Below are 53,155 nucleotides of genomic sequence, written 5' to 3'. Positions count from 1 at the left end.
CCGGACGGACAATTCAGTTGTGACCCTCTCGGAACAACGCGGGAGCCAGTCACGGGTGGGGGTTTAACCTCACCACGATCGTGCCAATTGCCCACCCGCGCAGGATAGGGTTGCTCGCCAAATTCGATCTACCTAAGTACTTGCGCGAATGGTCGACCGGGCGATCGTACCACGCCACAGGCCGACTCCGGACACGAACCGCTTAAGCGGTCCGTTCCGTGCTACAGTGATAACTGAGCGGTGTTATCGTCGGCCTTGACAGTTCCGATTAATTACCTGGATGTTGCACCAATTACGAACCCCTTACGTGAAGCAGGATGGAGAGTCAAACAATAGAAAGGACGCAGCGAAACGGGGAACAAGTTCACACAAGCACGTTTAATTCACACAGACCAGCACGGAAGGCACGTATTTACAGTCAATAATCAAAATGCACATATAAAGCAAAAGAAGAGTTAAAACCAAATACGCGTACACACGGCAACACTTAAACACCTTTACTTGAAGGACAGGTGCCACCCACAGCCATTTACACAACCCCAAAGAAAAGAAAGAACTTCCCTTGGTGCGGCTGTCGAGTCCTCCTCCCACGACCTCCACTCAGAGCTCAGTCTCCTTCACCGTCCTCCACTGCCGACTCGACCAGACTCGACGACGACATAGCTCGACTTCAACGAGCTCCTCAGGCTCCACGAGCTCCTCACCGAGGCAGAGACACTCGACCACGACGACACAGCTCGGCGATGACCCAACAACGACTTCGGACGGAGGCGAGTTTCACGAGTCAGGGAGAGAGCGAGAGGAAGAGAGAGGGCGCAGGAAGAGGGAGAGAGCAGGAAGAGGGAGAGCGAGCAGGAAGTGGGAGAGCGAGCAGGAAGGGGAGAGAACGCGCCCCGCCCGTGTCCGACTTTTATAGCGCGGGGCTCCACCCTTCACTCCGCCCCGTTTTCGGCTCCACCCTCCTTCGAGAGGGTTCTCGAAAAAGGGGCGTTCCCTCACCCCGACCACCTCACGCTGTTCATCCACCAATCGGCGGCGAGCCGCCCTTCCCCCCTTCCCTCACACCAAGCGCGGGAAAGAATGGCGGGAAAAGCCCACCAGCATTCTTGGCAGTTTTTGTTCATTTGAAATCAAAGATAGGGAAAGAAAAACGACAAACTGGAGGATCGCAGCCCGAATGGATGACATAAATTCCCTCTATACAACGGGTTTGGGCTAACTACACATGTACCTATGGAGATATCTCACGTGAGGGCCCTTTATGGTGTAATGCGAATTTCCACAACCGTAACAATATATATATATATATATATATATATATATATATATATATATATATATATATATATATATATATATATATATATATATATATATATATATATATCCCCTTTGAGCTGTTATATTTAACAAGGCGTTATTTCTGATGCCCACAAAGGAGAGAGATTATTGTAGGCATAAACAGACGATTGGAGTTAAATCTCAAAGTGCTCCGATGAAAGTAACCACCCGGACAAGGCTCCACCGCAACCGCAAGAGGCAAAAAAAATAGCTGAAAAACCAGGGAAATATGGATTAAAGCTAAAATGAGGGCGAAGAATCCCAAAATTATTTAGAAAGATCGTTGTGCCTCGTTAAGTGTGTAGTTCATCCCTGAAATACCCAAGATATAATATATACACTTATATTTTGTTCATGCCGTTGTCCTTTATGTCATCAATGACTAATTCATCCATGAGCTTTCAAAAGTAGGGGAGAAGGAGGAAGATGTCCAAAGGTTGTTTGTTTTAATTTCCCCCTTTTGTTTTTCTGTTATGGGAAAATGGCAGGATAATGGTGTAGAAACAGTTCCACATGTATAATTGAATGTGATTTAATAAGGGCATTGTGAAGCCTGAAAGTTAGTTTGCAATCCTCGGGCACGTGTGAGTCACGGTGGTGGGAGGTAGGTCACTTCAATTTGGAAGCTCATTACGACGTGGTATGCGCATGCTCCGATATGATACACACAACATTCCGGTACCACAGCACCATGGGCCAATGAGTTCCCCTTTAAAGTGAAAACAGACAAGTTTCATAAACTAATAATTATACTAGATCAGGCAATTAACGAATGTTTCACCATACATCCTTGCATGAAGAATGCACTGCCAAAAAGCAGCAAATGTAACCGATGGATTTTCAAGTAATTTCAAGCAGTAAATGAAAAACGACAAGTCTTCATAGATGTTCGATTGACGAGAACACAAATGTGACATAATGTCTGTCGCACCTAATCATTGTGGACTGAATCTCCATATGAATTACCAGAAATTTAAGTGAAGTCACACTGAAAGGCTTAACCTTAAGGGGCCATCTCTTTATGTGTGCGCAGAAAGGGAAGCAGGGAGAGGGCACAAAACTGCATCAAAGAAAGGAAGGGAGAGATAGAGAGATAGAGAGAGAGAGAAGCAGTTGATCATGAGGGATATGCGGGCATCTATTTTCATCATCGGTGCAGAATGACCACCTGGGTCCAGGCCCGAAATGATGCCCTGATGAAGGCCAGTGCTCTATGGTTAAAACGTTCACCTTTCTGAGCCTGTATTTAACAAAACCTCGACTTGTCTGTCCCTTTGCATTCGCCGCGCTACAGTCGTTTCAATTTCGATTGAAATAAAATAAAATAAATAAATCGGACATATTTTAAAGGAAAGTCACGCATGATGGAAGAAGCTTTCAACGGGACACAGAATAGTTATGAACACGAGTTGGCGGCAAAGATTATTAATAAAAGCGAAGGTTTGGAGTCGCACCCGAAGGAAGTCTCGGATAGTAGTTGGTGACCGTTCAACTTTCAAGTCTCAAACCAAACGTCATTTGTTTATTTATTTGTTTCGGTGACTTCTCTACTCTGCCTTAATTTCTAAATGTTTCACTGTTATCTGAAATGGGTATGAAATGAGCTTGAGACGACGTCTTGAGAATAGCCATTCGGGAAAAGCCACGGAAGTCTCATAGGTGCCGGCATTCCCACAATCTAATATCATGTTAAAACTCTGCATATTGCTAAAAACATAAACAATAATATGTCTGATATAGTGTTATTACAATAATCCTTACATTTTAGGATTTCAACATACAAGCTGGTGTATTATGTTTACAGAACTCTTGAGTTTTCTGATTAATACGCCATTGATATTCGGTTTATAAACACAATCCGTTGAGTTATTGAGAAGTTATTTGCTAAGTAAAGGTGGTTCGGCTTCTGGCATGCATTTTTGGAAGATTGATTGGATTGAACATGTTTGACTCGAGATCTTGTTGGTCATGAAATGTTAAACTACTATACTATCAAAGTTCTGTACACACAAGGTGTTGTGTCTTTCTCGATAAACCGATCCGTTTGTAGCGTATGGCTTCGCAAGGTGGAAAGCTGAGTCGGCAGGACAAGATACCCGATTGATTCTGATCCATAACTGCTGCTATGACCACACTACCACGCATCCCCAAATTAACTTGTTTTTTTTTGTTGTAACTGCTGCTTGTACATTTATAGTGTGTAATACCAGCTGCTGTCCTTACCTATACCTGTAAACTCAAAATCAATACAATATATCTGATCAAATCTCCACTGAAACTTTTGTCTTTTTTTTGATCTTTCACATGTTGGCTTACCTTTTATAGCCTGCCGGCTGTTCACAGGTGAACACTTGGTATACCAATTTGGCTAAAGTGCAGGAGCTCTTCCTCAACAGCAACCATACTCTGTGACAGCAGGTAACCTGATGTAAAGAGATGCGAGAAGACCACATTTGTTACCGACGGTTCAGACAGGAATTTGGGGCTGGAAGGATGGCCGAGATGAATGGACACTTGCGTCTCAGCGATAAACTGTCATCCCGGTGTTTCATCAATGTGTGTGCCGTTCCTTGGATGAACATTAAACTGGGCATCCTGTCTGCTAGGATTAGTTTGTGGACATTGAAGATCCGATAGGGGACCTTCGTGAAGAGTAGGTGAGCTATCACCGTCACCCTGAACAAATTACCAATTCTTGCCCTAACCTCAGCCGAACGTCAGGCCTGGCCAGGCCATTCGTGAAGCACTTGGGCGAGGCTTTCCCTGGCCAACCCCACAAGAACGTGTCAATAATTGTGGTTGTTCAATAAGTTGTCAGGAATTTGTAATTTGTTAAGAGTGCCGGTGCTAACTAGCCTCCTTTTCGAGAAAATCATCCACTAATGACCGGTATCGGCACGAGTCACATTGGCTAAAAATCCTTCTGATGAACAGCGCACACGTTGATGCATCGCCCTAAATAAAAAACACCAGTGTGGCAGTTTATAACCTGATTGAGATTCAAACCCAGGCTCAAAACAGGTCAAAGGTGAGTGCACATACCTGCAGGCTATATATATATATATATATATATATATATATATATATATATATATATATATATATATATATATATATATATATATATATATATATATATAGTGTTTAATGGGCCATGCAGCTTCACAATATTTTAGATCAAAACTTGTAAATAGAAAATCTAAAAATAACAGGCTGTAAACACAGAAGGAACTGGAAGAAAAACAACATGGAAAAGGGACATTGGAAAGCAAAACATTTAAAAGTACAGAGTACATAGAACACCTTTCCCCACCGGTCTTGAGAAACAAGGACATGATCGGGGTCTTCGAGCAGAAAATTTGTAAAATTCCATCATGCTTTGTCCAAGTCCTGCTAAACTGAAGGGTTTTGAAAGTACCTAAAAGGTGATTTGTGTTCGAGATTGTTCAAATGGAAAAAAAAATAAAATAAAAATAAGATTTTAGAAGTTGTAGAAAGAAAAACGATTTGGAAGTTTACCGCCGTTGATGCAGTGTCTCGTACACCACTTTATTTAACATATTACTTATTTGTGCTCGTCGTTTGTGTTCTTTATGACGTCCTTAAAAACAATAAGTTCCGGTTTTGAGCGATTTTCAATTTTGATTGTCAAACAAGTATTGGAGTAAAAAAAAAAAAAAACTTCTCTCACTCCTCTCTACATATGCACGATTGGGACAAATTCAGAGCCAAAATATTGATAAACTACAGGCTCGTTGTTCCGATTCGTGTTCAAAATCTAACGTTCAATTTAAATAAAGTTGTTCCTCGATCATAAACTGACTTTTCGAAACACAGACAAAGCAGAGTGACTAAATTGCTTAACCCCATTTTTTCACTTCGCGTGCATGGAGTGAGAACATGCCTGGTGTTGGATTCGTGGCTCAGGTGGCTGGCTTCGGATCCTCGGGTCCCGAGTTCGAGCCCCGTTGGCTGCCGAGTTAACACCAGGTGGGGTTGACTCTGCCAGTCATCCTTCCGAGGTTGGCAAAATGAGTGCCAGCTTGCTGGTGTCCTGTGTCGAAGTGGTGACCCGTCCAGGATTCTACCCAATAGCCAAGGAGACTGCTTAGGCAGCACCTAAGATGTAAAGATGAGTTGTTTTTTTGAAAAAGGTATTTGGGTTAAAATCAATGCAGTCGTTCAATTAATTAGTATTTTTTTTTCCACTCGAGAAACCAGCATCGAGTGATTCACTGCCTCTCCACTCCAAATTATCACAACCACCAAGCACAACGAAAATTCTGCAGCAATTTCAGGACGAATTAGCCAAAGCCACCGTGCAATGAATTATAATCCCTGAGCCAATGCCCGTTTAAAACCACAAGACAAGATTCTTTCATTTATAGCTGGGATGAGGTTCGAATCAAGGTGAGACTGCTCAGGTGAGTCCAAGTATCAATAGGGTCGAAGGCTCCAAGCTCTCCTGCCGGGTCACCCGATATGACGACAGTCCATCATCTAGACTCTCGAGGACTTCAACAATGAATAACAACGGGAGGAGACCATTCAGCCTATCATGTCTGCACCACATCAATACCAGATGAAACGAGAGCTTATAGAACACATTACCCCACGTTGTATTGAGCCAAACAACGATGTGAGCGGGGTCTACGAGAAGCAAACTTGATTGGTCGAAATAACGTAAAATGCTGTAAATGTTTTGTCCAAATACTGCGAAACAGAAGGGTTTTCAAAATGCCAAGAAGGTGCTTTGTGTTTTTCAGTGTTCAAGTATTTAAATCATTTTGGAATAAAATGATTTTTTTAAGGTTATAGAAAAACGACATTCTGCAAGTTTACCGCCAATGATGCCGCGTCTTTTACACCAAGCTTACGTTATTTATTTGTGCTTGTTATTTGTGTCCTTTATGACGTCCTTAAAAACAGTAAGCTTCCTATTTGGAATGATTTTCAATTTTTTTTTAACTGCCAGACAGGTAGACGGACTAAAAAAACAAACAAACAATATATCTCACTCCTCTCTGCGCATGTGTGATCGGGATGAATTTGGAGCCAAAGTACTGTTAAACTACAGGTTCATGTTCCGATTCGTGTTCAAAATATAACAATCAATTCAAATCAAATTGTTCCTCAATCAAAAACTGACTTTTATAGGCAGGAGGACAGACAGACAGAAGGGAACCAATTGTGTAACCCTGCTTTTCCCTTTGCATGCAAGGGGTAGTGCTGTTGCGGGGCCGGGTATCGGCTCCACCGAACACCCGGAATCTAGATCGTACCTTTCGGAAAACCCCGACAAGTACGGATCCCTTACCGGACCGGGAATCGTCAATAATTACACCACGTGGTACAGGGTTATTTGCCAATCTTCAAAATACCTAGAAATCCACGTGGCGAGTTACCGAGTATTCACACCCTCGACGGCCCGCGTAAGAGTCGTGAGCGTGTGCGACCCGTGCGCAACCAGAGCGGATGGTTGCCGAAGTTCCGTCAGTCCAATCGTATTTACCGTGGCAACAGCCTTTATAATTCACCAACACGTGTCACGCTAAGCCAATGGAGGAAACACAGCAACGAACTGATACATTTAACAAATGTATTTATTTATAATGGGGCAGGGGGTCACGCAAGAAGGCAGAGTTAACCGAATATAGAAGGAATAGCAATTTATGTACAAGCACTTATGCAGTTTTACTTAATAGACTGGCGCCACAAACACACATACACACACATAGACCCAAGAACCGGTGGCCACAGCCTTTGAGGCTTCCAGCTCTGAGGGAAAGGCGAGCTGAAGATCAGAGCCTGCCTCGGACCTGTCCACCTCGTGTGGTCTACGAGCTGGCGGGGTGGCGGAACTCGGACCTTTTTCGTGTGAGGCGAACGCGACAACCATCGTGTCAGGCGAACGCGATCTCCACTCGTGTCACCCATTTCTCTCTCTCGTTGTTCACCGACAGAGACACGGCACGCAACTCTTGTGGTTCTTGTGGAGGAAGATCTGTCAAGCTCTACTGTGGATCGCACCGCTCCCTTATTCACCCTGTCTCGGGGGGGGGGGGGAGGCCTTCCGCCCTCCCTGCTCTCACTCACTGGACGGGTTTGGCGCGCAGAATCGCTCGTCGCCCTGTCACTGGCCAAAACGAGCGGCAAGTCCGTTGATTGGCCCGGGGGCGTAGTGACGTCATGCGGACCGCCTTTCTCACCGTCGCGTTGTCTTATTGACTGAGCGGCGGCCACCTCACTCATAGCACGCTGATTGGTCGAGGGCTGTCGCGAGGCTCCTCCTTGATCTCCGCCCACCATGGTGTCGGCCAGAGCGAGGTGAAGGTGAGTTGTTGTAGTTATTGTTGGTGGTGTAAAAATAAAAGAAAACCCTGACTATCAAAGTAACTTCGCAGCGCATGAACATTTAATTACCCATTAGACACGGGACGGGGACCCCAACTAAAAAAAACACATACTTACCGATATAACTGTTCTATAGGACCTGTATGTTGAGTGCTCACGGCTTCCAGATTCGCAACAATACATCTGTCAAAACGACTTAATATCATTGGGGAAAGGAGGGGAGGAGTGGGAATGTTAACGGTCTGGCAGGCTCAAGGATACTTCAAATAAAAATGGAGAAAATTATATTTCTGATTATTATATTTTAAAAAGTTTACCGGGAATGGGGGGTGGGGGGTTTGGAGAGAGGAGCCAAAGACAGTTTTCGACCGAAGAATATACAACAGCAACCAGACACTATCCGTTGACGAGACCCTCTCACAGGACATCACACTCAGCACAGATGTACACAATCAACCATCCATACTCAAGCCACCTACAAGTCCATCCAATACCCCATTTCCCACCCACCCCCTCCCCTCCAAACACTCTACCCCTCCATCTCCAATGCTTCGAGGTACCTATCTAATTCCAACTTAAACCTATCTACTGTTTCTCCTGCAACTACTTTTCCAGGGAGACAATTCCATACATTACCTAGAATGTCACTTGGTAGGGCACATACCTCTGCCAGGCTGAACAGTTTACGTTTTATATCCCACTGATCAGCAAGATCTGGATATTGACCTGAAACAAAATCTAAATCGGCTGGTTCTTGTCACCCACCTAACTTGCACACCAAATTTTGTCACAATCCATCCACAATCTTTTGAGATATCGTGCTATATATCGTTTTTGGCCCTATCTCTCAATGTTGAAGAATCACTTAAAAAAAAAAATTCTAGTTTCCAGATCTGGATCTTCACCGTCCTCACCATCATTTCGTCCTCATCACACACCCAACTGTGGTGTTGTGCATAGACTGGACGCTAGAGTGTGCGATGAGGAGGGAGTTCGGGTTGAGAGGTCAGGAGGTGTGCAGTGCAAAGCTTGTTATGTTCCGATGTTCGGTGAATAAAACCCTTGGAGAATATTAGATTAATCACTCTTGGAGTATTTTACGACGCAACACCAACCTGTCCAAAACTGTTTGAGATATCCTTCGGACTCACAGACAAAGACAGACAGGAGTGAAAGCATAACCTCTGTCCACCTTTGGTGGTGGAGGTAACTAACGATATTAGCTGAAAGACCCCTACCCCATCACTGTCCCAACTCTCCTCCTCTTTACTCTCAGGCTATGGCCCCCTGGTCCTATCATTGTCTACTCTGCTGAATAATTCATCTGCACTTATTTTGTTTCTACCTTTCATTATCTTAAACATCTCTATCATATCTCCTCGTAACCGCCTCCTCTCTAGTGTATAAAGCCCTGTCTCCTTCAGCCGCTCCTCAGAGCTGAGCCGAGCTAGGCCCGGAATCAATCTAGTAGCCCTGCGCTGAACCCTATGGCTATTAAATAGGCTGAAAACGCTGAAAAATTACATCTGCCAATCTTTTGCCCAATCTCTGCAAATATCAATACTTTCCTGAATGTGATCACCACCCCCTCTGATATCCACCTTACCTCCAGGCTTTGTGTCATCTGCAAATTTGGAAAGCCTACTCTTTACCCCACAAAACAAGGTGTTTGCCTCCAGACGGTATGTATAGTATGACCGGTAGAAAATGGATTTCAGACATTATTTTGTTTCCACCTTCACTGTTATTCTATGCAGAATCATTTTGATGAAACAGTATGAATCATAATTAACGCTCCACCGCATGTCTGCCTTCCCTTCCCTCTTACCTCGTCTCACTCTCTCCCCCACCCCTCTCTTTTTCTCCCCACCCCCTTTAATATTCCCGTCAGCAGAGCGACGGGTGGTATTTGCCAGTAATGAATAACAACGGTCCTAGTACTGATCCCTGAGGACATCCTCCCACTCTCTCCAGCAAGACATCCTCCCACTCACAGCCACTCTTTGCTTCCTATCACGAATGCAGTTCGCAATCCAATTAGTTACCCACCAAATCACTCCACAAGCCCTCACCTTGGCCAACAACGTCCGATGTGGTACCTTATTAAATGCCTTCTTAAAGTCTAGATATACTATGTCCATTGCCTTTCCCTCATCCACCCAGACACTGCTTCATGGAACTCTAAAAGATTTGTTAAACAGGAACTACCTTTGTTAAACCCATGCTGACTACCTTTAATTAGTTTGTCTTTATTCAAATGGTTCCTCATCTGGTCCCCAATTAGTGTCTCCATCACCTTTCCCACAACTGAAGTCAAACTAACAGGTCTATAGTTTCCCAATTCTTCTCTGGATCCTTTCTTAAATAATGAGATTACATTTACTACTCTCCAATCCTCCGGTACCTGTCCTGACTCCAATGAGCAATTGAAAATATCCGTTAATATCTCGCTTACTTGCTCCTCAGCCACCTCCATCAATACTCTCGGGTGCATATTATCTGGATCCGGAGCCTTGATCTACTCTTAGATGACCGAGCTGTTCCTTTACTTCCTCCACTCGAACCTGGATCTTCTGTAAAGGCCCTTCCTCACCTCCTTCATCGATACTCTCAGCTATTGGTTCTGTTCTTGTGTGAAAAGTTGAAGCAAAATACCCGTTTAATGAGCCTGCCATCTTGCTTTCATCACTAACCACTCTCCCATGCTATTCCTCAATGGGCCCACACTGGTCCGAACCTGTTATACTTGAAGAAAGCCTTGATATTATGTTTAATATTCTTAGCCATGTCCTTCTCATACTCTCTTTTGGCTGAGTTTTTTTTTTTTTATTTAACTTGTCTCTGTTTACTTCAATAGTGATATAAATTTAATTCCAGTCCTCTTATTTTAAACCTAATAAATGCCTTCTGCTTCTCCTTAATAGTGTTCCTCATCTCACTACTCAACCACCCTGGGCTCTTTCTACTTCTAGTTTTACACCTCATTGGAATGTACTTACTCTTCACTCTACACATTTGGTCCTTCATGGTTTCCCATTTTTCCGAGTCCTGTTGTCAGCTCCTCCCAATCTCCATCACCCAATTCTCTCCTCATACCCTCAAGGTTTGCCTACCTGAAATCTAAAAGCCTAACCCGACTATCCTGAACTCTAACCCTTAACAATCTTTGCACACACAATGTTATGGTCACAGTTTCCGAAATGCTCACCACTTCCACCATATTGGGATCGTTACTTATGAGGTCCAACACTGCATTACCCTTCGTGGGCTTATCTACAAACTGGGTTAAAAAGCAATCCTGGACTAAAACTAGGAAATCCTCATCCACTCTGCTCTTTCCCTGTTCCTCCACCCAATCTATCCCTGGCAAGTTAAAATCCCCCATAATCAATATTCTTCCCTTACCACATGCCCTTTTGAATTCTTCATGTACTCATCCTTCCTCCTCTTCCTTCACACCCAGAGCCCTATAAAAGCATCCTACCAGTATCTTACTGCTTTTACAATCTCTAATCTCTAATTTCTATCCATCCAGAATCCTCGACATGCGTGTGCCATCCCGCACGCGGATGGACGTTAAACTGGGCATCCTGTCTGCCGGCATTGGTTGGTGGGCGTTAAAGATACCACGGTGTCCTTCATGATGAGTAGGCGAGCTATCGTCAACATCATTGCCAAGTTACAAATTCATGCCCTAATGGCCTAACCTATAAGGAGTACAGCATCGGTGGCACAGTCACTCCCCAAACCAATGATGCTACTCACAGCCTTGTGCTGCAGACTAAAGAAAAAGAGGAGGGAAAAAAAACAAAACAAAGTACACAATCTGGAATTACAAATGTAGCTCCTCCATCAGCAAAGAGCCCCAGCTTCTGGGCTGATAGAGGAGCTGCATTTGTAATTCTCCAGAAAGTAATTAAATACAAAAAAATAATAATAATAATAATAAACAACATGACCGAGCAGATCACTGGGGCATCATGTGGCTGTTTGCATCAGTAAATACACTTGCTGACATCCATCGCTGCTGATGTGGTTAAGACATGAATTTCGAATTTGGTGCACCAAGGAATCTTGAAAGCTCCACGAGCAATAAATACAGGGTCTCCATTCCAATCTGCTCCATTCCGGTCTACAAGGTCTGACCAAGGGCGTAGCCAGAGGTCCAAAAGCGATGAGGAAGAAAAAAAAAAAAAAAAAAAAAAAAAAAAAAAAAACGTGAACTTGGTTGATGTGACGGTGCACGTAGCGCAGCGTTGCGAAGCCATTATGGCGAGGGGTCTGGGGGCCTTGAGCGGCCCCCAGAAGCCAATGCATTTTTGATGGCCAGAAACCTATTCTTGGCTAATTTCGATGCTCAAAATTTAAAAATGTTAATGTTCATTTCAACCACATTAATCATGAAAAAAAAAATATATATATATATATATATATATATATATATATATATATATATATATATATATATATATATATATATATATATATATATATATATCCATACAGTCAAACAGTAAATTTTGTTTGTGTCAAAACATTTTAACCCCCATGGTAAACCCACCCCCTCACCCTCCCCCCTCCCCGGATATCAAATGGTTTCCCCCTATTATATATATAAAAGACTCTACAAAAACGTTAATTCAACAGTGCCAAGTGCACGAACTGGTGCCTCATGAGATCAGTGTACTGGGAGGAGGGTTGTTCAGTCACCGTCAGGGGGCGGTTATTGTCCTATTTAGGTATTGTGATCGGAGTGGAGATGAGTATTCAGAGCACTGCCGGGTAGCTTTGATAGTTTACTCCCAAGGGAGCTCAGGCCAGATCATATTTCAGGAAATGAGCGACGAGGCAACAGCCTTGTCTGCCTCAGCCTGGCTACGCCCTTACTGACAGCTGGATATCCATTCCGAGGAAATGTACAATCTTTGATACAAGGCCTTGCACACATTGCAAAGCACCGAGTCGGGAATCGAATCCTGGCTCGAAGGGTCCAAAGCAAATACGCCACATGTGCACCATTCTGGCAGACGTTACAATTATGCACTCGCAAAAAAAAAAAAAAAATCATCATTTTAATGTTATATTAATTATGTAAAACCCACTTGTTAGTCTCATCGCATCAATGAGGTGGAAAACCAGTTTCAACAACCCACTACCATGAACAAAAATACACTTTATTGCTAGGAAGTGAGCCAGGCCCGATTTCAAGAACAATTCATTTTGGACAAGGAAAGACACTTTCCATTAGGATTGTCTGGTGCATAAAATGGTTTACCCTTCAAGTTGATTCCATCAGAAACGATGGATTGTTCATCAAGATTCAAAAACTAAAAACATTTTACAAATCGATATTACAGCATCAAACCCCAATTCAGGGAAATCACAGCTATCAATCATGGGACTATAATGACAAGATAACAACGTTTCTGACAATAATGTCATAAAACATAGACATTCTGGCATTGAAGCTTCAGGGTAAATGAAACAGAGATCACATTTTAACCCGTTGTTAGTATTGGGTCTCTGTAATACGTTTGTTGATTCACAAGTTAAATAGGAAGGCGAACGTACAAAGTATAATCAAGATAATTTAAAAATAAATACAAAACAAAAGTACCAGAACAGCATTTAACAAGAACGGCACTCGGTAGAGCACGAACCTCCGCCAGGCTGAACAGTTTATGTTTTGTATCCTACTGATAGGCTGGATCTGGACCAAAATCTCGTTGGCTTGTTCTTGCAACCTCACCAACTCATCACCCAAGTTTTAGCATAACCCGTCCACAACGTTTTGAAATATCATGTTATACATCGTTTTTGGCCCCATCTCTCAATTGTAAAGAATCAATGAAGGAATAAAAATAAAAATCTGATATCTGGATCCGGATCTTCAACAAAATCTAAATCAGTTTGCCCTTGTCCCACACCCAACCTGTCCACCAAGTTTTATCCAAATCAGTCAACAACTTTTTGAGATATCCTGTTCACAGAGACAGACAAACGGGAGTGAATACAAAACTTCCATCCACCTTCCATGGCAGAGGTAATGAAAATAACATGTGGCTTGCTCGCTCCTTGGACTTTCCTCTGTACAGATTCAAATACTCTACACTTCGACTCGGGATGAACAGCGAATGGCCTTCGCCATCAAGTCCCCAAACAGCACCAGTGTGGATGTGACAAAGCATGTGAGAGGCCACAATAGTCACGTAAAAAGAGGTGGTTGTTGATGACAATGATGTGACGACAATGGAGTGGTTTGTTCAGGTAGAAGAATGAAGTTTGTAAAAAGTGTTGTTGCTTTTTATTTTTTTGAAGTGCAAGGTTTGGATTGGTGGAGGTGGGGTAATTTTTCAACTATCTGAGGAAGACGAGACCCTTAAAAAAATAAAATTAAAATAAAAACATTATACCGCCTGGGGAGTCGAGAAAACATTGGGCCTGCCAAGACTCCGCCATTTGGACCAATAGAAACAAACTTTCAGCATGCTGTTTGTTATTTGCATTTCCTTGTAAACAAACTCCTGTTAAATATCTATCAGTTTACTTACAAACCCAAAAATGCTGGAAAAACCTTAAACAAACAAAAAAAAATTACATCCTGTTGAAACTATCAAATCATTTTCAACAATATGATGGCTTCAGTCTGGAGACAAACAGAAAAAGGTCACAAAATCAGGAAAAACAAATATATATATGAAAAATATTCAAGATAAGAACTTTCTACATGTGGAAATGTACATATGCATAAAAAAATATTTAATATAATGATTGTTTCCCCTGAGATGACCGTCTGTCTCTTCCCCATTAAGTTGGGATTGGGTGGTTAGCAGCTCACACCATATGCACTTGGCCAGAGACTTTCATTCACCTGCTGGTTCTGCTTCGCATTTTGTTTGTTTATTATGTATACATGGTCAAGGATCATGCAAGAGTGAGAACAGCATGGAATGGAACAAGAAGAAAAGGGGGAAACACCAATAGCAGAGCAGAGGGGAAAGTGAGATCAAGGAGTGGTGGTGAAGGATACATGGGGTGAGTGAACAAGCTGCACACAAACTGACACTGAGGAAGGGGAAACTGGAGATGAAACAGAAAAGTAACAAACCATCCAATAACTAACAAGCGAAGAGGCAAGGGAGAAAAAAAAAATCACAATAACCTGGGAAAATGGAGTGCTTGGGAATGGGATCATTTGGGGTGGAAGATATCATGAGTATTGATGGGGGATGAACCGAGCCGGTGGTGAAAAGCTGTCTTGAAACTCTGGAGGGAAGAATGGGACTGAACAGACTTGGGAAGTCAGTCTCAAGGGTGACAGGAAAGTGTAACAAATGAGTGGAGGTGAGCAGTGAGCCTGGATTTTGGGAGTTTAACAAGATTAATGTTACTGGCAGACTGTGCACCCTGCAGAAATCTGGGAGGGACAAAGGAAAGAAAGAGAGAAAGAAAGAGAGAGAAAGAAAGAAAGAAAGAAAGAGAGAGAAAGAAAGAAAGAAAGAAAGAGAGAGAAAGAAAGAAAGAAAGAGAAAGAAAGAAAGAAAGAAAGAAAGAAAGAAAGAGAGAAAGAAAGAAAGAGAGAAAGAGAGAAAGAAAGAAAGAAAGAAAGAAAGAAAGAAAGAAAGAAAGAAAGAAAGAAAGAAAGAAAGAAAGAAAGAAAGAAAGAAAGAAAGAAAGAAAGAAAGAAAGAGAGAGAGAGAGAAAGAGAGAGAGAGAGAGAGAGAGAGAGAGAGAGAGAGAGAGAGAGAGAGAGAGATATATATATATATATATATATATATATATATATACACACACACAAATGACCAACCTGTCTGCGATGGCAGGTTTGCCAGACAGTCCATATGGAGAAACAGAGCAAGTGTGGGTACTTTGATGCGAGACATTATCCATTCGTCAGATACTTTAATGCAAAACATCATGGGGTCTTTAACATCCATCAATGTCAGCAGACAGGACACCCAGCTTAACGTCTGGCCAAGTGAAGGTACACTTCATGATGGAATCCCCGACCCTGTGAGGCACCGATCCAAAAGTACTTAGTCGGGTCGGGGATCAAACCCAGACAAGACAGCTCAAAGTTAGTGTACTACTTCAGCAACATCATGAGAAAAGAACATTAAATATTCACACAACTTTCACAGGTCTTGTCCAGAAGGATTAAAAACTCTGATCCTTCAATATGGCTAAACGTAAGAATTTTCCAACCTGAGAAATTAAACGTGGGAAGGTTGCAATTAGGGAATATGGGAGCCGAGGAAGAAGGGTGCATTATAGGGGAGGTTCCAATATGAGGCCCAGCCTCTCCCCTACCCCCTCCAAAGGTCTCCCAAATTTCAGTGCATGTAAGCTCAACATCATTGTTGCATCATTCCAAAAAATATATATAATAAAAAACATCAAAGATATAAATCACATTTAACCTAATATGGTTTGAAGGGCACTTCCCAGTTAACCATATCAGCACTTAACCTGGTCACAGCAGTGGTTTACTTAACGTCTCCATTGTGGCTCAACAGAACCTGATAATTTATTGAGCTAAAAAAAAAAAAAATATATCTACAATTAATTGCCCATAGAAGATTCTGAATCAGTTTGTCAAAATGGAATTGTTCACCAAAGGTGGTTTCGTAACAGCAGCATTTGTTATAATGAGTGTTCTATAATCACAGAACTCTGTTATACTTAGTATAAATGATCAAAAAGTCACATGAGAAGTCAACTTTGCATCAATGGGGGAGGGTAGTTTAGACATGAAACAGTGATAATTCCATGATTCATCCAATCATTCATTCCACACTCGCTGGTTTGGTGCTGCAACCTCCGTGGATCCTTAGTCTCCAAAGCTTCCAATCCTGAGCCACATACATGGATCAAATTTCACCTCGCCAAAAACAAACTAACTTTAGAATTGGGCCACAGTACTCCTATACAACGACCCATCCGCACCCTCCCCCAGAAAGGTACTCTGGAATCTTCAATCAAATGCTCACAGATGATGAGAGTATTTGATAAAGGGGTGAACATTTTTAGAAATTTTAACCCCATATTATTTCTTGCAACTGCAAAAAAAAAAATCTGACAAATACCATGGTCCTCATCTTACACGAGCCTCGATCTTGCAGAGAAAAAGAAAACCCCATTATCCAATGCATGCATCCAGTTAAAAGGAAGGACCATTTTTCCCAAGGGGTGTATCGAGTTTCCAGACATCGAGGTTATTTAAATCGGGTTTTCAGTCTACGTCGCTTTCGAAGGTGAAAATGCAACTGTTATCCTGGGACACATTTATGGAGGCCGAGCTCAATTCCCTCGGAAGAACACTCGTGATTAGAGGCGATTTCGATGGCACCAGGAGGTGAGAAGAGGATGGATGTGGAAAAAATGGCAAGCTCCCCCTGCGCCTGCTGGCAAATGAAGTACGAACAGGAGAATGCTCGAGACCATTTTGTGTGATCTTGGCAAGTGGAAGGGATTCGGTAGAAAGAGCACTTGATACAATAGCCGCAAAATTCTGCAATGATGCAACGCTGAAAGTGTGGCGTGGAAGCTGGAAAGAGGGTAGGTTGGAGAAATGAGAGAGAGTAATTAAATAATGAACTGAATGTTGAACAAGTCTGCTCATGCATTCATTCATTTTCAGCACTTGGCTGTTTTATTAATCATTCCTTATTGTGCAGCTCTACCACAGTTACAATAACTTGGGGAAGGAACTTAAGAATTTTGCTGGTGTACTGGTACACGATGGCTGACTCTTTACAAAAGGTATCATGGGATATTTAACACCCACAAATTAATGGTATAAAACGGGATCGCTGGCTTCACATCCCATCCATAAGACGGTGTACCCATCGACAGTGGAAAGCACGAGGATATAGTCGAGTCTGGAATTTATAAAACAAGATGAGACAGCTCAAAGGCGAGTACCACAGTGGGCAATAATACGTTTAAACAAGACAAATATGTTAAGACGTGAGACGTTGCATTTTTGTTAAACTTCGAGAATAATTTCAATCTTGCAGCAATGGCAAATGTTCAATGAGAAGCTACCTCTGAACTATCCTGTCGGCCCTTGATCATGGGATGACAGAGGTTTCATTATCCCCACACTTTTTGGAAAAAAACAATATAATAATAATAATAACAGGGGGGGGGGTTGTAATCTCCCCTCCTATCCATCCGTCTATTGTACTATATCCAACTATTGTAATCACATCCACCCGTCTGTATGTCCGTCATGTTATCTCCTCCTAAGAATGTTGTGCATAAATTCACTAAACTTGGTAGTTGTAATCACCACATGGCAAGAAGCTGCACGAACAGTATCATTTTTGGCCTCGCCCCTTGGGGCAAGGTCAAAACCGAAAAATGCAATTCCAGGAACATTTTTTTAATGAAACTTTGTATGTGCAATCACCATTGGGGAATGCATTAAATATGTAACTATTTCTTGGATTTGACCCTGGGTTCATGACCCAGGAGGGTAGGAACTTGAAATCACAGGGATCAAAATAGAAAAAAATAATTTAACTCAATTTGATGTTGGGTGGAACTTTTGGACATCTTTCAAGATGGCTTGAGGTGGGAAGCGTGGGGATTTGCGACGGGGCACCATCGACTTCGCTCGAGTTGGTTCTTTGACTCGGTCAGCGGGCTGACATGGAAGTAAAACATATTATTGTTCAGTTGAAGGAATAAAATCCATATACTGCATCACATTCGCTTACCCTCTCATTGAATTCCTGTGCCTGTTCCTCCAGGAGTTGTACAATTTCCTGAATACTACTCTTCGTATCTCGAAATTGATCACACTCAGATTCTTCACTTTTGCTGATATCCATCAAGTTATTTTTACTTGAAGCATTCTTCAATGAAACGTCATCGCACGTCATCCGATGATGCACAAATTTAAAGCCTGACTGATGCTTCTTCTCCATTTTGAACGTGATGCCATCCAGAAAATCTGCTGCTGCATTTTTCTCCAGATTCTCATCGACGTCTGTCACAGCATGTAACGACTCTGTATTCAATTTGGAATCTTTTAAAGAAACACCTGGTGAGGGGCAGAAAGAAAAAGTAGATTAAACTCTATTAAAACACAACAATCTACGATACTTACGAATTTAACAGAAGCGTAAACTTTGTGAACTTGGTTTCTGAACTCATACTTTTGGAGATTTGTATGAACCAACAATGAACGCCCTGAACAGAAAAGTCTCATGCACATCAAACATTGCCCGAAGGTGAACTTCTTCCGATGTTTGAATGTTCTCTTTGTGCAAGTGCTGCAAACAAATGGTCAAGACGTCCTCCATTTGCTCGAACTTACCAATACACAAGTGCTTCCAAGTGTTTTTGCCACACACTTCTTCCAGACACAAAGACTGGCTGGAGTCACTCCAGTTTGTCACGCCACACTAGTTATGGATTCACTGGCATCAACTCATGCAACAGTTGCCAGCTTCTCTTTCGGAGTCCAGGACTGGCATGAGACTCTCTTCTTAATCTTTGTGGTGTGCTGTTAAAGTGTTGGCCATGTAATTGACCGACTGTCTGTCTCCCTGTACCATCAGGCACACAAGGCAGAACTCATCTAATGCCATCTGGTATGGTCTTGGACTCTGTCTTCCATCTCATCTGGGTGATTCCGATGGTTCTGGCCTCCTACGTGATAGTACGTCTAAGGTTCTGTTTTGGGCACCCCTGCTTTCATTTTTCATTTGGTTTCCAATGTCAGGAATGTTTTGGAATTCTGTAATCATACATTCTCAACACAAACTCGAGATATGTCCATCGCCATCTCTTGTCTTCAGCACCTGATGTTTCTATTACTACATCAATGGGAATAAAGTCTGACCACTTGATGTTGAGCACACAACAAAGGATTCTGCATGGAACACTTTTAAATTACCAAAAACAAAAACAAAGCCAACATGCAACGTCAAAAATTTAATTATTTACTCAGAGTACTCCAAAATGAGACAATATGTTATCTTCACCTTCAAATTAAGTTTTAAGCTGGAAACGTACCTTTATGATCTTTCTCCTTCTTAGAAAACACTCGTTTTAGAAATGATGGTTTTCTTTTTTTCTTTTCCTCTTTGTAATTTTCTCCATCTCCTGTCTCTTCCTCCAGTCTCTTTGGATAACTCCAGTCTCTTCTTCCTTCTTCAGAGGAAGTTGGCGATTGAGGAGTGCAACGAACAATCTTGGCGGTGGGTGTATTGGAGTGACTGCCGGAAGAGGGGCTGGGCAAAACGATTGTATGCTTTGTTGTGGCTTCACAAGAAGATTTGTTGTGGCTCCGTGGAGGTAGGGTTGCAGAAACTAAAATGAGGTTCAATAAACAAAAGAGGAAGGAGAAAATACTTAATGGAACAGCTCCATGATTCACAATTTAAAATCAAAAAATAATCAGAGCTTTATACATAACACAAACAACTGAGTATTCGAAGCACGAACATTCCTCCTCAATTGCAGTTCCCATATTTTTCAGCCGACAAGTCGATGTGGAGTACATGTCAAATAGGATAATTTCCCCATTTTCCTTTCCTTCATTCATACATAAGTCTATTTGGAGGATAAGACAAAGCAGAATCATCTGAGGTAGTGAGCAAACCTGTCAGTCAAAACAATGGAGGTGTACATTCCTCCCTGACACTATCAAAACACATTTCAGGGCCATGAATATCAAGAGGCAGTTTTGTGCATATTATCTGAAATACTTTGTGGGATGACCTTTCAGATAAATTTGGAATGTAAATAGTTTTCAACATGGTTTTTTAAAATTGAAATTCGCTCTAAGGAACGATGAGAGCCACTAAATGTATAACGCTCAAAATAAAAGAAAGATGAAGAAAAGAAGAACGCTCAAAGATGAAGGAGGTAGTAATTTATATTATTACGAGCATATAAAAACCCTCGCTTCACCGATGGGAATATTAACAAAGGGGTGGGGGGAAGAGAGTTAGAGATAGAGATATGAGGGAGGAGAGTGAAGAGGGGATGGGTAGAGAAGGGGTGGGAGAGAGAGGATGGAAGGGGGAGGAGGAGGAGGGAAGCGGGAGAGAGAAGGGGTGGGGTAGCTAGGAGGAGAGAGCGAAGTGGGGAGGAGAAGGGCGTGTTCTGGACTTGCAGTTGGTAGTGGGACTTGATGGGGGGGGGGGGTTGACTTGTATTTGGGAGGGGAACTTGAGGGGAAGTGGGGGGCATAGTCGACAACTCTGGTGATATTTTGCACTGTTTTTGTCAGTGTATGTTCTAAACCAACACTTTCACAAGTTTGGCAGGGTCAAACAAGATTGGTATAGCTTGCATTGCCTTGAATTTAGGAACATTGGATGTGATGTTTGTAAAACCATCTTGCCCTATAATGCAAGTCTGTGGAAGTGACTTAAACTCCTTTGTATCTTGCTGACAGACAACATTTTCTCCAGTCAGTTTTAAATCATGATGATTCCATTTTTTTTTCCACATCTGGTTGACTAAGGCCGAGGGTTTATCCTTTTACCACCTTTAGTCAGATGCACTTTCCTGTATGGAATCCAACCAGGTTCATACAAATTTTGCACGACACCTAATCCGATCGTTCATTCAATGTTGTTTAAGTCCCAGGCGATTTGTATACTATACGAATGACTTATACCCCATCATCCTTGGCTCGGCTATCCCGCATTGGCACATCCTGTCAATTCAGGCACGGTTATCCAACTGTTTGGGGATAATTAGATAACATTTGGGGCACAAAATACAAATCCTAGTAATTAGCCGACGCTGACACCCATGCTGAGTTTCACAGCAGTGATGTCACCAGTGTTCCCTGGCAGCACATTGACATTCACTCCGATAAGACCTACCACTATTTCTGTGGCTCTCCTTAAGGACAATCTAATGTAACAATTAATGTTTACAATTCCAAGTGGGATGAAAACAAGCAAGACTTAGACGCCACAATTGTTTACTTGAAATGTGGGCATAATTACAACCACATACAAAATAAGAAATTAGAATCAGATGTTATCTTAGCTTTCAACATCCTTAACAAAGTTCAGCACATTTCAAAATGAAAATTGTTAAAAAAGAAAATTTTGACAATTTGATTGATTCAACCAAAATATAGTTATCTGCTTGGCTATTTAGCAAGGAAGATATTTCGATACATGCACATGTAAAATAACAGGCCAACCAACTGAAAAGTTGCTTATATCTGGAATATGAAAAGCTTCGCATTATCTCAATCGCCTCCCATTATTTTGGGAAGGTTTGTTTACCGTTCCCATTCGGATTCATGTCTCATGATGCTCGAGATGTGAGGTTCGAGTTCCACACACAGTACTTTGTTGATTTTCCCATTGTTTAGTAATATCCTTGTCCTTTATATACTGACGTCTTTATCCTGCTTGTGATAAACATCCAAGCTCAAATATGAGCCTCATGTGACAGTTTCAATTAATATTTTAATTAGACATTAAAATAAGCAAACAAACAAATAAATAATGTTGCCTTACAATTTTTATTCTTCCTGCGAAGAGAGGACCTGAAACTGCTGCGGAAGCCATGTTTTTGCCCCTCAACTCGGTCTATCTCCTTTTGCAATGCACTCAAATTCTCCTCGGAGAGAGTTTGAATTTGCAGTTGTTCCACTGCAATAGACAAAAACATATAAAATAAAACAATTCATGAGAGAGACAGGCAGAGTGTAATGGGTAAAGATGACATGAAAGGGAGGGATATCATGATAAAACCATGGGATATTTTCAACATGGGCCTTCTTGGTGGTAAGAAAATAGATTTGGGCTCAAACAATAATTTGACAATCAGCCAATAAATATAAAGACTCCAAAGCAACAGCAAAAGCGTATTCACTTGCTACTATGAGCAAGAAAACCTTGGAACTCTGCAAATTTGTTTCCTAGCAACAATAAATTTCATCACCTGCCAACCTGTGACATTTTAATCAAATAAAAACAAATAAATCACAACAAACAAACAAATAAATAAATAAATCATCTATAATAATAAATGTCTGTGCATGTGTCAGTGTGTCTTCTCCATAACCTCAAAATCAATGAAGCCTAGCACTGTGAGGGAGTGCTTGAATGAAAACTGGGTGTTTGGGTAAATTTAAACACCCCTTTTGAAGATAATTTATGGGATGTTCATCACAAAAAACAACAAAAGAAGCCTTGCAAAGTTGGTGGTGCTATCTTTATCAGACCTGTCACCTCGCTGGGGTCTTAAGCTGCCATTTTCGTTCGGCCTGCTCAACAATGCCTCGACTTGGAACAGGCTGCAACAGTTGCTTAACTATCGGGGGAGTGCTCGTCACACTCCACACGTGTCGATTTACCTGCCGATTACATCACGTGCCCTCTGGTTGAATGGTTTGCATGAGTGGGAACAATCGTCTGGGTGGCAGACGGACGGTTGTTCTTTGCGGATGATGCAGTTTTACCATGCGAGACATAATCCGTGGTGGTGCGTCTGATGTACAAACGATGAGCCAAGATATTATAGTTTTGTGTTTTTAATAAATTTTCTGAAATTTGTAGAATTTGTTTTTCACTTGGAAGTTGTGGGTTACGATGTGTAAATAAAAGGTGAAAAAGTCTCATTTAATGCAATTTAATTCCAGGCTATAAAGCAACACACACACACACAAACATTTTAAGGCCATTTTCCCCTGCGAGCGCAGGGGTTAGCCTTGCGAGTCTGATGACAATGTTCTATCATGGTTCTCTTTTTGAGGCAGTATTTTTTTTTGATGCCCAGATGCACCCTTTAATCACCTCTTACAACATGCAGAGAAATAGTGTACCTATTCAAAACCGGAGAACACACCAGGACATCCCAGCAAGCTGGTTTTGCTGACCTCGTAAGGATGACAGGCTGAGTCAACCCCACCTGGTATTAATTTAACGGGAAGCGGGATTTGAACTCAGGACCCTAAGATCCCAAGCCCACCACCCTGACCATTAAGTCAATACCAGGCACTATATGGCAACAAAAGCTGAAAATTTTGAAAGGGGGGTATAGATTTTCTACAGGCACTGTGTGTATGTACTGTATATATATATACACACACACACACACACACACACACACACACACACACACACACACACACACGGTTCTAGAAACCGCTTGCCTTTAAGGCAATGGCATCCATCATACATTGGTCCCCAGACAGTTATTTCATTAATATACGTGCAGTTAGGCCTTTCCCTCATGTCTAATGGGTCAAATTGGACGAAGTGTGTTGTGTGGATCTCATTGTTAGGTCCGATTATATCTCTACCTTCATTCCAACTCTTTTCTTCTTATTCCTGAAATAAATCCAAGTAGGCACCGCAAAGGAAGCATAACCTACATGATAGAAAAATCCTCACCTGCAAGATACGGTGTTAAACAGAATAGTAGAACCATACATTAAATCCCAACGCCGTACAGGACGCACGCGGTGTGCTCTTTTCAACCCGAATTATATCCAATCCTTTCCTTCAAACCATTGCACAGTACGGGGCACGAATAGCGAATCTCTTCCTTCGGGTCTGCGCGCTGAATACAATGGCATATTACCATCAAACAGTACGAGGCACGAATAGCGCTCTCTTTGTTCGGGTCTGCGCGCTGGTTCACAATGGCATCTTACCGTTGATTTTCGCATGCCACTGCGACCATCAATGTCTCCTGCGAACGGCAAACATCCTCTCACACCTCCCCCTTGATACAGCTGCCACCAAGCAGAGGAATGCTGTACGGCCCGGATCGCTCGGGCCGCATGGCGCCCGGACGAAGCAAGCGCATTGATCAGCGCCAACCGCAGTGCGCCGGGGGTACCCGAGCGGATATGCGGGACCAACGCGGCCCTCGGCCAAAGGCCGACGGCCCGGGAGTTCGGTGCAAGGCGATTCATATCGTGGGGTTCGGAGCGAGACAATTCCACAGTTCGGCAAAGTCTAACCAGATGTAAAATGAGGCCGCTTCCGGCCGTGGCGGCCAGGGCGTGCGGTGGCCAGGGCCCAATGGGAGCGCCCGATTCGGGTGACGACGCATCACTTCGGGGCGGCGCCCCGCCCTGCATCGCAGGGCCTATAAAGGACGGATCGCGAAGCCATCTATCGTATTCGGCGTCGTGGTCGTCCTAATCATCTTGGCCTGGCCTTGGATCGATCTTTGCATATGCTGGCTGTTCTGCAAGTCCCGTCTTGCACTCCATCCACTCGCTCTCGATCTCTGGAATATCTACTCCCTCGCTGCTGGCTCCACCCACGCACCTTCTCCAACCATCCACCTCACTCCACCTTCTCCACTAACTCGCCGCTGGCTCCACCTACCGCCCTCCCTCACGCTTGACAGTCTCACCAATTTTCTGGATCGGCACCATAGCCAAGCAGGAGACGACGCGCCAACTCTCAAGGAGGGATCGTTCAGCGGAGTGTCCCCCCAAACGTACTGGGTAGCGTGGTTAGTCAACCGTGCAAGGTATTATGAGACCGTTAGCCCCATCTCCTCTACCAGGTTTTGCTTGTGTGTGTGTGGGTGTGTGATGGTACCAGTCCCAGCTTTAAGTTAAGATTGTAGAAGATATATCGGTATAAGTGTGCTCTGTGTCTGCTTTGCAAGTTGCTTGTTCTGTTGACGTACCCACATTTCTTTCTCTCCCTGCTTTACACACAACAACAAACTACATTCACTGTGCCACATATTTTACTCACCTGCCTGTAATAAATCCTTATGTAGAAATGTTCCCAGCTTGTTTTTGTCTTTTCTTTCATTGATCCAGCATGGTCCATATCCGAGGCTCGCTGAGACTTTATTCCCAATGATCCGTTCTTTTAGCCGGTACGTTCCTTGTCAGTGTTGCCCGGCTGCATCTGATCTGGTAAGGTGATCCGGTTCGGACAAGGCATACCAAGGGCGTGTCCCCTGGTAATTAGGTCACGTGATTGTTTTTAGGTATCCGATATTCGACGGAGGACCCCAAGTCACATTATTGAGTTATTGGCATTCACGGTCGGTTCGCGACCCACTATGTCACGGAGTTATCCGTGTGTGACAGCCTGCGATTCCGCGGAGTCTGGTGGGAACCTAAGATAGCTCCCGCCCCCCACACCCTTTTGGTCTTCTCACCCGACCCAAGCAATTATATATATATATATTGTTGTGGTTACCAAATTCGCAAACCACCATTCAGGTCCCTTAGGTGAGATATCTCGGTAAGTACATGTGTAGTTAGGCCCAAACCCGTTGTCTAGAGGGAATAAATGTCATTCATGCGTGCTGCGACTCTTCAGGATAACCGTTTTTCTTTTACTATCTTTATTTTGGACCAACCGCCATGATTACCACCGCCAACCGCGTCTCAACAGTCATCACATCAACCACCCACCGCGGCGCCGCTTCACCACAGCAGCCACGACCTTTGCCGTCAACCCTAGCAACCGTCGCATCGCCACCGTTCTTGCGCCGCTTGTGGGTACCGGTATTGGACTCGTGCAGGGCGCGCGCCGAACAGCGTGTACAAAACCACGGACTTTCCGCTCCAAAAACGGATCAAAAACGACTCACGCCCACTTTTGTTCCGTCCAATCGGTGAGCGAGGGGCGATTTGGCCCCGCCTCCAGGGCGTTGGAGGGCGGTCGCTATATGCAAATTCATGGATCAAAATGCATTCACCCCCACTTTTTCTCGGGCCAATGGGGAGCGAGGTGAAAGGTCGAAGGCAGGGGGTCAAAGGCGAAGCCACGGGGCTTATATAAGCGGCTGCGTTCGTCAGAAAAGTGTCGTCGTCGTGTGCGTTGGAGTTGAGTGCAGTTGGGAAGTTCGCAGGAGGAAGAGTTCGGAGTTGGAGTCGGACGAAGAGGACGGAGCTGTGGAGAGGCGGCGGCGGCGAAGGCAGACGAGGGGGTGCTCGCGTCGGTGCCGGGAGCTGCACACCGGGGAGGCCGACGGCGCGACCTGGTCGAGGTGGGGGCGCTCGTCGCGGGACCCGAGACGGAGTAAAAATCCTCCTTTCCCCGAGCATCAGCAACCCCCTCCTGTTTCCCCCCGCGCTGAGATAGTGCGACCAAGGGGGCCCCCTTCCCACCCCCTACCAGACACTGTCCGCGAGGCCCGCGGAGTTGAGGCACCACCGCCGCTCCGCGTCTCATCACCAGACGGGTAGGCCCGACACGGTCTCGGCCCCAGGCCCGCCTACCCCCTCATCCTGGAGGGTGGTTCTCTTTTCTTTTGCTTTGGGAATGTGTGTTGTCGGCGCCGTCTGTGAAGTAAAATTGTATAAGTGTTGCCGTGTGCTCGCGTAATCGGTATTAGATCTGCACTGTCGCATTTGCTTTTTGTCTTCTTCTTTTCTATGTGCTTTTGGTGGAATTGTATATGTGTGCTTTCCGTTCATCGCGAATAAATGTGCTTTATGTTGAACTGTTTCCCGCTTCGCTTCGTCATTTCTTTCATTGAATCCTCATCTTGCTTCACGTAAAGGGTTGGTAGTGGGCTGAATACGCCCGATAATTAATCAAACCGTCGAGGCCGACGATAACACCGCTCGGTTATCCCGATAGTACGGAACGGGTCGCTTAAGTGGCCCGTGTCCGAAGTCGACCTGCGGCGAGGTGCGATCGCCCGGTCTACCCTCCGTGTGGGTACTTAGGTAGGTCGAATTTGGCGAGCAACCCTATCCCACGCGGGGGCCGATTGGCTCGATCGCGGTGAGACCGAAAGGTCCACCCGTGACTGGTTCCCGGCGTTAGTCCGAGAGGGTCACGACTGGATTGTCCGTCCGGTGGGCGACGTGCCGCGATTCGAGTTACGTGGCCGTTAGCACGCCGGCGGGCGCGAATCCGTAACAATATATATAGTTACGAATTTGGGAATTCGATTGCACACAACATTCAGGTTCTTTTAGTCAGTTATGTCAATAAGTGCTTGTTCCCAAGATAGTTCACCTTCCATTGTTTTATGGGCAGAAATCGATTAAGTGCGCTGCGAGATTCAATTTAATAGTTAGGGAGCGATCATAACACAATGGAGACGCTATTCTGTGAAGAGGAAGAAGAGCCCTCCCGTCCTGAATCACGGGACGTAAACTCCCTCCCACCCACGGTTGTGCGGGCACGGGGGATGAGTCACGCTGGGAGCAGGGGAAGGGCGGAGGAGAATAAGGAAGAGATCCTGAGTTGGTTCGGTTGGTTGTTCTATAGAGCTTTGGCTTCTGCTTGGCGAGGTGGAGGCATTTTGGAGAGCTTTTTGCTTGCTTCTACTTGGCTTTTCAGCAGACCTTCGGGTTCTGCTTGGCTCATCGAAGAGAGAGGCTTTGAGCTGGTTGCTCGGCTCGGAGTTCTTGGTTCGTGTTGTGAGAGGCTTTGTTCATCGGAAGAGAGTTGAGCTGGTTGCTCGGCTGGCTCTTCTTGGTTCATGGAGCTCTTTGTTCTCCGCTTGGTGCGACTTATCGGCTTCATCTTGGAGGTGGTTCTTCGAGATAGCGACACATCGACGGGAAGGATCGGCACCTCGTCTCACCAGCACATGTTCGGAAGTTCGAGAGGATTCGCTGGAGCTCGGGAAGGATCGCGGCTCACGGCGATTGGATCCAGCTCGCTCTCGCTGGAGCCCGGGTCCGAACAGCTTGAAGACCACACGAGGTGGAGAGGTTCGAGATAGGTTCTGGGTTTCAGCTCATCTGTCCTCCGAGCTGGAGTCCATTATTAAAGGCATCAGCCACCATTTCTTGGATGTGTGTGTGCATATGTGTGTCCGTGGGCCCGTCTCATAAGTAGGAAACTGTTAAGTGCTTTGTGTGCTGTAAATGATTGCATTGCATTTCATATAGCCGGTATAGTTCTGCTCTTGCGTGCTTCCCGAGTTCCCCATTATTATTAATAAATACCCCAATTGTTAAATGTTTTCAGGTCGTCGCGTCGATTCTTTCATTGACTGAGTATTTCGTGTGTTGGTAGTTAGAAAGCCGTTGCTTTGCCGTAAAAGGGGGACATTTGGATTGACAGTTCTCGGCGAATAAGCCGCTCGGAATCGCGCACGGGACAGGCTCGCTTAAGTGGCTTGTTTCGTACGAGTTCCGTCGATACGAGGGTGAAATACCCCGGTAGTTGGACAAGGAGGACTTGCACAAGTCCCGGTAGTCGCTTCTTGCACAAGGACCCGTCGGCTTTGGAGTTATCCGGGCGGCGATCTATATTCCGGGCGATCGGTCGGGCCGACTCAACTTGCGGCTCGTTCAGAGCGGTCGGCACCCCAGAGCCGTAACATTATATATATATATATATATATATATATATATATATATATATATATATATATATATATATATATATATATAAATATAAATATAAATCACAGTCTATTGGTTGTGTAAATGCGATTACATTGAACAAATCAGGACACAACATAACAAAGGGAACAGCAGGAGAAAGGAGAAACACCAATAGCAGGACAGAGGGAGAGAAAGTAGTCCAAGACAGACAAGCAAGGGAAAATGCAAAGGGTGGACAATATGGATACATATGCAAAACTGAGTTTGACCAATTTGTGATTTTGTCAAGGTCTGAGGAGAGGGAAGAGGCTGCTGCCTGTCTGTCAGAAGGATGAGAGATGTCATGGCAGAGAGTGGAGTCACCAGCAGACAGATAAAGAGGATTTTCCAGAGATTCAGTGAGATAAATCGTTGAATATTAGAAATAATATGGGGCCTCGAACATTGCCTTGGGGTACTCCAGTGTTGACAGCCACACATTATCCACAAGAGTGGAGGAAGTCAGTAATCCAAGAGTGGAGTTGGCCTTGGATTCCAGAGGCAGACGGTTTGGAGAGCAAGCAAGACGCGATCCTAACAGCAAATATGGCCAAAGTACGATGACTAATGGCTTTGCACACTGCTAGTAAATAAATAAATTAGTGCAATTTACACCAAGTTCTTCTTTCACATCTGTTGTTGATTCACTGTATCCACGACACCCTTAGCACTCTTCTCCAGCACCAATTCTCAACAGCCTCTAGACATGGCTTATTTCTTTTGGCCACATTCCATCTTTCAGATGACTATGTTGCAATGGAAATACGAGAGCTTTGACAAGGCTGAGTTTAGTGCGTTTGTTCAAGTTACCATTAGACCAGACCTGGTTCAAGTTACTCTGCTATTCTTCCAATCCTGAGCCGGCATCCAATTTCCTTTTCACCTATTCCCTCTTTAGCGACCAAAAGTCCCAAAAAGTTGAAGCTCTCTACTATTCTCAAAGATTTTTCATCAATCTGTTTTTTTCAATTTTCATCAATTTCGTCAATGGTTTCATTTTCTTCACCTATTAATTATCATTGCGTGAGTCTTGCTGGTATTGTTGTGCAAACCTGCTGTTTCGCTCTGTGTATTTTGTCAAAGAAACTGCTTCCTTTTATTGACAGAATCTGCAAGCAGAGTTGCATCATCCACATAGCTGATGTATTAATTTTTCTGTCATTGAATGACTGCAATGCCATCAGTCCAGTTCTCATGTGATGCATTTCTGGAAAACTTAAAACAAAGTAGGTGACAGAATGGATATTTGTCTCAACGCCTCCAGAAAACATCGAATCGGTCCGAATTTGATTGTAAGAGAGCATTTCTGTCCTTCAGAGCTGTTTTACGAGCCAGTTGAGGTATGCAAGGATTCCCATATCTGTCAATATCAATAGGGATGAAATCAATAAAAATCCAACTAAACAAGGTAGGAATGACAGCACATTCCGATGCCACAATCCTCATGGATTACAATAATGATATCTTTTGACGTTTTACTTTTGTTGTGGGATTGTGATGGAACAACGTCAAAAGAAGTCGTGATGATAATCCATGAGGGGATTGTGGTGTAGTATTGTGGCATCATGATGTGGTGTCATTCCTGCCTTGTTTGGTTGTTTTTTTTGAGATTTCATCGCTCGGTTTTTACATTTTTGTAAATGTTACTTTTTCTTGTTTCTGAATTTTTGTTAAGTAATAAAATGCATAATATTTCACATATTTTGTCATTTTAGGATGGATTAAATCCATCTATGTTATTAAATTTGGCTCATGGAACATTCTACCCCATCCCCCCTCAATCCTGGCTTTTGGCTCAGTTCACTATGTGGAAATGTTGACGTGATTGTCATTTTTTTTTTTTTAATAATAAAATGCTCGTTTTATATATTTTGTTATGGATTAAATCAGTCTATGTTATTAAATTGCTTTAATACTTGTTCCAGTTGATTTGGATGATGAGATGGATGTTTTACTTTTGGTATCCACTCCCCCCCCCCTTTCCCACAATCCTTGCCTGGTTGAGTCCACATTTACGTTTGATTTATTTTCGTAATAAAACGATAAATATTTTATACATTTTAAAATTTGGGGTTGCATGCACTAGCACAGAGACAAAGTAACTTCCTCATGTTAGAATATGCCTGGTGTTGGCTTAGTGGTTAGGGTGGCGGGCTTTGGATGCTAGGGTTCTGAGTTCAAATCCCGCTCAGCTGATAAATTAATACCAGGTGGGGTTAACTCGGTCTGTCATCCTTCTGAGGTCAGCAAAATGAGTGCCGTGAGGAAACGGCAGGTGGTCCGTAAGTTGCCCTCTCTCCAAAAAAGAAGTTATCTCTCAAGTTGTACAGCTTTACTCAATAAAAGCAGGTCGTTCAATTCACCTCCTCAACTTCCATCATCTTTTGTACATATGTTCTTTCCAGTACTCTTCAACATTTGTTCGCTTTTGATGAAATTCAAAACAGCCATTTTAACCGAAATGGATACAAATATTAACTTTCAGTTTGTGTTCAACAATGATGTACATCACAGCCCGCCACAGTGTTACGTCATTCTGTACACCGTCCAATTATTTTTTACTTCACATTTAATGGATCTGAGGATGGAACCAAAGCCACAGTGCGTTATTTTTCAGGAGGCATTATCAAACCAAGTACTTAAACCTGCAAAATTGCACCGCCATTTATCTACAAAGCATCTGGAAATGTGAAAATAAGTCACGTTGAGTTTTTTTTTTTCAACAAAATAAACGGAAACTTTGCCATCAGGAAGGAGTTTTCAATGCAACAAATGACTACTGTACTTAATAGTGGTTTGAAAGCATCTTTCCTGATGTTGCTGAGGATTGCAAAGTCCAAAACCCCCCACACATTTGGGGAATATTTTGTGATGCCCTGTGTATATTTGTCTCCGAAGCAGTGAAAAAATAAATAAATGAATACAATAATAATTAAAAAAATAAAATAAAAACTTTCCTCCGTTCCAATTTCAAATAATAGTTTGTCGATCGCATTCAAAACACGTCACCCGATATAGAAGAACAACGTGTTCAACGTCTTCGAGGTAAGGAATTTGCCATTCAACTTGAATCCACAGACGTTACTGGTTTTTACATGTGGTATCCCTGGGAAGGTGAAATCATTAAAGATTTCCTGTTCTGTAAACTCAGACAACTGGTGAAGAAATCCTCAAAGCTATTGATTCCTACATGTGTGCACATTGTTTAAAGTGGTCGGATTGTATTGGGATTTGCCCAGATGGTGCACGTTCAATGACGGGAGTGCACAAAGGTGCGATTCAGCGAGTAAAACAAGTTGTCCCAGCAGTACGAGTAACCCACTGCATTGTGCACAGAGAAGCCTCAGTAGCTCGCTATTTGGAGCCACAGCTATACACCGTTCTGACAGATACAGTGAAAACAGTAAACTTTCTTAAAGCAAGGCAACTAAATTGTCATATTTTTGCTGCACGATGCAATGAAATGGGAGCCGATAACGTGCAACTGTTGCTGCACACCGAGATCCGCTGGCTATCACGCGGCCGAGTCTTGCAACATGTATTTGAGCGGCACAAGGAACTGGAGGAATTCTTGACAAATACAAGCTACAGCCATGCAAGCCAATTCAAAGACCAACTCTTTCTTGCTAAACTTGCATATTTAGCTGTGAAAAAGGGGGTAAGTGGGCCGCAAGAAAAAAATATAGGACACCAAGGTGGTCCGTATATTGAAAAAGGTTGGGAACCCATGCTCTATGTGGAGTACTAACATACTCCATAATATCTGCAAAGTGAGAGTGAGTGAGAGAGAGAAAAATTATCATCATGGTAATAATCAATGGTGAATATATAGTAAGAATGAAAGTGAAACATACAAATGCAGATTACAAAAGAAAAAACAAACATACATACGTACATGAATGGGTTGTGCGCCACTTCCAGCCAATCAGCTTTCTGATGCGAACACGAAACCCATGTTTCTCTTCTTCCACACGGGTTATTTCCTCATGCACCTCTGTCCATTCTTCCTCAAATACTGACTGTTGTCTCTCCAATGTCTTTCCATGTGGCTTCAGCCCATCTGCTTTGCCCTGCCTGAAATCATACAGAAAGAAGTTGGCAATATTCAAGCAAAATGAGACCCACACATGCACAACAGATAAAACTAGAAGGGCACTCGGTAGAGTGCATACCTCCGCCACGCAATGCCTGATTCACGAGAATATATCGGGCCAAATACATTTTTGAAATATCATGTTACATATCGTTTTTTGGCCCCATCTCCCAATGGTGAAGAATCACTATAAAAATTATCGTATCCAGATCTGGATTCGGATCTTCACCAAAACTGAATCAATTTGTCATGGTCAAACAAACACTCAACCTGTCCACCAAGTTTCGTCCGAATCCGTCCACAACTTTTTGAGATATCGTGCTATATATCATTTTTTTGGCCTGATCTCTCAATGGTGAAGAATCACTTTAAAAATTCTAGTAGTCCGATCTGGATGTGGATCTTCACCAAAATCTAATCAGTTCGTCCTCGACACACACCGAACCTGTCCACCAAGTTTCATTTGGATCTGTCGACAACTTTTTTGAGATATCCTGCACACAAAGACAGACAGACAGAGAGTGAAAACATAACCTCCTTCACCTTCGTTGGTAGAGGCAACGAGAGTGTTCATGGAACACCTTACCATTAGCAGTCTTGAGAAAAAGGACATGGGAAAGGTTGCTAACCCTTCCTTTTCATTTTGATGAAGTTAGCTCAGGGGCTACCATTTTGTCTGAATCTCAATGTTCTCCCACCTTGAGCATGAGTGGCAAATTTGATTGGCCAAGACAACATAAAATTTTGCCAAAGTGCTGCTAAATTAAAGGTTTTTCAAGAACAAACAAGACGATGTGTTACGTACGCAGTGTTGAAATTAGATAATTCAATCACAATTTTTAAAAGTTTTAAAGGCAGTTGTAAAAATTCAATTTGAAATTTACCACCATTGATGCATCTGGGTAACAGTCTTTTACACGACTTATTTAAAATGTTACATTAGTTATATGTACTTGTTGTTTAGTGTTCTTTACGATGTCCCAAAGAACAGGAAGCGCCCCGTTTGGAATGATTTTCTTTTTTTTGACTGCCAGACAGACAGGAAGACAGGCAGACACAGACGAATAAATTGCTTTACCCCTCTGTGTGCATGCACGTGTGGGACAACATTCCGTACAATTTTGCCAAATTCCTGCTGAAATGTAGGTTTTTAGAAATGTAAACAAGCCGATTTGTGGTCTACAGTGTACAAAATATGAAATTCATTTTGAAAAAAAAACAAAAAAAAAATTAAGTAGTTCCTCGATCATGGACTGACAGACACATGGAGTGAGCCAAATGCCTTCCCTGCTTTGCGCTACGCACACGGGGTAATTAAGGGGTTTGTCCTGATGAAAAACACAAAACACAATATTGTTCCTACCAAGAAAACATGAAAACGAAAAGGCAGGGGTAAAGTGATTGCAAACCCAGTATGAACTAGAAGGGTACTCGGTAGCGCGCATACCTCCGCCACGAAATGCCTGATCCACGAGAACATATCGGGCCCAATCAATACATTTTTAAAATATCATGCCAAGTATCGTTTTTGGCCCAATCTCTCAATGGTGAAGAATCACTATGTAAATTAAATAATTCTCGTATCCTGATCCGGATCCGGATCTTCACCAAAATCGAATCAATTCGTCCTTATCAAACACCCAACCTGTCCACAAAGTTTCATCCGAATCCGTCCACAACGTTTTGAGATATCGTGCTATACATCGTTTTAGCCCGATCTCTCAAGAGGGAAGAATCTTTTTTTTTTTTATTCTAGTAGTCGGATCCGAATCTGGATCTTCACCAAAATCTAATCAGTTTATCCTTGTTACACAACGAGCCTGTCCACAACTTTTTGAGATATCCTGTACACAAACAAACAAACAAACAGACAGACAGAAAGGGGTGAAAACATAACTTCCTTCACTTTTGGTGGCGGAAGTAATAAGAGATCTCAACAGGACAATACCATAGACACTACGCAAAAGGGGAAATGTACAAGTCAAAAAGTATTTGCATCCTTATTGTTTTAGAATCAACACACCTGTTGCTGGTGCTCTTTCGTCGCGGCAGAATGACACCCAGCATCTTCCGGATATCTCCTTTTCCCGCTTGGTCCTCCGACATTTCTAGCAAACGTCAACACGAATAATCACTATAATCCTCAAAATTTGGATTTTAACCATTGCAATCCTCATTTCCTACTACTATATAGCTCAATAATCGAATATCATCGAGCCTTTTGCTCTGCCTCTCCAGGACCACAGCTTATTGCCTTCAACATGCCCGATCCAGTACGTTCTTCGAAGTAGAGCACAGTTCAACCCGGTTAGTACTTGGATGGAGGAACTCCATGAAAGGGCAAGGTATTGTAGTCCAAGGGAAGGAAAGCTCATTGGGTGGTGTACACACCACTCAGCTGCCTGATTAAAAACAGCCATCTTGGTGCAGTGGATTCATTCTGCATCTGCTGACACTTGAAGACATTCAAAAACCCCAAATATTACCAAGAGGAGAAGTGCGTGTGTGCGTGCGTGCGTGCGGCTTCATTCCAAAGGGTCCTTGTTGCTATGAATAATAGAAATGGTATTGCTGGGAAGCGAACAATCAGTTTACTTGTAACAAAAATTTGTGGTGTTAAATCATAAAGATGTCCGTTTTGAAAGCCCCTTCAGGGATTGAAGAAGCAGAAACGGGAATAGGAGCTTTATTGGAGCGGTTGCAATGGTAACATTCATTATTCTACCAAAGCAGGAACCCTTTAGGAGGAAGGGGAATGAGTAAACAAAATTGTGTGTAGCAACGTTTCTTGAAGAAAGAGTAAAATATATAAAAGTACACGAAAGGAGCACACAAACAACAACCATAAAATTGGCATCCAGGCTGACCTGTCAGGTATATCATGACAATGCTGAGAGTAAACAAATAATTTGACTTACATTGATAACTCTGGAACTACTTATTCACAAGTCCTTCCTTGGTAAATCTGAACTTTCATGACCAACAAGGCCTTTGTGCATAGCTCGATGGAGTACCGCACTCCCGGTGAGCTGGTGCCACTTCAAACCTTGCCCCTCCCCACCTCCCCCCCCAAAATCTCCTTTGCTCTTTCCTTAATCTTGTCTCTGTCTCTCTCATCTCGCTCCATCTCTCCCTCATCTCATCTCTCCCTCGCTCGCTCATATCTCAGATAGAACAGGGGGTGAGGTCGGAGAGGAACGGTAGAAGAAAGACCACCGACCTGCCTGCGGTGAGAGAGTGAGAGGCCCAAAGACTCATCCCCATCGCGGGGAACCAATGATTCTAAAAGCCTTGGTTTCCAGTGTGAAGCCGAGAAAGGTGAGAGGCAGGAGCACCAGCCCAGAGGGGAGAGCAGTGCTCCATCAGGCTGCGGACGAAAGTTTTGTAAGTGGTCAGGAGCTCAGGAGGGCCGAGGAAGGACTTTGCACGACGGAGGATTCCCAGTCGACAACTGGCTTTGGAGGCGAGGTTTTTTTTTCTTTCCTTGCTTACTTTTCGTTGATCCACAACTACTACTACTACTACTACTACTACTACTACTACTACTACTAGACGTACTGTCTCTCCGTTTCGTTTATTCCTCAGTTACCTTTACTGCTCTTCTCCGTGCCCCGACTTTGTCCACAAAATTTGAAGTCGAAACAAGTAAATCCTCCCCAATCAGGGCAAACGACCATTGAACACGATTAAAGAACGTTGACCGTCGTGCGTCATTTGCCACACTCAACACCACCACCACCACCACCACCACAAACTGATGTGTTCTTACCTGAAGCTTCCAAATCGATATGTTCTCTTCAGATTCCTTTTGCCACCGCCCATCAACGATCCTCCTTCTCGACGTTCTCCTCGTACCTGATCAAAGAAAACATTTACTTCCTTCTTTCTACTCTCAAGCTCCGCCCTGTTGTTGTTGTTCCTGTTGTTGTTGTTCCTGTTGTTGTTGTTGTTCCTGTTGTTGTTTTCAACAGAGGTAGAAACAGAAATTAAAGACACACAATCTCCACACAGTGAAGGTATTTCCCGGTTGATTTCACAAGCGATCAGCCTGGTGTTGGTTTATAAATGGTTAAGGTGGCCGGCTTAACATCTTAGGGTCTTGAATTCAAGCCAGCCCCTATCAGCCATTGAATTAACGCTATGTGAGTTGACTCAGCCTGTCATAATTTAATATGCGGTGAGTACGGGCTTACTGGTAACAGGGGGCACTGCATCAGCGGCACAGCGGCGCTCCCAAAAACAATGATACAGCCACAGGCCGCATCCGAATAAATAAATCAATCACCTGTGGTAATTCGAAGCCTCCCAAGAGGTGAAAACTAAACTGGAGAAACTGAAGTTTTGTCTGAAGCACTCCTCCGTGTTACCTCAGGATTTCCCGCCGAAACCTGTTCAGGCGACGTCGCGGCGCCTCGGAGTCAGAGGGGATCTTGTGGAGCTGTTTCACACAACATCCGTGTGATCTACTTCTCTTATACACGGTGAATCACACGGGGGAATGATCTTTAATGTCGATATGAATAAAAACAATGTCAGTGAATTGAAAGGTCAGGTAAAGGTCAAAACGTCACAACAACAGGTAAATTAAAAACCCAAACCTTTCGGTCACGGCTCTTCATCCAAGTACTGTCGTCGTTTCGTTTGCAGCCTGTCGCTGCTGGTTGCATCATTCTATGGAAGCGCGACTGTGCCATTGATGCAGTGCCCCTGTTACCGGTAAGATGGTGCTCATTTTGCCGACCTCGGAAGGATGACAGTTGAGTCAACACACGCGGTGTTATTTCAACGGTGTGGCGGGGGCTCGACCCCAAGACCCGAAGATTTCAAGATTTCTAGATTTCAAGATTTCAAGATTTCAAGATTTCTAGATTTCTTGACTTCAAGATTTCAAGATTTCAGGATTTCAAGATTTCAAGATTTCTAGGTTTCAAGGTTTCTAGGTTTCAACATTTCTAGGTTTCTTGATTTCAAGATTTAAAGAATGAAATATCTCAAGATTTCAAAATTTCAAGATTTCAAGATTTGAATATTTCAATATTTCAAGATTTCAAGGTTTCAAGGTTTCTAGGTTTCAAGATTTCTAGGTTTCTAGATTTCAAGATTTAAAGATTGAAATCATCTCAAGATCTCAAGATCTCAAGATCTCAAGATCTCAAGATCTCAAGATCTCAAGATTTCAAGATTTCAAGATTTCAAGATTTCAAGATTTCAAGATTTCAAGATTTCAAGATCTCAAGATCTCAAGATCTCAAGATCTCAAGATCTCAAGATCTCAAGATCTCAAGATCTCAAGATTTCAAGATTTCAAGATTTCAAGATCTCAAGATTTCAAGATTTCAAGATTTCAAGATCTCAAGATCTCAAGATCTCAAGATCTCAAGATCTCAAGATCTCAAGTTTTCAAGATTTCCAGCCATGCACCTCAACCGTGAAGCCAATACAAGGCTCGTTCAAGTCCTGAGAATCCCAAACAATAACAGACTATAAATAGCAGCCACGTGGTATGAGTCTATGACGTCATGCATGTGTAATTAGATGACATGACGTATTGGAATATGGGATGGCTCGAAACATACCATTAATGCCCTGGGGGGAGGGGTGTGTGGTACATATTTTAGACTTGCAAAATAGTGTTTCGCAGGTTTCATCAGGTTTTGTTTGGTAATATTTTAGAATATTCGTCCACCAAACGCTGAAGGTACCGACCGAAGGTGATGTCGCAATCTTCCATTAATGATGTTCGATTAATCTTCGGGTGTAGTTTGGAAGGGAGGTTTTGGTTTCACTTTTATGACTGATGAAGTGAAAGTAACCGAAAGAGATGCTTTTGAAGATGGCGAGGGTATTGCTCGTTGAGGTGTACATATGGAGTTTCTTTAGTTTCGTCGGTGCTTTCCCAATTATCGAAGATGTTTTGGAAGCGTGTTTTTTTGTTATTTGTGAGTGGAATGTCGGTGTAGTAGATGGAAGTCAACCTCCCGAGAATCGGGACACGTTGGCCGTTCCATAATACTGACATTTAGTTCGACAAGCAGAGGACCCACCCTCCAGACGATCTAGTTCCAAGCATGTAACACGTTCTTCTGACGTATACCTTTATTTGGGTGGTGTATAGGCAATTGACTGCTCTTTATATGCAAACAAGGACAAATGTGTCCAAGAGTCGCCTCCGAAAGGCAATAACAACAACAACTTCCGATATTTCGTCACGTGTCTTGATGGAGCCAATAGCGAGACCCGTCATGGAGGCTCCTCGTTCATGAGGCGAAAATCGTGTATTTACGAAATTACAACACATTAAATGGAATAATCTTTAAATAGTAACGTGAACTTTTCGAAACTTTAAAGCAAATGTCCGAATATATTTAAAAGTTAATGATAGACGCTCTCAAAAGGCACCGTCTATGTGAGGATGTGTACAGGTGTTTAGTATTTAAGGAGATCCGGATCCTGTATATAAAAGAGCCGCGTCCGAAAGGTTTTGTCAGAAGAAGAAGAAGAAGAAGAAGAAGAAGAAGAAGAAGAAGAAGAAGAAGAAGAAGAAGAAGAAGAAGAAGAAGAAGAAGAAGAAGAAGAAGAAGAAGAAGAAGAAGAAGAAGAAGAAGAAGAAGATGATCATCTTTTGGAGCCAGCGAACCTACGCGAGATGCGGCTAAAAATAGCTCGGGTTACGTGTATAAAGCAAAAACATACCGACTGCTTATAAACACCTCACACAGGAATGTAAACGGTGTATACTTATAATACCCTCTCCCACCTCGAGGCCGCGCCACACGATACCACACGATACACATTTACGTAGATAACTTGCGTCGTCCCCACCCCGATACATTATTATTGGGGCCATGCTGATGCACGCAGCAAGTCTGGATGTAATTGGCCAGAACTGAGGGAGTGGCGGCGCGCGCGACGCACGTAAGGATTAATTAAATAATTACCTGATGTTGTTCCGACACTACATTGCTTAAAATGATAATTTTTCTCGATTTTCACATTCGATAATTCGGATCTCGTATTGTTCTTGTAATTATGAGTAAAACTTCGTTTGCCTTTAAAATGTACAGTCATTGAGACTTGGAATAATGAATGTTCATGGTTATACGGAGCAAAAATGTCATTCAAAAAAAAATCATATTATCTCTTACATTTCCTAACAACATGCGAATTATAACGAAGAGGCTAAAGTGTTCACGTAGGTCGTAGAACGTGAAGATTCTGGAAGCGGTGTATATCGTAACTCGCTATGTCATGCAGCTGGTCTCAGATTAAAAAAAAAATTTTGGCGTGGTTATAATTAGCCGAACGTTGCATTTTTTTAAAAACGTAATTAGTAAACTTTTGTTTATAATCGAGAGAAACATAAGAATTAGCGGGAGTTTCCACAGGAAGAGTTGGGTGTGAAAAGATGGCGCGCAAAGTGATGTAAGTTCCGCGTCTGTTAAACTCGGCACGATTAGAAGTGTTTTCAACATTCGTTTCCTTTACCGATTAGTTTGTTTATAACTGAGTGATATGAACCCTTGATATGCAAAACAACTTTCCAAAATACTCGTGTACTGTATAAGTGTTTTTCTTGCATGTGTCCTTGTTATGTCCAACCTGCTCATGCTGAACTCGAGTCCCGTCACTCTTGCCCTAGATATCCGTTATACCAGCTGGGTAACCCACAGCATCGTGTGTTTCGAACCAATTTCTGGTTGACTCTCGTGCGGCCTGGTGTGGAACAGCCTCCCGACATCGTCCAGTTTCGTGTTCCGCTCGAGTAAGTGAGGAAGGAAGTATTATATTTATAACTAGAGGGGGCACTCAGTAGAGCGCATACCTTCGCCAACGCTACATTTTGCCCCCCCCCCCGTCCCCAGAAACCGTTGATTGTGAGGGTATTTAATCCCATACCACATCTGCCATCTCATATGTGTTATGATGGCTTAAAAACATTAAATTTCCTGTGTCATATCGTATTTCACAACATTGGGCATTGAATTCACAACATTTTGGCATTGGTTGCATGCAAATTGGATAAAAATCGACCGCACTATGGCAAAATGACGATTTTGACCTTTTCATGACCTCGACCTTGACCTTTGTATTCTTAATTTTGTAATTGGTATTAGAGTGTGGGGAACAGAACAGTCAACATTTTGGTGTTTGTTTCATGCAAATCGGATAACAATTGACCGTGTTATGACTAAAACCGCACATTTTGCAATGTCATGACCCCCCCCCTGACCTTTGACTCCCAACCGCTAATAAGGGTTATTAAGTCATTGTGTCATGTCACATATCACAAGATGGGGCATTGAAGTCTGAACATTTTGGCATTAGTTGCATGCAAATTGGATACAAATTGACCGCGCTGTGGTAAAAAGACGATTTTGACCTTTTTATGACCTTGACCTTTGACCCAATCGCTCCCAAAATCTAATCAAATGGTCCTCGGATAATAACCAATCATCCCACCAAATTTGCTGCGATTCAGTTCAATACTTTTCGAGTTATGCGAATAACAAACAAACAAACAAACACACATATTCACAAATAAATAAATAAATACACAGCGATCAAAACATAACCTTCGCAACAAAGTTTGCGAAGGTAACTAGAGGGGGAGCACTCGGTAGAGTGCAAAACCTCCGCCGCCAATACTGCAAGGTCACTCAAGTGAAGCTGATATCCTTTTCATTCAATTTGATGTCAACAGTGCTCACAGAGTTATACTTTGCAACTTTCCCTTTTACTTTTAACTTTTACATACTCAATTCATTTGTCATAACTAGATTCCTTGAGACAAATTGATTTTACGTGGGTATATCCACCTGAAGTTCCAAAATCAGCCGCAATTATAATTTTGGCATGTTTTTGTTGGAAATCACTTATAACATGTAGAAATGGAAAAAAAAAATCGAAATTTTGTTGAAAAAAAAGTTGCAAAATTTTTTTTTTCTCTAACAATTTTTTTTTTGGGGGGGGGAGGGTTGGAAATCACTTATAACATGTAGAAATGCAAAAAAAAAAATTCAGATATTTTTTTCAAAATGGTGGCCATGTTGGATTTTGGACCTAGTCCAAAATTTAATGGCATGATCCTTGGAACAGACCTAATCCCCCACCAAGTTTTGTCGAAATCCGTCGAGGAGTTTTTCTGTAATACTGTTCACAAACAAACAGAAAGGGGTGAAAACAGTAACCTCCGATCTTCGATGGCGGAGGTTAACAAAGATGTGAAGATTGAACAATTTAATGCCGAATTTCTTGTGAATAGGATTGATGAATAATACTTGGGGCTACCTTCAAATATAATTCTTTTCCTCCTTGGCCATGACCTGTTCACCTAATTACCATTAAAATGTCAAATTTGTCCTTTGATTTTGATAAGAGAAGAGAAAAAAAAAAAGAATGTAATTGTCCTGCTTTTTTTTTTTTCTTTCCACCAGAATGACCAAGTATGATGTGAGAAATTACTTAAAAAGCATATACGAGGTACCGGTCGTTGCTGTGAGAACGAGGATACAACACGGTGAGAGAAAGAGACGAGGTTTGAATGAACTGACACTTTACAAATGGAGTGAACACTGCACCTCTGAAATGTCACCTCCCCTCTCACCTCCACGATGTTTCAGGGAAGAATAAGAAGAATCATTTGAACCAGCGGGTAAAGCAACCGGACTACAAGGTGGCATACGTGCAGCTGGTATGCCCCCCCCCTCCCCGATATTTGTTTCAAACTCTTTAGTCTAACTTGGTTTATCTTGCACTTTTCCTTGAACAAAATTTTGTGGCACATTTTCGCTGGAAACGACTTGCAGTCCTTTTTGCCAAAGACTTGCAGAATTTTGCTAACCAGACTCGATGGTGGAATGGTTTGCGCGTCCGCTCTGGGAGTTTGGCTTTTCAAGCTCCGGCTCACTCGTACCAAAACCTTTACAAACGGTACATACTACTTCCTTGCTCGACATTCAGCATTTAAAACGATAAGAGCACGGACAATTCCCATCTAGGTAAGTTTTATCCATGGGGAGGAGGAAATTCCTTCTTCGGAAATGCCACGCTGAATGCGGTGAGAATGGCAGTGGTGGAGCAACTTAGCATAACAATTGTGCATTTTGTAAGGAAAGCATCAAATTTGGCACACTAGTAGCCTCTCATATTATGAACAGATTTGGATATTGGGCCATCTCAAATTCAACCGTTGATGGCTGTGGCAGCCATTTTCCACTGCCATTAAAAATTTTTAGATGGCCCAATTTCCAAATCTGTTCATAATATGATGGGCTACTAGTGTGCCAAATTTGGTGCTTTCCTCACAAAATTCACAATTGTTATGCTATATTTAGCTAAGTTGCCCCACGACAGTGCCATTATTGTGGTGACGTCGGCACACAGAGCCCTGGTAAATGTGTTGCTTCCCCCAATGGTTACTGGATTTTTCTCCTCGAAGTTCGTCGTGATCGTTGTAGGATTCTTTCCTCATAGCTCCTGGCAAACCTCGTGAGTCGATCGTTGTAGGATTCTTTAGGTTGTTGTGGAATCTTTTCCTCCTCGAGAGTTCAACGTCTAGCTGACTCGGTTTTGTTATGTATCGTGTTAAATAAACCACAGACTCCAGTAAAATCAAATGTACACAAGTAGTTCTTTCTTTTGTACAATTTATTTCTAATCTATCCTCTAGTTCAGCTGTGATCCCGCTCCCTCCGCAATTTCTCTCCTTCATATATATACCATTTGAAAGTAGAGAGGGCTTTTTTGATAGCAAAGAACAGAAAGTACAGCTTATCAGCCCGGTCACCTTGTGCTTGCAAAAGAACCAAACAATGTCCAAAGTGTCAAAGAAAGACAAGATTATAAGTAGGTGGTAGGCCTTAACAATTAAATAATAGAACAGTAGAGAGTAAAAAAGAAAACAAAAAAAAAAACACTTTGACCTAGTCAGACTGAGGCAAGGGTTTCTTGTCGAAAGAGTAATAATTTCCCCAACACTGTGTTTGTCTGAACTCAAGCACTGTGCTATTTGATGTGTGTGTACATGTGTAATTTACATGACAGTTCTTCCATGAGCCTTAGACCTTGTGCCTGGTGTTGGCTTAATGGTTTGAGTGGTGGGCTTGGGGTCCTCGGGTCCTGAGTTCAAATCCCGCTCAGCTGTTGAATTAATACCAGGTAGGGTTAACTCAGCCTGTCATCCTTCCGAGGTCGGCAAAATAAGTACCAGCATGCTGGTGTGCTGTGTCGGAGTGGTGACCCGTCTAGGATTGTGCCCAATAGCCAAGGAGACTGCTTAAGCAGCACCAACGCTATGCACAGAGTATGGTCCCAATCTCCTCCTCCTCCTTAGACCTTGTATAAAAAAACACCACAATGTGCATTGGATTCTAATACGTGGTGCGTGACAACTTGCGACATGTTTGATCATATCCCAAAAGTAGTCCGGGAGCTAGGTGAGATTTGTTCAACATGGAATGTGCAGAAGGTTTCGGGTGCCAGTGCTGTAGAATTAGGTTAAGGGACCCCAAAAACCTGATTCTTAAGTTACGCCATTGGTGGGTGGGGTGGGGGTGCCACCCCAAAACACACCCCAAATTGTATTTGTTCAACATGAAGGGTGCAAATATCACTCCAGTGTCATTTGGTAGAGGAAAGTACACTGAATGAGAAAATTGAACTTAAGAATGGGATTTGTGGTGGAGAGGGTACTTAAGAACGAGGTTAATTAACTGCTAATTGGACATTTATTTAACATAAAAGGTGCAAGTCTAATACCAACATTAAAATTTACCCATAGACGATATAAGTTTAATTCATCAACTTAAGAATGTAATTGGTGGTGGAAAGTGTACTTAAGAAAGGTCAAAGGTCACAGATGAATCATTTTTGACTTTATGACCCTTTTTGCAGGTTTTCAATTCACAAGTTCACAGAAATGTTGTTTATAGAAAGATGCAACAGGGTCATATACAAAGTCAATAAATCTTGGGCCACCAGTCTCGGTAAAATGTAATTTTATAACGAAAATCGCACTCTTTTGACCCCTTTAACAAATTTAAATTTTAATTAGCATTAAAAGTGTGAGGATAAAACCTTGCATTTAATGTAGATTAGAATGATACTATGTATGAACACTCACTTAAGAATGATATTTCTGGTGGTAAAGGTACATAAGAAAGGGTTGAAGGTAAGTTTGTACCGAGTGACCCCTAATTAAAATGCAATCAACATGAAAGATGCAACAGTGAAACCAGTCCCTAAAGTTTGAAATGGGTACCTAGATTCATGATCACTAACTTAAGAAGGGTTAGTATGGTAGTAAAGGTACTTAAGATGAGGAGATAGTCCAGTTGGCATGATTGACATAAATTTTTTTTTTTTAATGATTTGGCATTCCATCGCTCAAGTCAGTGCTGCCACCTATTTTCAAAGATTCCTGAAATGTACAGGCTATGTGAGGGCCAAGAAGAGTAATGAAGAAAAACTGCTGACCAATTTCAGAGGTTACATCCATTTTAGCATGTTATATGAGAATCTATAGGTGAGTTTAAGTAGACTACATGTAGGCCTATGTCAGAAGTTGGACTGTAGGCCATGCCATCAGGCTGGCTCCTATTGCATAACTCTGATCCAATGTATGCAGCTTAATGGGATGCCTAGTGTACAATAATCTAGTTGAGTATTTTGTGTATTACTGAAGCAATACATGTGTGGTAGGCATGCCGGTGGCAGAAGAGGACAGCGGGTCTGTCCACATGCCCCACTTCCCAATATATAATTTTTGGCTTCACGGTTCACCCATGTACCGTACCCTTCTCTGATTTATTGAACTATTTTACCCCTTCTGATCCTTTCCCTTTAGTTGCAAACTGACGATGGGGTGTATCAACTATCATGTTCAGAGACTGCTCACTTGTTTTACGATATGCTTTGCCTACCACCAAAACCAACATTCCTTTTATTCCAGAGCCCTGACAATGGATTCATCGAATCCATCAGAACCTGGTACATCTGGTGCTCGAGTGGCAGACGCCAGAACATGCATCCTTCACATTGAACAGCCATCTACCAGTACCAGTAGCGAGCAACCAAGCCCTGATGTTTTGTCCTTCAATCCTGAAAAATGGGCCGTTGTCAAAGAAGCTGCATCCAAGAGGGCACTCAAGAAGAACTTCAAAGGCTCAAAATACTTTCAAGTCGTCCAATCGCTGCCAAATAACGTTGCTATATCTCAAGGATACCACGTCCAATGCTGCAAGAACTTTAATGCTGTTCCACAGACTGGTGTGACTGTGAGTACCCCTGCTCCAAAACAACTACGTTCAAATATTCAGTCGCCACCAGGTTCATGTCCATCGGGTATTTTCCCCATTAAGTGCCTTTTCTGCAGGAAAGTACGACACAAGAAAGGTAGCACAGAGGAAACCCTCACTGCATGTGAAACGAAGCAGGCAGAATCAACAATCAAAGCTGCTGCTGTTGCAAGGAATGACTATAGACTCCTAGGAAAAGTTGCAGACATTGACTTTGTAGCTAAGGAAGTGGAATATCATCATAGTTGCAGACGTCTCTATATCAATTTGGCATCTGTAAAATCAACCAGCTGTGAAACTGGACAAAAGAAGTCCAATAATAAAGCACTCCTTGGTATATAAGGATATATTGAAGAGTGGGTTATCAAAAAACGTTGGCTAGAATACCTTGTATCTCTTTACAGCCGATATGTAGAAATGTGTGAGGATGCCGATGTGGAGCCAATTACATCTGCTCAAAACTTGTCAAAGAATCTACTGAAAAGATTCAATCAAATTGAAATGAGTCGTGTTAAATCACTCAAAAGAGGTGATGTGTTTGTGAAAGGGTTGGGTGAAGCTGCTCTCTGTTCGGCTTTTGATTGCATTCATTCATCAGAGGCAGCTATTGGAAAGGCTGCATTAGTTTTGCATGAATCGATCAAAGCAGTGCAGAGAACTCCCCGACCAGATAATCCCAGTCTGAATGATCTGAAGACTGGCGAAGCTCCAGTTCCAGATCTCTTGCTGTCATTCTACAGGGTTCTGTATGGTGGTGCAAATCCTGTAAAATATAGTGAAAAGGTTGAACGATATGTTGCCTCATCCAGTCGAGATGCACTTTTCATTGTGAGAAATGGCAATGTAAAACCAGGCAAACGTATTGCTCTTGGCATGGCGATTAAGTCAATGACCGGCAGCAAAAAGCTGGGAAGAATATTGAACAGAGTTGGACATATTGTCAATTATCATGCACTTGAAGAACCTGAGACAGCACTGGGGGAATCTATACAGGCTAGACAGATGGCATGTCCAGAGGGTGCTGTTGTAGGGACACCAATGGGGCTTGCATTTGACAATTTTGACGAGTTAACTGGGACACTATCTGGTGCCGATACTCTCCACGATACCATGGGTATACCCTATTAGAACAAGACCCCACAAACTCGAGATGAATCAAATGGTTGGAACATCATCAGGAAATAGTCGCAGATACATTGACATCACTGCCATTGGTGCCAGCATCGGACAGCCTCTCTGCTCTGCCTTACCAGGATTCCATGTGTTCACCGGATCAGACTACACCTCCTCTTTCCACGGGAAGGGAAAAGTTCGCCCCTTTACACAGCTTGTGAAAGACAATGATGCCCAGAAAGCATTTTCAGAGATGACCAAAGGAACGATAACCAATGAAGACAGAGACACCCTGAACAAATTTACAACCAAGATGTACGGTTTAAAGGGAAAAGATGTCTCAATGACCATCGCTACAACATATTTGAAAAGACATATAGACCAAAGGTCAGAGCTGAGAACTGCCTAGCGAAGCTGAAGGGCATTGACGCCAACCTGATTCCTCCCTGTGAATCTGAGGTTTCCAAACACATGAGCAGATCATCATTCGTGGCAAAGATGTGGGCCAATGCTGACAAATCAGAAATCTGCCAGCATCCATCAGCTGATGGGTGGGAGTTGGTGGATGATCAATATGAAATCACTTGGTTCGACGGTCGGTCCTCAACTTCCAGATTCTTTGACCCCAGACGAAGATGATGCCTTGGATCCAGAAAGCTCTGATGACAGCGACTTCAGCATTTCTTCATCTGATGATGAAGACTGCCTATCTTCTGATGAAGATTAGTTGTGCGGTAACTGAAATGAAACAAACACCAGGTCCTAGCTCTGCCAAATGCATGACGCTATGTTTACCCTCAGTGCTGGTAATACAATGCAAATTGACCTTTAGCCCGGTACAGAGTGACTGAGCTCACAAGCAATATTAAATAATTTTTCAGAATATCACAAGGGATGTTCAATATCATCACCAGTTTGCTACCTGTCATTGATTGATGCCAAATGATCTATTGATGTTGAGTTGATGTCAATCATGCCAACTGGTCTATCTCCTCATCTTAAGTACCTTTACCACCATACTAATCTATGTACCCATTTCAAACTTTAGCGACTGGTTTCACTGTTGCATCTTTCATGTTGATTGCATTTTTAATTAGGGGTCACTCGGTGCAAACTTTACTACAACCCCTTCTTATGTACCTTTACCACCAGAAATATCATTCTTAAGTGAGTGATTATACATAGTATCATTCTAATCCACATTAAATCCAAGTTTTCATCCTCGCAATTTTTATGTTAATTAAACTTTTAATTGGTTAAAGGGGTCAAAATAGTACGATTTTCGTTATAAAATTACATTTTACCGAGACTGGTGGCCCAAGATTTATTGACTTTGTATATGACCCTGTTGCATCTTTCTATAAACAACATTTCTGTGATCTTGTGAATTGAAAACCTGCAAAAAGGGTCATAAACTCAAAAATGGTTCATCCGTGACCTTTGACCTTTCTTAAGTACACTTTCCAGCACCAATTACATTCTTAAGTTGATGAATAAAACTTATGTTGTCTATGGGTAAATTTTAATTTTGGTTTTAGACTTGCACCTTTTATGTTAAATAAATGTCCAATTAGCAGTTAATTAACCTCGTTCTTAAGTACCCTCTCCACCACAAATCCCATTCTTAAGTTCAATTTTCTCATTCAGTGTATTTTCTTCTACCAAATGACACTGGTGTGATATTTGCACCCTTCATGTTGAACAAATACAATTTGGGGTGCATTTTGGGGTGGCACCCCCACCCCACCCACCACTGGCATAACTTAAGAATGGGTTTTTGGGGTCCCCTAACCTAATTCTACAGCACTGGCACCCGAAACCTTCTGCACCTTCCATGTTGAACAAATCTCACCTAGCTTCCGGACTAATTCTCGACGAAATTTGTATCTCAAATTGTAAGAATGTCATGGTGATGACTACAGCTATGTAAAGTCCATTTTACAATCATTGTGCCTGTACTGTACCGCATAAGCTTGATAAATGATGGAATTGCAAAATTAAATATGACATTGTTGTTTGTTTACTTAAGCAACATGAAAACATTAATCTGCTCCTTCTCAGTTTGTTTCATTTTTCACGCCACAATTTAATCTTTGCTGTGCTGTACTGAACTCCAAGCATGTGATGAGATTGGAGACAAAAATATTTTTGCCATCACCAATGTTGTGGTCTTGTCCCCTGTTGACCATTTTCTGTGATTTGCGCTGGAGTAGTATGGGTGTCGTCTTCTTTCTTTTTTTTTGTATGCGGCACCAGGCTGCAGGGTCGCATCATTGGCTGAGGGTGCAGCTGTGCTGCTTTTGTTTTACAGATTTTTACAGGTAGAGCAGGATTTTTACATTGCGTGCGCTGTATACAATTACACCGAGTTTGAAATGTCCCCGGTGTCTACCACATCTCCGGTGTCCCCCCTCCCACACACACGTGCCCGTGACAGCCAATGACGGCCGTCCGGTAGATGCAGTGCGTAACCTAGACTGAAATGGCGACAATTGACAAATACCCGAGTATTTCAATGGAAATTTGTGAAACTAACGTGTTATATATGTGAAAACCATTGAATTTATTGCTTGACGGAAAAAAGCAAGAAACGCGCCCCTCTCATGTACGAACGACCGAAAGACGTCATTTCCGCCCACCATCGCATTTCGCGCCGAACGCTGAAAGCTAAGTTATTCTTATGCCATCATTCTTTTGTGGCCTCCTGCCACGCTGTATCGAACGATTTCATTCTTTCTGTTGTATGTAAAGGTGCTTATAACAATAATAACAATATTTTTACATGTCAAATATTAAGTACGCTTTTTAATTGTTTTTCAACTGAAAAAGCATAAATTGCATATTTTAACATTAGTTAGTGTATTCATTTGCTTCACCACACGTGCTGTATTGAAGGATTTCACTTGTTTTAATTGTTCATGCTGCTGGCGATGGCTCACCGACTCGGCACGAAGGACACTGTGGGGTCTTTGACATCCCCCAACTCCTGCCGGCAAGAATGCTGGCAGATGGGATGCCCGGTTTAATGTTCATCTGAGGGATGGCACGCACACTTGTGAATCGCCCTGTCTGTGAAACACCAGGATGACAGTTTATCGTTTTGGTCGGGATTCAAACTCAGGCTAGACAGCTGAGAGGCGAGTGGGCATACCTATAGGCAAAGTACGAGTGTTACTTCCCATAATGAGTCCACTGTATGAGTGATCCCTTCCTGAAATGATTTTTGAAAAGGTAATTACAGAATAACACTCACCTTTGAGCTGTTGGAGCACCTGGGCAATATATCAACTTCCTCAATTAATCTCTGTGTAGAAAGGGTTATTTTGTGCCCACGATGTGACTGGGTATTCTCAATACATATGCAAAATTTGGAAGACATCGGCCTAGTCGTTTGAGTCTAAAGTATCAACGAACTGCCAAACAGACACGCTGAATTTTTTTTTTTGATAAATAGGTGACATTGAAATCTATTGTTCTGTTCACTTTTCTCATGACTTCTCCCCAGGGTCAAAACGAAACGTTTTCCTTTCCTGACATCTTCCCTGGAAAGTCGTTACCTCACGCCCTGGAGCCTCAGAAATCGAAGATTAGAGGATCCATATGGAAAGAGCCAGAAAGTGATGAAGTCAAGCCTGTGGAAAAGACTGAAGATAATGTATCCACGGGAGTAGATTCTATGCCAAGATCTGCAGAGGAGTTTAAGAAACAGTATGACGAGATAAACCAGAAGGAGCTTCGTGGTTTCAGAGATCCTTCCAGATATGGAGTTAACCATTGGTGGGGACTATGACCAGATGCTTGTACATGTGGTGCTGGTGGATGCACGACAAGTATTACAGGTATTATCCCAGTTATGGCACAATTTACTGACACGTATAGGAACAGAGCATACAAAATGCATTTACATGCAAAGGAGTAAAAAGTACTGTCGTATTAGTTTGGACTCTTCCAGGACAAAAGTTTGAATCAAACTCGTTTTGTCCATTTAAATCCTGATCAAGGTGCCAGCGATAAGTCACCTGTCCTTTGTGAAGTACACAGTAAGTTATTTATTTGATGTCCACCGAGCGGTGCAGCAAGATGGGTCCTCCAGCTGAACGTCCATCTAAGGGACGGGGCATGCGTTGATGTGTCCACCTCCATGAAAAACACCAGGGTGGCAGTTTATAGCTATGGAAATATTCAAAAACAAGACTGACAACTCGGAGGTGAGTGTGCATATCTCTTTGGCCTTGGCTGTCCTGCCAGCTGGATTTGGAACATATAGCTCATTATAAACATCGTTGAATATTATTGTTTGATTTTGATTAAAATCCACAACAAATGAACTAATATGTTGTTTGGCTTTTAAAAAATTACATTGCAATGTCAGAAATTATAATTATAAATTAACAATCGCTGGCTGTCCTTGATTTCCTCTGTACCTAGCGGAATATCATTTGTCTTCGATTTTTCTTTTGACCATCAGTGCAATGTTGGATGAAATACCGTATTAATCTTTGTGCGAAATGTAATTATGACTGCGATGTGTATCCTGTACTCACCTAAGTCATGAAATACATTTTTGAATGTGACATTTTGTCTCTCAAATGGATAATAAAATAACATCAAATTATGTGACTGGTGACACATTTCAGAAGAAACACCACAAATCAAACTTTCCACATTTATACACTTACTGGTGGCTTGTGCTTGCATTTTGCAAACAGATAAACAAGATACATGTCACGCTTAGCACGATACTGAAAGGCCATGAACGCTGGCTTCTCCGGGTGTTTATAAGCATTGCAATGTACCCAGCGATTCGTAGCTATGATGAACGGACATTCGATAATATGAGTGAAGAAGTGAAAAAAAAAAAAAACTTTATCGTGAAGAAATCGTTGCGGCCTGTTTCAAGTCGAGGCATGGTTGGTTGAGCAGGCCAAAAAAACATGGTGAATATTCCAGCGAGGTAATCGAGGATGCGCCTCGACCTCATCAAAAGCGAGCTGGTCAAGGATTCGCCTGACGAAGGATATAATTAAATAAAGCCATTAATTATATATGTTCAAAAAGGGTGTTTTAATTAAACCAAACACCCAATTTCCTCCTGATGACTTCATCTTTGCTTTTTGCTTGTTTGGGTTCCTTCTGATGACTCCAATGCAGGACTGTTCCTATTTGGTCTTCCAATTTGATTTAAATTGAATTTATTTTAATCCCATTCTAAATCCAATTGAATAATAATAATTTTAAAACGTCATGGGTCAGGGTCAGGTGTTCAATCAAAGCTGGGTTGGATCAAAGCGGAACATCTTGGTACCTGGTCATCACTACCAGCAGTTATAAAGTGGCAGTTCTAGTTATGTCTCCTATTAAATACTGTACGTAACGCACCAAAACACAAACACTACACAAAACAAGTCCTGGCAAGAGTACAATCTCTGATTGCTCTTTTTCTTGTTCCCACGGTGTGTGTTGGTGTTCTTCCTCCGCCATGGGGCCGTGCACCCAGCGGCGGTGCTGTGATGCAGATGGTAACTGAGACATGTAGCCCATACAGTACTGTAGTGTACCTATTTCTGCATCAACACTGGGGCAGTGAATGCTCAATTGGACAAAAAACTGTTAATGTGTGCTTGTGCTGCATGCAGAAAATATCAA

The 53,155-nt window shown here is 42.5% G+C and overlaps 2 protein-coding genes and 1 pseudogene across 4 annotated transcripts; 2 read left to right on the top strand and 1 right to left on the bottom strand.

Moving 5' to 3' along the window:
- Positions 1–15,580: 15,580 nt before the first annotated feature.
- Positions 15,581–37,556, bottom strand: LOC147013432 (uncharacterized). 3 transcript variants are annotated; one of them, XM_085855261.1, is made up of 8 exons: positions 37,387–37,556; positions 36,871–36,956; positions 35,125–35,209; positions 32,904–33,082; positions 22,203–22,337; positions 19,726–20,022; positions 18,423–18,748; positions 15,581–17,245 (listed from the first exon to the last, which is right to left on the bottom strand). In XM_085855261.1, the coding sequence occupies exons 3-8, from the start codon at positions 35,205–35,207 to the stop codon at positions 16,931–16,933; spliced, it is 1,335 nt and encodes a 444-aa protein (XP_085711387.1). In that variant the 5' UTR covers positions 35,208–35,209; positions 36,871–36,956; positions 37,387–37,556; the 3' UTR covers positions 15,581–16,930. The 3 variants fall into 3 exon arrangements, with proteins under 3 accessions (XP_085711387.1, XP_085711386.1, XP_085711384.1); XM_085855260.1 differs by lacking the exon at positions 37,387–37,556 and having other exon boundaries at positions 36,871–37,284; XM_085855258.1 differs by lacking the exons at positions 36,871–36,956; positions 37,387–37,556 and adding an exon at positions 36,691–36,841.
- Positions 37,557–40,367: 2,811 nt separating this feature from the next.
- On the top strand, positions 40,368–52,124 carry MRPL23 (mitochondrial ribosomal protein L23). The gene is made up of 5 exons (XM_085855262.1): positions 40,368–40,523; positions 40,741–40,863; positions 42,536–42,618; positions 42,722–42,792; positions 51,015–52,124. Exons 1-5 carry the CDS (start codon positions 40,507–40,509, stop codon positions 51,297–51,299), a joined length of 579 nt encoding a protein of 192 aa, XP_085711388.1. The 5' UTR covers positions 40,368–40,506; the 3' UTR covers positions 51,300–52,124.
- LOC147013431 (uncharacterized) lies at positions 46,061–47,581 on the top strand (annotated as a pseudogene).
- Positions 52,125–53,155: the final 1,031 nt, after the last annotated feature.

This window comes from Eptatretus burgeri, chromosome 14 (genome assembly GCF_056783735.1).
Source record: "Eptatretus burgeri isolate ZD-2024b chromosome 14, Ebu_testis_v1, whole genome shotgun sequence".
Taxonomy (NCBI): Eukaryota; Metazoa; Chordata; class Myxini; order Myxiniformes; family Myxinidae; genus Eptatretus; species Eptatretus burgeri.
This window is presented reverse-complemented; position numbering and strand designations above follow the sequence as displayed.

What these genes read in the sequence shown, in the direction of transcription:
- MRPL23 (XM_085855262.1), top strand. An exon ending in GAGAACGAGGATACAACACG is followed by an intron (nt 42,619 to 42,721) that starts GTGAGAGAAAGA and finishes ACGATGTTTCAG; the next exon opens with GGAAGAATAAGAAGAATCAT. An exon ending in AGGTGGCATACGTGCAGCTG is followed by an intron (nt 42,793 to 51,014) that starts GTATGCCCCCCC and finishes ACTTCTCCCCAG; the next exon opens with GGTCAAAACGAAACGTTTTC.
- LOC147013432 (XM_085855258.1), bottom strand. Translation starts at nt 36,778, where the DNA reads ATGGTCGTTTGCCCTGATTGGGGAGGATTTACTTGTTTCGACTTCAAA. An exon ending in CGAAAGAGCACCAGCAACAG is followed by an intron (nt 33,083 to 35,124) that starts GTGTGTTGATTC and finishes GTATGATTTCAG; the next exon opens with GCAGGGCAAAGCAGATGGGC. An exon ending in TCGCAGGAAGAATAAAAATT is followed by an intron (nt 20,023 to 22,202) that starts GTAAGGCAACAT and finishes ACCTCATTTTAG; the next exon opens with TTTCTGCAACCCTACCTCCA.